Source organism: Nicotiana sylvestris, chromosome 12 (assembly GCF_000393655.2).
Source record: "Nicotiana sylvestris chromosome 12, ASM39365v2, whole genome shotgun sequence".
NCBI lineage: Eukaryota > Viridiplantae > Streptophyta > Magnoliopsida > Solanales > Solanaceae > Nicotiana > Nicotiana sylvestris.
In genome coordinates, this window is record NC_091068.1 from 9,103,537 (window position 1) to 9,175,625 (window position 72,089).

Sequence of the window (72,089 nt, forward strand, 5' to 3'; positions counted from 1 at the left end):
TCCAAATTCCCAACAGAAAAGGGTGAAAAGTGCACGTCAAGTGTGCGTCCGTGCTCAGGCCACGCTCGTCAGGAAGAATCAAAGGGGATATGCGTGGTCTGAGCGCGGTCCAAGCGCGGCCGCGCACGTCCTGTCCGGAAAATGTGTCCTTTTTAGTACAGGAGAAGGTGTAATTGTTTGGGCCCAACCCTACTTGGTATATATACACGGAAAAACGGTATTTTGGAGACCTTTGACATACTTTTGACATAATCTAGACCTAAGGAGGCTAAGGAGACCGGAGATTCGACCTAAGGAGGCAGAGACACAATAGGAGTAAGGCGGGGAATTCTTCAATGAGTTTTTCCTTCATCTTCCTATTTTTTTCATTGTTAGTTATGGCTTTTAGTATTGTAGTTTTACATACTATTATGAATAACTAATTTGTTATCTAGGGTTTTGATGGAACCTTTTGTAGGATAAATTCTTGTTAGGTTTTGATAGAACCTTTTGTAGGATAAATTCTTGTTATGTTTTTATATAATTGAGCCGTTGGATTTCTCTACTTGTTCAACTACGTGTTTATTGTTGTTGATTGAATGGCCATCGATTGACTGTGACTATTTATTATGTGTTGCTTGGGAAAAGATACATATTTAGGTAGTTGTTGAATAACGTCACTCCTAACGTATGTAAGAAATCAATACAGCGGGTTTAAAGGCAGGTTTAAAAATAACAAAGCCTTGACGTAGTCATAATGAGCGGTTAGATCAAGACAACTAGCGTAGTTCGAGAGAATATATCTAGTAAATTGTTGTAGTTGCTCGAGAGAGAATTACGACACTTAAAGTGCTTACGATAAGTAGAGAATACATTGGCAAAATTGTAGGGAACATAGCTAGAAGGATTCCGACAATTGGGGAAATCATAACTCTAGGCCTCCTTAATTTAGTCTCCAACCCTTTGTCTCGTTAGTTGATAATTTTACCGCTTTGTAGTATTTGCTAGTTAATTAGTTAGAAATAAAAATCTCAATCTTTATAATTTAGAAAATTTTTCAAACTTGTTTTCTTAGTGATATTAAACAAATGTAGCTAAGCCTTAGTTCTCTATGGGATTCGACTCCGGACTTTTAGACCGGATTATATATGCAGCGACCGCTTATTCCTTTTAGGACTAGTACTACAATTTATACACATAGCGGCCCTGCCGCCTCACCCCAATGTGTGCGGTTGGAGGTGTATCACAATGCCACAATCTCTACACAAAGCGGCCCTACTGCCTCATCCCAATGTATGCGGGTGGAGGTGAATCCCAATGCCACAATTTGTATTCTCAAAAAGATAATAGTTGTACAAAATATTTCCTTTAAAATAAAACTCTTTGGCACCTTTGTCCTTAAAAAATATATGTCCATAAGATTTCATCATATGAGATATAAGAATTTGACCACAATAATTTCGTACAAAGATTTCTTACCAAAAAGGGTATAACATAATTAAATTGAAATAGAGAATCATTAATACACGAGGTTTTTGACACCTTATGCAACTTGGGAATCAATTAACTAGCTTGAATATCCCATCTCAATGGTGTTTCAAGTTCGAATTACATACAATGGAGTTTTGGAAGAATACGGAAATTCCGATATAAGAAGAAAATTTTAACCTTCATACCTCGAAAAAGCTTTTCGTGGTGTAACAATAATGTCCCGAAACTCCTAACGATGCCAATCTATAGAAGAGGAGAGAATTACAAGCATGATTAGAGGAATTCATATGGCTAGAGATGCTACAATGAGAATCCAACCTTTCTTCAATGAATTCAACAACAAAATCAACCAAGATTGTCTAGCAACTTCCCCACAATCCCTATTAGCTCATGCATGTGGTATGCCTAATCTTATCACTCATAACCAACCCAAAATGCAAAATTGGAGAATTGGGATAAGAAATTATTACCTTTTGAAAACCCTAGCACGCTCCTCTTGATGAAATCCCAAGGCTTGATCCAGGTTGAGTAGTGAAATCCTTGAATCCTTCCCTTTCTCTCTCTAGAGTTGCTCTCTCCTCTCTTTAAAATATAAAATAATCCCTCAAAAATGACCCCTATGGATAGATAAAATAAAATGGGGGCGAGTTATAAAATTAGAAAAATGAAGCCCCGATAAAGATCTACGGTCGCATATGCGACTGCATAACACTTCTACTGTCCGAAAAATTAACCGCATAATGGTCCTCCGGAACTTCTCTGCAGGTATGAAATAGGTCTGCAGTCCACAGATCAATTATATGGTCCCATAATGGACCGCAGAACCTCCTTCAAAAATTTGTCATGCTGGTTCTACGACGGATGTTCGACCCACAAAACGCTTATGCGATTTCATAGCCGTCTACAAAACAACTCCAAAATTGGATCATTTCTCTGCTTCACTCTACGGCGGATCAGCGGTCCGCAGATCAGTTGTGATCGCATAATGAACTGCAGAAACACCCTGTTCTGCCATAATTTTCCTTCAACTCCCCAGTGCATTATTCGACCCAAAAAGTTCCTACCTTCTACTACCCTCAAATACATTAGCCTACCTCAACACCACGAAACCTCGGGTTTTGGGTGGACTTTTACGAGGCCTTACAGTGATATGGATTGGACTGGTGGCACGTGAACACACCGTACAGATTGTGATTATTGGCATGTGAACACATCTTGCGGATTGTGATTATTGGCACGGTGTGGCTGTGATTATTGGCACGTGACTACATCGTGCGAGATGTGATTATTGGCACGTGACTGAGCAGAGTCTATTAATGCATTGTATGCACCAAAGTGGTTTTATCTGTGATTCATGACTTCATCATATTACTATTCTGTACTTGTTAAATTTATAAACTGCACAGGTTATTATCGAGTATCATTTATAATTCTTGCTTCTATTACCTCGTCGAGATTAGTCATGATACTTGATGAGTACATAAGGTTGGTTGTACTCACACTATACTCTGCACTTAATTGTGCACATCCATGTGTTGGACTGAGTTGTGGCTAGCTGTGAGTTGTTGCTTTGATCATTTTTGACAGATGAGGTAGAGTTGCATCTCGACCGCATACTTGGATCTCTTTCCACTTTAGTACTGTTATTTCCATTCAAATAGTATGGTTATTTGTATTTCAGTCTTTTACTTCAGTTAGCGCTCATGTCATTGTATTTACTAGTTCTGGGGGATTATTTTCGATGCAGTTATTTATGATTTTGGCATTAAACTGGTACTATTTTGTTATTTTTGTTATTATGATCCATTATTGTTATGTTCAGCTTGCCTAGCCATTTCGTTAGGAGTCATCACGACCAGTAAGTGGTTTTGGGTCGTGGCATTCATTGACCCATAACATACCGATTCTAAATATATAATTTGTTTCCAAAACCTAGTCGAAATTGATACTCTGATGCCCAAAATACACTTTATTAAAGTATACACAAAATCCCAAATTTCCTTTCAAAATTATAAAGTTTTTAGTGCAAAAATTCATGGATAATCAATATATAATACTAAATCCAAGTGAATATCACTTACCTCCAATATAGTAGCGAAATTGCTCTTTAAAATATCCTCTTCTCGATGTCTAGGGCTCAAAACAATGGATAAAATTCCAAAAATGACAATTTAAATACTTTGCCTAGTAGTAATCATTGCTAGCGCAGTTCACAAATCCATATTGCCCCTGACTCCCTTTTATGTGAATGCTGACCATTCCCCGAGAACGTGAAGGCCAACTGGCCTCCCAACAACACGAACACAAGACACCAGTAGCTAACACGAACCTCTATTGTCTGACCTCCTTCAATACTTTGCGAACATAAAACCAGGTGCACAAATGCAATGAACATCTTCCTCCATACTCCAAGAACGCAAGCTCTATACTGCGATTGCGATGCACAAATCACTAGCGACCAAAAAACCCTATGCGAGCGCGAAGATCCTTTCGCGATCACAAAACTCATCAGATGCACCAGAAAATCAGAAATGCAAACTCAACAAAAATTTGTCCGAAACACCCCCAAATCACACCCGAGCCCCACGGGACCCCATCCAAATCATCCCAAAAAGTCCAAATACATCATCCAAGAGTCAAATATCACAGTCATTATCTTAGTTTTCAAACACTTCAAACTTCGCCGAACACATCCTAATCACACTTACACATTCTATGTCACAACCAAACTTAGCACACAACTTCTAAAGCACTAAATGACCCTATTCCAACTTCAAGAACAATAGTTCGAGTCTGAAACCATAAAATTCAACTCGTGGTCAGACCTATGAACTCTCTAATTTTTCAAATTTCCAACTTCCGACAAATAGAGCCAAAACCTTCTACCGACATCCAAATTTAAAAACGAACATACTCCCAAGTCCAAGATACCATACGAATCTATTCAAACTATAAAATCTCAATTACTAGGTTGTTTACTCAAAAGCCAAACCTTGGTCAACTCTTCCAATCTTAAGCTTCCAAATTGAGAATTACTTTTTCAAATCAATCCCGAGTCTCTAAAAAATAAAAACCCAACCATACCCGCAAGTAATAATGCATAATATGAAGCTACTCAAAGTCTCATATCATCAACCAAAATGCTAAAGCTCAAAATGACTAATCAGCTTGTTAAAAACTCACATGCCAACAACAATATCACATGCACGGACAACTCACGAGTTGCATGGAAAACTTAATTGATAATAATAGTGTCAGTCCCCATGGATAACTCATGTTCCATACTCAATATTAATTTCATACTAATCATGCGACAGAAACCTTGTGCCATATATATTGCAACTGCATGGATATCTCACGTGTCAGGACCTCAGTACATATACAAAAACCATATTTAGGGAAGTATGCATATGGATAAGAGATAAACATATAATATGTGCATGCACAGAGAAATAATCATGCACGGATATATGCATGTGTACAAGAAATAATCTCTAAGTATGATATTCGCTTATCTTTGATGTATGATTGCAGTTACAACATATAATCTATCATCAAAATAACCATCATGTTCAATAAGCATCAAAATTCTAAAAATGGTGTCTAAAACAAATAAGGAACCTCAAGTAGTCATATAACAATTTACGGCATATAACAAAAATAACAAGTATGGATATATGTTCATAATATATATATAACTACGGCCAAATCATGTACATCAACAATCTCAAGAATAGCTCATCATACCTAAAGTAAAGTATTATTAATCTAAACATTATCTCTAATGTGATTTATTGTGCTCACGTAGTCATTCAATCAAGTAAAACCTAGAGTAGGTAGAAAACACAACCAAACAAGGCATAAAGTAACATAGAATCTATCCCGAGCATAGATAACTATGACACATCCATATATGATCATCACCTAGCATATACATCACTCCTGCATATAGCAAAAAACATTATTTATTAGGAAAAATTTCCTCAAAGCAAAGCTAGGCAAGATACTATGACGACCCGGCCAGTCGTCTCATGCGTTACCGCTCTGTTTCTCCTATTTTTGCTTCTTATTTCTTTGTCTATCAGTTCTATATGTGATCAGGTTAGTTGGCTTGGGTTCGGAAAGGATTTGATAAGGTTTGAGACACTTAGTCTATTTTGAGGAAGCTTAAGTTGGAAAAGTCAACCGAATGTTGACTTATATGTTAGAGGGCTTGGATGTAAGTTTTGGTGGTTTAGATAGCTTTGGGAGGAGAATTGGGACTTAGGAGCTTGATCGAAATGTGTTTTGGAGGTCCGGAGTAGATTTAGGCTTGAATTGGCGAAATTGGATTTTTGGCGATTTTCGGATGATAGGTGAGATTTTAATATAGGGGTTGGAATGGAATTCCGAGAGTTGCAGTAGTTCCGTTGTGTCATTTGGGATGTGTGTGCAAAATTTCAGGTCATTTGGACGTGGTTTGGTTGGATTTGTTTTATCAAAAGCGTAATTTAGAAGATTTTGGAATTTTTAGGCTTGAATCCGATGCGAATTTGATGTTTCAATGTTTTTTTGAGCGTTCCAAAGGTTGGAACAAGTTTGAATGAGGTTATGGGATATGTTGGCATGTTTGGTTGAGGTCACAAGGGCCTCGGGTGAGTTTCGGGTGGTCAATCGAACCATTTCATGTTTTGGAAAAGTGCAGAAGTTGCTCAGTGTTGCAGACAAATGACCTTAGCGAGAGGGGAGCTGCGACCGCGAAGGGTTGGTTGAGGAGGCTGAGATTTTAGCCTTCACATTCGTAAGGAAGGCTCCGCGTTCACGAAGGGTTGGATTATTGTGCATTGTGTTCGCGATGGAGGCTCCACGTTTGCGTAGAGGAAATTGGCCAGCTAGGTTTGAGGTCGAGTTGTTCATCGCATTCGCGAGAGAGGGAGTGCATTCGCGAAGATTTGTCTGAGGAACCATCGCGTTCAAGATGGGCAGGTTGCGATCGCGAAGAGGAAATTTCTGGTCAAAGTTGATTTGTGCTTCGCGAACGCGAGGCATTGATCGTGTTCGCGAAGAAGGAAATGGGGCATGGGTAGAATGTTTAAATAGTCGTCTTGTCTGCGATTTTGGGGTTTATTTCCACCATTTTTGAGCGATTTTGGAGCTTTTTGAAGAGGATTGAAGAGGGATTCTAGGAGAAACACTTGGAGGTAAGATTCATGGACTTAAAACTCGATTCTAATGTGAAATCTACCTAATTAATCATGGAATTTAAGCCTAAAATTGAAGAACTAGGGCTTGAAATTGGAGACCTAGAAATTGGGATTTGAGGGGACATTTGTGGTTGGATTTGGATGCTTTTGGTAAAATGAACTCGGGGAGTGATAAGGAATCCATTGATGTGAATTTTATCGGAATCCGAGATGTGGGCCCGGGGGTCAGGTTTTGGTAATTTCGGGATTTATGTTGTAAATTGATTATTTTTGATTGGGCTTCGTTCCCTTAGCATATTTTGACGTCGTGGTTCTGATTTTGGTTAGATCTAGAGCATATGGAGGCCGATTCGATGGGCAAAGGCATCGCGAGCTAGAGATTTGGACCGGGTAGAGGTGAGTAATGATTGTAAATGATGTCCTGAGGGTATGAAACCCCGGATTTGCACATCGTTCTGCTATATTGAGGTGACGCACACGCTTGATGACAAGCGTGGGGTCGTGCACTGTTGGGGATTGTGACTTATTCCGTCCTAAATGACTATTTTCATAACTCAGCCATGTTTGGTCTATTTTAACACTTAAATGATCTTTTAAATGATATTTTAGGCTGAGAATCATGTTTTACTATTGCCCGAGTGGCTTGTGAGGATTTTGACTAAGTAAGGCCAAAGGCCTATGTTGTGAGGAAACACTGATTATGATTATGAGGCCGAGGGCCTGATATGTACACCATGAGGTGGCTTGTTGATATGAGGCCGAGAGCCTAGTGATGATGCCATGAGATGGCTTGATATTGCACTTGGGCCTAAGGGTCCCCTCTAGGAGTCTTCACACTCCCAGTGAGCGCGGGTACCCATTGTGATTTGATATATAGCCCGAGGGGCTGGTATTGTTCTATATGTTGCCAGATGGGCTGATTCTATTGGTTTTGTGGCCGAGGAGCGGTTCTTTATGTATTTATCTTTTATAGTTGCCTGTCATTTACTTGCTTAACTGTTAAAAAGGCATTCTAAAGAATCTTAAACTGAACAAAAGTGACTTTACATATTTTCACTATTTTATTGTTTTTACTGGCTTTTACAATTTCTTTATTGCCTGTTGATGTGCCTTTACGCGATTTCTATTGCTCAGTCTGCATTTATTATTATTACTTACTAAGTTAGAGTACTCACTTTACTCCCTGCACCCCATGTGCAAATTCAGGAGCTTCAGATCCTGCTTGCGAGGGTTGAGAGCTTCCAGCAGACTTCGGAGATTCACTAGGTAGCTGCTCGGTGTTTGCAGCCTAGTGCTTCTCCCTCTATCTTATTTTCTCCTATTTTAGTTATGTAATAGTTGTGTAGACTCTTTCAGACTTGTAGTTTTTATGATAGATGCTCAAGACTGGTGACACCCTGATATCGGGCTATGTCTATTCCGCAAACTATATTATTCACCTTTATTTTTGGGTTATTATTATGTTAAAGACTTAATTTGTATTATCTTAATTGGTTAAAATGAATTGGGAGTGTGTCGGCTGGCTTTGTCTTCACGAGAGGTGCCATCACGACTGGGTCTGGGTTTTATGTCGTGACAAGTTAGTATTAGAGCCTAGGTTACATAGGTTTCCCGAGTCATGAGCAGGTTTAGTAGAGTCTCACGGTTCGGTACAGAGACGTCTGTATTTATCCTCGAGAGGTTGCAGAACCTATAGGAAAAACTTCATATTCTTGAAATTCTTGTCGTGCGAATCTGTTGATCCGAGTACTAAACTTCTGTTATTCTATTCTCTCACAGATGGTGAGGACACACGCTACCGATTAGGATGGACGACCACCAGTACCACCAGTTGTGGCCACTAGAGGTCGAGGACACGGTCGTGATCATAGTAGGGGTAGAGGTGTGGCCACTACAACAGCTAGGGCAGCACCTGTAGATCTACCAGCCGCCCCAGTTCAGGATCAGGTCCCAGTTGTGGACGCTCCAGCAGTACCAACTTAGGCACCAGCTGTGCCCATTATGATTCCAAGTCTTCAGGAGGCCTTGGCTCAGATTCTATAAATATGCACTGGTCTAGCTCAGGCGGTCTCATTTACTACAACCGCAGCTACTTCTCAGGCCGGGAGAAACAATCAGACTCCCCGCCGCTCGTACACATAAGAAGGTCGTGCATGGACTTCGGACACCGGGGGCACATCCAACCCAGCCGGTTGCAGCTGGTTAGGACTATATAGTTCCTGCCATGCCAGAAGATGAGCAGTGTAGGTTGGAGAGGTTTGGTAGACTTCAGCCTCCGACCTTCAGTGGTGCAGAGGGCGAGGATGCCCAGGATTTCTTAGATAAGTTTTAGAGGATGCTTTGTACAATGGGTATTCTGAGACCAGTGGGGCCGCTTTAACTACTTATCAGTTTTCTGGAGCTGCCTTCACTTGGTGGGAGGCTTTTGAGAGGCGTAGGCCTGTTGGTGCAGCACCCCTTACCTGGCAGTAATTCTCTATTCTCTTTCTGGAGAAGTATGTGCCGCAGTCTCGCAGAGAGGAGTTGCGTAGGCAGTTTGAGTGGTTGCATCAGGGGGAGATGACTGTGATGCAGTATGATATGAGGTTCTCCGAGTTAGCTCGTCATCCTATTTGGTTGGTTCCGACTGATAGAGAAAGGATTATGAGGTTTGTTGATGGCCTCACTTATCAGCTTCGTATTCTTATGACCAACGAGAGGGTGACTGGTTCTACTTTCGAGGAGGTTGTAGACATTGCTCGTGAGATTGAGTCAGTTTGTTACCAGGAGAAAGAGGAGATGGAGGCTAAGAGGCCTCTAGAATCTGGTAGTTATAGTGGTGCTCCTTCGAGGGGTCAGTTCCAGCACGACAAAGACTGTCCGTTCAAGAATGCTCAGCCAGCTCACCCAGGTTATTGTGGGGCATCATCGGGTCATGGTTCTCACAATTTACATCAGGGCTAGTCATCACTTAGTGCCCTTCCAGCTCAGAGTTTGTCCCGTGCTCTATCAGTTCAGGGCTCTTCTATGCCAGGTGCATCTGCTAGTCACTCCAGTGCGAGGGGTTCCCTTTAGTGCCCTTCTCCAACACCTAAAGGTTGTTATGAGTGTGGAGAGATGGGTCATATATGGAGGCAGTGTCCTCGTCATCTTGAGGGTTCATCTTAGTAGAGGGGTCAGCCATCGGCTTCAGCACCAGTTACTTCGCCATCACCCGCCCAACAAGCTAGGGGTGGAGGTCAGCCATCTAGGGGCCACCCTAGAGGGGAAGGGTCGATCAGGTGGCGGTCAGGCCTGTTTCTATGCACTTCCAGCTAGACCCGATGCTATTGCTTCCGATGCTATTATCACAGATATTGTTTTAGTCTGCCACATAGATGCCTCTGTATTATTTGATCCCGATTTCACCTTTTCTTATGTGTCATCATACTTTGCTCATTATTTGGGTACGCCCCGTGAGTCTCTTGCTTCACCTGTTCATGTATCTACCCTGCTGGGCGATACTGCTGTTTTAGACCGTGTGTACCAGTCGTGTGTGGTGACTATTGGGGGTCTAGAGACCCGAGTGGATCTTTTATTATTATGTATGATGGATTTCGATGTCATTTTGGACATGGATTGGCTATCTCCATGTCGTGCTATTCTGGACTATCATGCCAAGATAGTCATATTGGTTATACCGGGTGTGCCACAGATTAAGTGGCGAGGTGTGACTGATTATGTTCCCAGTAGAGTGATCTCATTCTTGAAGGCCCAGCGTATGGTTGGGAAGGGTTGTCTTTCATATCTAGCATTTGTGAGGGATGTCGGTGCTGAAACTCCCAGTGTTGATTCTGTTCTAGTTGTGAGGTATTTTCCCGATGTTTTTCTCGCAGACCTCTCAGGTATGCCACCGGATAGGGATATTGATTTTGGTATTGACCTAGTGCTGGTCACTCAACCCATTTCTATTTCGCCGTATCGTATGACACCAGCGGAGCTGCAAGAGTTAAAAGAGCAGCTTCAGGAACTCCTTGATAAGGGGTTCATTCAGCCTAGTGTGTCACCTTAGGGTGCACCAGTTCTATTTGTGAAGAAGAAGGATGGAACTATGAGGATGTGTAGTGATTATAGGCAATTGAACAAAGTAACAATTAAGAACAAGTATCCTTTGCCTCTCATTGATGATTTGTTTGACCAGCTTCAGGGAGCGAGAGTGTTCACCAAGATTGATCTCCATTCAGGTTATCACTAGTTGAAGATCAGGGACTCGGATATTCTTAAGACGGCTTTCAAGACCCAATATGGTCATTATGAGTTCTTGGTGATGTCCTTTGGGCTGACCAATGCCCCAACAACGTTCATGCATTTGATGAACAGTGTGTTCCAGCCTAATCTCGACTCATTTGTCATAGTCTTCATTGATGATATTCTGGTGTATTCGCATAGTCAGGAGGAGCACGCAGAGCATTTGAGAGTTGTGTTATGAGATTGAGGGAGGAGAAACTTTATGCACAATTCTCAAAGTGTGAGTTTTGGCTCAGTTCAATGGCTTTCTTAGGGCATGTGGTGTCCAGTGAAGGAATTTAGGTTGATCCGAAGAAGATAGAGGCGGTTCAGAGTTGGCCCAAACCGTCCTCAGCCATAAAGATTCACAACTTTCTTGGTTTGACAGGCTATTATCACCGGTTTGTTCAGGGATTCTCGTCTATTGCATCACCCTTGACCAAGTTGACTCAGAAGGGTTCTTCATTTGTATGGTCGGATAAGTGTGAGGAGAGCTTTCAGAAGCGCAAAACAGCTTTGACCACAACTCCTGTATTAGTTTTGCCATCAACTTCAGGATCATATACCGTGTATTGTGGTGCTTCGAGAGTTGGTATTGGTTGTGTATTGATGCAGGAGTGTAGAGTTATTGCTTATGCTTCTCGTCAGTTGAAGCCCCGTGAGAAGAACTACCCCGTTCATGAGTTGGAGTTGGCTGCCATAGTTCATGCGTTGCAGATTTGGAGGCATTACTTGTATGGTGTGTCTTGTGAGGTGTTTACTGATCATCATAGTCTCCAGCACTTGTTCAAGCAAAAGGATCTTAATTTGAGGCAGTGAAGATGGTTGGAGTTGCTAAAGGATTATGAATTACTATTCTGTACCATTTGGGGAAGGCCAATGTAGTGGTCAATGCTTTGAGCCAAAAGGCGGTGAGTATGAGGAGTTTGACATATATTCCAGTTGGGGAGAGACCTTTTGTAGTTGATGTTCAGGCCTTGGCCAATTGGTTCGTGAGGTTAGATATTTCGGAGCCCAGTCAGGTATTGGCTTGTGTGGTTTCTCGCTCTACCTTATATGATCGCATCAGAGAGTGCTAGTATGATGATTCACATTTGCTTGTCCTCAAGGACAGAGTTCAGCATGATGATGCCAGAGATGTGACCATTGGTGATGATGGGGTGTTGAGGATGCACGGACGGATATGTGTGCCTAATGTAGATGGGCTTTGGGAGTTAATTTTGGAAGAGGCCCATAGCTCGCGGTATTCCATTCATCCAGGTGCCGCGAAGATGTATCAGGATCTGAGTCAGCATTATTGGTGGAGGAGAATGAAGAAAGACATTTTGGGATTTTTAGCTCGGTGTCTCAATTGCCAGAAGGTGAAATATGAGCATCAAAGACCGGGTGGCTTGCTTCAGCGGATGGATATTCCAGAGTGGAAGTGGGAGAGGATCACCATGGACTTTGTAGTTGGATTTCCATGGACTTTGAAGAAGTTCAATGCTATTTGGGTGATTGTGGATCGGTTGACCAAGTTCGTGCACTTCATTCCTTTGTGTACTATCTATTCTTCAGAGCGGTTGGCAGAGATCTATATCCAGGATATTGTTCATTTGCATGGTGTCCTAGTTTCCATCATTTCAGATAGGGGCACTCAGTTTACTTCGCAGTTTTGGAGGTCTGTGTAGTGAGAGTTGGGTACTCAGGTTGAGTAGAGAACAACTTTTCACCCTCACACGGACAAGCAGTCCAAGCGCACTATTCAGATATTGGAGGACATGTTGCGTGTTTGTGTCATTGATTTCGGAGGGTCATGGGATCAGTTTCTACCGCTCGCAGAGTTTGCTTACAACAACAGCTACCAGTCGAGTATTCAGATGGCTCCATATGAGGCTTTGTATGTGAGGCGGTGTAGATCTCCAGTTGGTTGGTTTGAGCCGGGTGAGGCTAGGATATTGGGGACAAACTTGGTGCAGGATGCTTTGGAAAAGGTAAAGGTGATTCAGGATAGGCTTTGTGCGGCGCAGTTAGACAAAAGAGTTATGCTGACAGGAAGGTTCGAGATGTGTCCTACATGGTCGGTGAGAAGGTTCTTTTGAAGGTTTTACCCATGAAGGGTGTTATGAGATTCAGGAAGAAAGGAAAATTGAGTCCTCGGTTCATTGGGCCTTTTAAGGTGCTTAGGAGGATTGGGGATGTAGCTTATAAGCATGCTTTGCCACCCAGCTTGTCGAGTGTGCATCCAGTATTTTATGTTTCTATTCTCCGGAAGTATATTGGGGATCCATCTCATGTTCTGGATTTCAGCACGGTTCAGTTAGATGATGATTTGACTTATGATGTGGAGCCAACATCTATTTTGGAGCGTCAGGTTCGAAAGTTGAGATCAAAGGATATAGCTTCAGTGAAAGTGCAGTGGAGAGGTCGGCCCGTAGAGGAGGCTACCTGGGAGACTGAGCAGTAGATGCGGAGCAGATATCCTCACCTTTGTGAGGCTTTAAGTATGTTTCTTGACTCGTTCGAGGACGAACGTTTGTTTAAGAGGGAGAGGATGTGATGACCCAGCCAGTCATCTCATGAGTTGCCGCTTTGTTTCCCCTACTTCTTATTACTTTGACTATCATTTTTATATGTGATCGGGTTGGTTGGCTCGGGTTCGGAAAGGATTTGGTAAGGTTTGAGACACACTGTCTCTTTTGAGGAAGCTTAAGTTGGAAAAGACAACCGGATGTTGACTTATGTGTTAGAGGGCTCAGATGTGAGTTCCGGTGGTTCGGATAGCTTCGGGAGGTGAATTGGGACTTAGGAGCGTGATTGGAATGTGTTTTGGAGGTCCGGAGTAGATTTAGGCTTGAATTGGCGAAATTGGTTTTTTAGCGATTTTCGGTTTATAGGTGAGATTTTGATATAGGGGTCGGAATGGAATTCTGAGAGTTGCAGTAGTTCCGTTGTGTCATTTGGGATATGTGTGCAAAATTTCAGGTCATTCGGACGTGGTTTGGTTTGGTTTTTTATCAAAAGCGTAATTTAGAAGATTTTGGAATTTTAGGCTTGAATCCGATTGTCTTTCGATGTTGTTTTGAGCGTTCCGAAGGTTGGAACAAGTTTGAATGAGGTTATAGGATGTGTTGGCATGTTTGGTTAAGGTCCCGAGGGCCTCGGGTGAGTTTCAGGTGGTCAATCGAACCATTTCATATTTTGGAAAAGTACAGAAAAGTGCTGCTTAGTGTTGCAGACAAATGACCTTCGCGCTCACGCGAGGGGAGCCGTGACCGCGAAGGGTTGGTTGAGGAGGCTGATATTTTAGCCTTCGCATTCGCGAGGAAGGATCCACGTTCGTGAAGGGTTGGATTATTGTGCATTGCGTTCGCGAGGGAGGCTCCACGTTCGCGTAGAGAAAATTGGCCAGCTGGGTTTGAGGTCAAGTTGTTCATCACGTTCGCGAGAGAGGGAGTGCATTCGCGAAGAGCTGTCTGAGGAACCATCACGTTCGCGATGGGCAAGTCATGATCGCGAAGAGGAAATTTCTGGTCAAAGTTGATTTGTGCTTCGCGAACGCGAGGCGTTGACCGTGTTCGCGAAGAAGGAAATGAGGCATCGGCAGAATGTTTAAATAGTCGTCTTGTCTACGATTTTGGGGTTTATTTCCACCATTTTTGAGCGATTTTGGAGTTTTTTGAAGACGATTGAAGAAGTATTCAAGGGGAAACACTTGGAGGTAAGATTCATGGACATAAAACTCGATTCTAATGTGAAATCTACCTAATTAATCATGGAATTTAAGCCTAAAATTGAAGAACTAGGGCTTGAAATTGGAGACCTAGAAATTGGATTTGAGGGGACATTTGTGGTTGGATTTCGATGCTTTTGGTATAAATAATCTCGGGGAGTGATAAGGAATCCATTGATGTAAATTTTATCGGAATTCGAGACGTGGGCCCGGGGGTCGGGTTTTGGTAATTTCGGGATTTATGTTGTAAATTGATTATTTTTATTTGGGCTTCATTCCCTTAGCATATTTTGACGTTGTGGTTCTGATTTTGATTAGATCTGGAGCATCCGGAGGCCGATTCGTGGGGCAAAGGCATCGCGAGCTAGAGCTTTGGACCGGGTAGAGGTGAGTAAAGATTGTAAATGATGTCCTGAGGGAATGAAATCCCGGATTTGCACATCGTTGTGCTATATTAAGGTGACACACACGCTTGATGACGAGCGTGGGGTCGTGCACTATTGGGGATTGTGACTTAGTCCGTCCCAAATGACTATTTTATCACGTATTTGACTGAAATCCGTTTGTGAACATCATATTTTGGGCTGAACACCATATTTGGGCCTCGTGCCAACTATTTAAACTCTTAGGAGATTTTTATTGATATTTCCTCGCTGTTTTGACTTTATACTTGAACTCAGTCATGCTATATTCCACTGCTTTCATAACTCAGCCATGTTTGCTCTGTTTTAACACTTAAATGATCTTTTAAATGATATGGACTGAGAATCATGTTTTACTATTGCCCGAGTGACTTGTGAGGATTTTGACTGAGTAAGGCCGAGGGCCTATGTTATGAGGAAACACTGTTTATGATTATGAGGCCGAGAGCCTATTGATGATGCCACGAGATAGCTTGATATTGCGCTTAGGCCGTAAGGGGCCCCTCCAGGAGTCTGCACACCCCTAGTGAGCGCGAGTACCCATTGTGATTTGAGATATAGCACGAGGGGCTGGTATTGTTCCATGTGTTGCCCGAGGGGTTGATTCTGTTGGTATTATACCTGAGGGGCGGTTCTTTATGTATTTATCTTTTCTAGTTGCCTGTCATTTACTTGCTTAACTGTTAAAAAGGCATTCTAAAGAAGCTTAAACTGAACTAAAGTGACTTTACATATTTTCACTATTTCATTGTTTTTACTGGCTTTTACAGCTTCTTTATAGCCTTTTGATGTGCCTTTACGTGATTTCTATTGCTCAGTCTGCATTTGTTATTATTACTCACTGAGTTGGAGTACTCACTTTACTCCCTGCACCCCGTGTGCAGATTCAGGCGCTTCAGGTCCTGCTTGCGAGGGTTGAGAGCTTCCAACAGACTTGTAGTTTTTATGATAGATGCTCATGACTGGTGACACCCCGATATCGGGCTATATCTATTCCACAAACTGTATTATTCACTTTTATTTTGGGGTTATTATTATGTTAAAGACTTAATTTGTATTATCTTAATTGCTTAAAATGAATTGGGAGTGTGTCGGCTGGCCTTGTCTTCACGAGAGGCGCCATCACGGCCGGGCCTGAGTTTTGGGTCGTGATAGATACTTACCTTATCCGTCTAGTTATCAACTCCAAATCGCATCTAAACCTCGGTCATGACTTCCAATCATGTAAATCCAAGCTAGAGATCATCCATGGAAGTCAAACAATACTATAAGAAGTGATTCCAATCAACAAAGCTTCGATCATTGAAGAATTTCCTAAAATTCAGCCCAGGCTTGCATGTCCAAAATCTGAAACCAAATCACGATGATCAATACCCGTCGAGTCCAAATATATGATTAAATTTTAACTCCGAGTTTAAATTAATGTAAAAAATATCAAAATATACTCTCTTAAGTTTTACATAAAACCCCCAAATTTCACATCAAAATTCTATCTTTTAGGTTAAAAAACAATCCATCGGAAATAAAATATATAATCAAATAGAAATTACTCACCTCCAAGATTGTAGTGAAATTTCTCTTTAAATCTTCTTCTCTCGTTCTCCAAAACTAAAAAAATGTGAAAATGGGCAAAATCCCAAAATTTTGGACATAAAATGCCTCTACCAGCACTACTCTTTGCAAATGTGGCCACGATCTCGCGTTCGTGAAGCACAAACTACCACCGCTAGGAATCCCTTCTTCGTGAAAGCGACGGGGACCTTGCGAATGTGTATGCCATATACCCAACCTTATGCACGATTGCAACGCACTTGAACATGAAAGTCATCGACCAACCTCCCTCCGTGAATGCGATCACAACTTTGTGAACACGAAGGCCAACCTCTAGGCCACAATTACTTCTTTACGAATGCTATGCCTGCGGTCGTGATGCACACTAGACACTAGCAAAATTATCAATGTCAAACATGCTCCAGGTGGTCTGAAACTCATCCGAGCCCCTCAAGACCTCATCCGAATATATTAACTAGTCTATATACCTCCCATTAACTTGACCAAATGTCTCAAAACACAAAACAACATCAAAACCTTGAGAAATACGATTTGGCAGAGCATGACTAGAAAAGCAAATTGAATTCAAGTTGATGGACTTGTGAGAAGAGGAAGATTATTGAGGGAATCTTATTTAGTTTGCATTTGCTAGTATCAGTTATAACTTATGGGTCATAATTGTAAACACAAGAAATTAAGATACATGAGATCTTGAGGATGTATCTATATGATTCAAATGATATGGGACATTAAGCATACTTTTTATGATGTACTTGAAGACTTCCCTGGCGATAACGAGAGGTTATTTAATGCCAACATATGTATAGCACGGTAATCTCATAGTATGATGGTCGAGAAGTATTTATCTTCTAGTATGAATAATCCAAGAGAGATAAAAAGGAAGAATATATTTTGTCTTGGCTAGATGATGGAGCTTTATCACTCCTTTATGTATGAGTGAATTGGAAAATGTTGTTGGGTCAGGTCCATTGATAAAGGGTTCTAGATGAGCTATAATCTTACTAATTACTCCTCTTAAACCCTACTTATGATCTATAAAGAGGAAAAAATGGTTACCTAATGTTTCTTATGGGAAACAAGCGATGAGATTAGACTTTCTTTATCCTGAAAAGGAATATTTAGGATGTGGAAGTAAGGAAGTTCATCCGTCATGTGAAAATTTTCAACGACCAGTAATTCGTATCGTAGTTTTTATGGACGATCCGCTTCTGTGATGAGAGACTCGTAAGTCTCCTAAACTAGAATTTAGTTCACAAAAGGGTACAACCCAGGTCTTCAATAGGTCCATTATGCCATTCTACCTCTGGTGAGCAATCTCTTGTAAATAGTCAAATATTAAATGAAGCCCCATCTAGATTAACCATAGTTATTCCAAACTAATCTCTTCCTATCAACTATATGATAGTCGCCTCTAACATTACAGTATAGTTCCATTATGGAGAACCTATCCAACTGTTGCACATCCATTTCATTGTATTCATCTTCGTCAAACATAAATTTAGCCATGAAGATCATTTAATTATCCATGAGGCTTGATTTGGTTGAGTGTCCTACAAACTTTTGCATTTTAAATTTTACGTAATAACTATGTACCCATTGAGCCCACAATTTATCTCTTTTTGTTGTATATATTTCATAATATTTTACAAATGGCACCTTGGTTCAAAACCGCCACATCCATCAAGTTCAATTCTCTAGCAGACATAGGATAACATAGCCTTTCCCATGCTATTAAGGCTTTCATAGACAATTCATCACCAGCTTTCTAGAGGAATCTTCAAATAGAGTTCTTTCCAAAACTAGTAATCATCCTACTAGGTAAAAACCAGACAAACTATTATTAAATAGTGTCCAAAACTCGTTGCATTCTATGTGTTAATATCGTTAATATAATTTTATAAAGAATAGTGCAACATAAGATAGTCTGAACTCTGAGACTTTAGTTGGGTTTTACACCTTTGGAATCAGAGTAATAGTACACTTCATAGGTCAATACATCTCATCTATTGCAAAGAACTCCAATACAACTTGTGTGAATTCTTTCCAATTAGTGTCCAAGCTTTCTTGTAAAAGTAAGCATAATATCCATTACATCCTGGGGCCTTGAGATCATAAATACCATTTAGAGCAGTTCTACTTCCTCCTTTGTTACATGTGCAATCCATTTAGAGCTAGTTCTACTTCCTCCTTCGTTATTGTCTTCGTAGGACCCTATCCTCTTTCATAACATTAAGATTTAATGTTGAAAGCTGAGAAGTAGTAGATCCCAAGAATGTCTTATAAAATCCTATTATTTCTGCCTTAGTTACGTCCTTACTTCATCCTCATTTATATTGATTAGTCTCTTGATCCTATTTTGACTGATCCTGCTTTTCATATTTGCAAAGAAGAAAGCATTTTTAGAATCTCCTAGCTTCAACCATTATATTTTGAACTTCTATCTAAGGATACTCTCTTCAATTTTGTGTCTTTCTTTTAAATTGTTGTTTGATTCCCATATCATTTAAAAATAGTTCATATTGGTGATCATGACTCCTCATTTGGACTTGAATATCTGCGAGCTATTGTCTTGGATTTTTTATTTTTGTTTCAATCCCTCTAAATTATTTCATATTAGCTGCTTGAGATGACCCTTATAATATCTTCAGTTTCTACCAGACTCTTTCCATAAAGTATCCTTTTCATGACCTCAACCAAGTATTATCTACCACTTTCAAGAAATCCCCACAAGTATATTATCACCAAGCCTTATGCATAGATTTGAATGGTCAGAGAAACCTTGATCCAAAATAGATACCTCATGTATTGGGAAAAATCAAGTTAATAATCATGACATGTCAAGACACGTGGATTAATGAAAGAATGACATCTAGAAAAGAGTATTCAAAGAGACATGAGCCTTAATAGGTACGGGCAAAAATTCAAGAAAATAGGAAGGAACGGTTACTCGGATCTCTTGATAATTTGAAGAGACATCGGAGGAAGAAACCTAGATAGCAAAAAGTATAGATACATATTATCCGTAATTAATGAGCATCAACGATGGAAAACGTTAAAGAATCTTCACGAAATGGTTACGATTACCAATTATAATGTACATTAATGCCATTAGATGCTCATTATGGCTCTATTATGAGAGGAAAGAAACGTAGTACTTAGAAATAGCTATAAAAGGAGAGAAATAACATTTGTAAAGGGACACAGATTATTATTAGAATACACTGATTTACTTTGCTTTCTTTTGCTTACTCAGCTATCTTTCAATTTAATCCTTCTTATTTGTTTCATATTTGATTATCAGTAACCCGAGTTCTTCTAAAATTAAGCTTGGACCGAAATCCCTATTTTCTGGTTAAACAAATTGGTTCTGCTGCCGGGATTCTAATAATCTTTTACTTTCCAAACCAACTCTCTTGTCGAAACAATCATGTCGAATGTCAATGACAATAACCAGCAAGATTTACAACACCAAGAAAATCAGCAATGATAGGAGAATCAACAAGGTGAAGGAACTTCAGCTCCATCCCCTCTCCTCAACAATCTCAAGAGGGGACTCCTGACAGATCTGAATCAAATACGAATTATTAGTTCGAAAATAACCAAGCTATTGATGAAGCTTTGAAAAAATTAATCGCCTAACAGGTCAGTAACACTCTTCAGGCTTTTGCTAACAAGCAACCAGGTGTTGCACCACCAACACCAACTCCAAACAACAACACCATGGAAAATCCTCGCTCAAGACTCACTAACTCAGGCAGTGGAGGAACTCCTAGCAAATCTCGTGATAGAGGCTCAGGTAACCCAGTCAATTCTAATTTACATAATTTAGTACTAACTTTACAAAAAAAGCTCAAGGAGCAGAGCAATCGCATAGAGCAGATACCTGGAATGCCACCTATAATCAAGGGAATAGATATGGACAAATACTCTCAACAACCTTGGAAGCCAAGTGCCGCTCCTTTGCCAATTCCAAAGAAATTCAAAATGCCCGATATTCCGAAATATGATGGAAAAACTGACCCTCGGGATCACATAACCGTATTTACAACTAGCGTAAAGGGCAACGATTTGACCAAGCAAGAAATTGAATTAGTACTAGTCAAAAGTTCGGAGAAACGCTCACGAAGGGAGCATTAACATGGTGTTCTCTTTTACCCGAAAATTCTATAGATTCTTTTGCTGAGCTTGCAGATTCATTTATCAAAGCACACTCGAGAGCTCAAAAGGTTTAAAAAGGAATGGAAGAAATTTTCAAAATAAAACAAGGAGATACGGAGTTGCTCAAGGAATTCGTAGACAGGTTCCAGCGTGAGAGGATGATGTTGCCACATGTACCTGATAACTGGGCAGCTATGGCCTTTGCAAGTAATTTAAATGGAAAAAAGCTCAAAACCCACGAGGAGACTCAAGGAAAGTCTACGAGAATTTCTAGCAACTTCTTGGAATGATGTTTATAACAGATACAACACGAAAATGCGGATAGAAGAAGATACTATCATTCACTCTCGAAAAGATGAAAGGGTGAGTTCAAGGCGAGTTGAAACTGAAAAAAGGTCCAGCAAAAATAGGTACGAGCCTTACATGGGACCAGCAGGAAGAGACTCGCATTCAAAACTGAAAAATCCAAGGTACGATCATAGATCAAGAGATAGAGAGTCAGGTTCACCATCAAGGTTCGGAAAAGAACGAAATACACGAGAGATGCGAGATGATGACAGAAACTCGAAGGCAAAGATCGGCGGTTACAGTTTTAATGGTAGCACATCCAAGTTGGTGGTTGTTTTAATAAGCATGGGAGACAAGGTACGGTGGCCAAAGGAAATGAGATAAAACTTAAACAGGCGAAATCCTGATTTTTGGTGTGAGTTTCACAACGATCACGATCACAAAATAGCGGATTGTAGATTACTACAAGGCGAAGTAGAACATTTATTAAAACAAGGGTATTTAATTGAACTGTTTAGTGAAAAAGGAAAGCAGGCATATATGAAGAATAGACAGGAACCGCCAAAACCTTCTTCACCAAAAAGGACGGTCAATTCATAAGTGGAGGGGAAAAAATCAATGGTGTGACATATACGACAGCAAAGAAGGTATCAAAAATTACAGTTACCCATGGGAAACGAGTTCGACAGGTTTTGGAAGAAGATAGTATTATATTTGATGATGCAGATGCAGATGGCGTGCTAACCCCGCATAGTGATGCACTGGTAATATCTTTACTTGTACATGACACTAATGTAAAATGAGTTTTGATTGATCCAGCTAGTTCCGTGAATATCATTCTGTTAAGAGTGGTAAAAGAGATGCAAGCCGATGATAAGTTCATACCCAAGGCACGCACCTTGTCTGGTTTTGACAACTCGAGCGTCGTAACAAAAGGGGAGATAATACTCACCACATTCACAAAAGGAATAGTCAAGGATACAAAATTTTAGGTAGTAGAAATGAATATGGCTTACAATATGATTCTCGGCAGCCCATGGATTCACGAAACGGATGTTGTTCCATCTACCTTACATCAAGTTATCAAGTTTCTATCACCATGGGGAATATGGCAAATTCGTGGTGACCAACAAGCTTCATGAAGCATTAATTCCGTTGCAGATTCAAATGCAAAAAGTGACGAAAAATAGCAATCACAGAATTCAGTTCAGGACGTGACAACATGAACCTCAACTGAAGATAGGCAAACAGATGTAGATTCGAGGCCCGATACTATTTAGGAACCAGACGAAAATGAAAATATTAAAACAACGATCGAGGAATTGGAAGTTGTGGTACTATTTGTACATTGGCCGGACATAAAAGTCTACATCGGAACCAACCTCAGTCCAGAGATGAAACGTAAGTTGATTGAATTTTTTAAGGCTAACACAAATTGTTTTGCTTGGTCCCATTCAGATATGATAGGTATACCACCATAGGTAATGACTCACAAATTAAATAAAGACCCATCATACCCACATGTCAAACAAAAGAAAAGGAAGCAAGGCTCCTTCAAGAATCAGGTGATTCAAGATGAGGTGCAAAAATTTTTAAAAATTTCCATCCGCAAGGTAAATTATCCAGATTGGTTGGATAATATTGTAGTAATACCCAAAAAGAATGATAAGTGGCGAGTTTGTCTAGATTATACTGATCTAAATAAAGCTTGCCCTAAAGATTCTTTTCCATTACCACATATAGATCAACTAATTGATGCTACTGCAGGGCATGAATTATTAAGTTTTTTAGATGCCTATTTAGGATATAATCAGATTAAAATGGATCCTCTAGATGAAGAAAAAACTTCCTTTATCACAGACATGGGGACTTACTGTTACAAAGTTATGCCGTTCGGTTTACGGAATGCTAGGGCCACATACCAAAGGTTAGTGATCAAAATGTTCCAAGAACACCTAGGAAAAACCATGGAAGTATATATAAATGATATGTTGGTCAAATCACAACAAACAGGGTATCATATTCCACACTTGACTGATACATTTCAGATTCTTCGCAAATTTAACATGAAGTTAAATCCCGAGAAATGTGCATTTGGTGTGTCATCAGGTAAGTTCTTGGGATTTCTTGTTTCTAACCGTGGCATTGAAGTAAATCCTACGCAGATTAAAGCTATTGAAGAAATTTCGGATATACTCACGAGCAAAAAAGAAGTTCAAAGGCTGATAGGAAGAATAACAACCTTGGGGAGGTTTATTTCCAAGTCATCAGAAAAGTGCTTCAAATTCTTTTCAGCTTTAAAAAAGAAAAACCAATTTGAATGGTATGAATAATGTCAACAAGTGCTTATAAAAGTAAAGGCATACCTGTCAAATCCACCATTTCTAGCCAAACCAAAAGACGGGGAGAAATTGCTTATCTACCTTGCAGTTTCAGAAGTAGCGGTAAGTGTCGTACTAGTTCGAGAAGACCAAGGTAAACAATCACCGATTTATTATGTTGGCAAATCTTTGCTAGATGCTAAGACTCGATATCCTCATTTAGAGAAACTTGCATTAGCCTTAATTATGGTATCTAGAAAATTGAGACCTTACTTCCAATGTCATTCTATCTCTGTAGTAACCGCCTACCCCTTACGCAATATATTGCATAAACAAGAGTTATCGGGTAGATTAGCCCAGTGGGCTATAGAACTAAGCGAATATGACATTACATATCAACCTAGAACTGCAATAAAGTCACAAGTTTTAGCAGATTTCGTGGCAAATTTTAGCCAGGGGATACAGTTGGAGGCAGAAAAAGAACTACAGGTATTTAACAGATCTAATCCAGGTACCTGGATCTTATTTACTGATGGTTCATCAAATGTAAAGGAGCAGGCCTAGAGATTGTCCTAGTACCCCCTGCGAGTGAAACCGTACGTTAAGCAATAAAATGTCATCCAATCACTAATAATAAGGCAGAATATGAAGCTGTCATTGCAGGTTTAGAATTGACACGAGAGCTCGGAATAAAGCAGGTCATAATCAAAAGTGACTCGCAGCTCGTTGTTAATCAAATGTCGGGGACTTATACGACAAGAGAGACAAAAATGCAATAATACCTGGAAAAGGCACGGGATCTGGTTAGACAATTCTAAACTTGGAAAATCACGTAGATACCAAGGGAAGAAAATGCCAAGGCAGACACTCTAGCTAATCTTGCATCTGCTGTGGAAGTAACAAATGATGAAAATGCTTCCGTGATACATTTATTTCATTCAGTGCTTGATCAAGATAAAACAAGGTAAATTAAAATAATTTAACTTGGGATTGGAGAAACGAGATTGTCAATTTTTTGTAATACAGAATACTACTTGAAGATAAGAAAAAGTCTCAAGCTCTTCGCCAAAAAGCTGCTCGTTACTATTTAAATCAAGGCAATTTATATCGAAAATTTTCGGTAGTCCTCTAGGAAGATGTCTCGGGCCTTCTCAAATGGAATATATGATGAAGGAAATACATGAGGGACACTATGGAAATCATGACAGATGGGAGATCTTTAGTGAAAACTATAATTAGAGCTGGCTATTACTGGCCAAAAATGGAAGAAGAGGCAGAAAGCTTCATGGCTAAATGTGGCAAGTGCCAAAGATATGGCAACAACATGCATCGGCTAGCTGAATTGTTACATCTAGTTATTGCACCATGGCCTTTTATAAAGTGAGGGATGGATATTATAGGTCCACTACCACAAGCCAAAGGTAAGGTAAGATATTTGTTAGTACCCACTAATTATATTACTAAGTGGGTAGAAGCAGGAGCCTTCAAATAGGTGCGACAAAAAGAGGTCAGAGATTTCATCTGGAGAAACAACATATGCCGATTTGGGGGTGCCGAAGGAGATTGTATGTGATAATGGTCCACAATTCATAGGTGCACAAATCACAGAAATCTTCCAAAGCTGGCAAATTAAAAGGATTATCTCAACACCTTACCATCCGGTGGGTAATGGACAAGCTGAATCAATGAATAAAGTCATTATCAATAATTTAAAGAAAATACTGGAGGAATCAAAGGGCAATTGGCCAGAGGTATTACCCGGAGTCTTGTGGGCTTACCGAACAACAACAAAAACAACTACGGGAGAAATACCATTTTCACTTGTATACAGAGCTGAAGCCTTAATTCCAATCGAAATTGGGGAGACAAGTACGAGATATACTCAAGCTACTGAAGAGTCGAACAAAGAAGAGATGCGGGTAAACCTAGATTTACTTGAAGAAAGGAGGGAAACCGCATTAATAAGGATGGCAGCGCAAAAACAAGTTATTGAGCGCTATTACAATCGGAAAGCTCGTCTCAGATACTTCAAGATTAGGGACTACGTACTCAAGAAAGTTTTCCAATCCACGAGGGCAGCCAATGTAGGAAAGTTGAGTCCAAATTGAGAAGGGCCTTACAAGATTCATGATATCGCAGGAAAAAGAGCATACGAACTTGAAACTTTAGATGACAAGATTCTACCTTCAAATTGAAATATTGTTTATTTGAAGGAATACTACTTCTAAGGAAAGGAAATACCAACGGTCAGGTATCCCCCCTCATGATTTTTATTTTTGAATTATTAAAATTTTACTAAAATTTTTAGATAATAGGCAAAAAGCTAGCCCGCACTAAATGATGAATTACGACCTGAAAGACACGTGGAAAGAACATAATTCCCGGTCTAGGGTTACAACTATTCTGATGGAAATTTAAATGGGTTAAGCATTCTTTATCTAAAATCGTACCTCCGAGTCCCGTATGTTTTTCCTTTTCAGGAAAAGGACCGCATGGAAGGAATAATCAAGTGCTCGAGATTTCATAATTCAAAGCTCTAACACTTGGGGGACTATATAATAAACATATGATATATGTATAAGGAAGGCAAAGAAGGCTGAAACAATTAAATTTCAAGTCAAGCCTAAAGTCTACTCAATAAATATCAAGTTCAGAACAAAGTCACGAGCCAAAAATGCAAGCATGATCCAAAAACTTGTGAAGAATACACTTGTGGATACAAATTTCAATGAATGTTTAGGTTAAAGGCAGTATTTAGCCATGAGTCATAAAGTAACCCTTGGATTTTCTTTTTTACAAATCTGTTGTAAAAGAAAACAGTTACAGAAGGGTTATAGAAGATAATTAAATACATGTATGGTATTATTTAAGCTTGACAAGTTCGAATGAAAATTTTTCTCAAAGTTATTTAAAAAAATATGTGTGTTCCTATTTCTCTTTTCGTATGATTACACCATTATGAAGTTGAGACGTCTTCTTCATTAAGTGTCGTATATAAAAGGGTCCTCTTTTATAATTCATGTTGATTCAAAAATCCATGAAATTAATTAAGCATTTCTAAAATTCAAAAAGTCAAAAGGGTAAGACAAAAACCCACGTATTAAAAGCAAGACCTTGGACTTATAAAGAAACAAAGAAAATTATTAAAGGAGTATAGCAAAAACTCAAAAGAATTAAGTTAAAACGAAAATTTTATAATATTAAGTTAAAACTAAGTATGAACTTAGTATTAAATTGATTGTCATTTTAAAGCCCCGAAAAGACCTATGGACATGCTGTTACCAAAAACATAACCCCAAAATGGGATCAGGGGTAATACCACCACACATTCCACCAAAAAGAAAAAAAAAGGGGGAGTCAAACTTCACAAATAAACTTTCACTGTGGAGCAGGTACAGAAGAAGAGTTCAAGACAACATTATCAACAACAGAAGGCTCGATTTGGTCTGAAGGAGCCGGGACATCCACTGCACCAGGATCAACTTCAACATTCTCGGGAGTATCAGCCATGGGAGAAGAGAAACTTTGTCCTTGCTGAGTATTTTCAATGGTCTCTTTAATCTTTGCTAACTCAGTATCCAAGTTAAAACTTTCTTAGCTAACCTCCATAAGGGTATCATTGTATACGGTAAAATCAGAGGGTCCGATTTTCCATCGTTATGACGCCTCGTAGGTACGTCTCGAAGGCTCAAGACCATGGTTGAGTTTCATCCCTCGGGGGCCATCGACGCTCGACCTTGGGGCAGTATGAGACTGACGGTTACAGAAAGAAAATGGGGAGTTCCCAAGTCGTGATGCTAGAGCCGGCAAAGTTTGTCAGGCTAGTCTGAGCCCGTATCATGGTATTAACTAGCTATCCCATCTCCACATCTTTGTAATAAATGCAGTCGTACTATGTTGGGATTCCCCTCTTATATACAGGGGATCCTTGTCATTTTGTAGATATCTGTTGCTCCATACTAAATATACTAGAACATTCTTTCTGCTCTCTAACACATTCTCTTGATCTCATTACTTCATTTATTGCTCATATTTATTGTGTTCTACTTAAAGTTCATCATTTATTGCTTATTATTAGCCATAAAGAGTCATCATTGATTTGTTTATAACTATTAGTCCCCATCGACCACCTTCAATAGCTCCCAGCCGAGCTTCAGACTCGACCCCAAGGCTCTCGAATAGGCAAGCTCGAGGCCCCGATTGATAGCGATTCGGTTTGATTAACATCTCATTTTTAAACTCTTATATCGTTTCTAAGTCTTTCACATAACATCAATTGCCTAACAACTAGCATAAAAATAGATCACTTATTTTTAGAACTACTTAATCAAAATTAATTGTTAGTACCATTTTCACAGTAAACAATCATGGCGCATGTTCAATATGGCCCAACTTACTTCAACAACAGCTTTGTCCTCAAGAGCCTCATAGTCTCTTTCCCAATGATCAATTTCACTCTCGAGTTGCTCCCTCTCAGTCAAAGCAACATCGTAAGAAGATTGTAAAGGGACAAGGGAACTCTCCAAAAACTTGACCTTATCAGAAGACACACGGAGATATTCTTGGGTCTGGGTGAGTGTTTGAACAAGCTCACCTGCATAAACCTCTTTCTCATTCAACAAGGCCTTCAGACCTCTTATCTCTTTGGTGGCTTTGGAGAGTTGTTCAGCAAAAGATAACTCGATGAGGTTTTTATCCTTGTCTGTCTGGTTGGAAGAAGCTTTCTCAACTGCTAACTCTGATGCCGTGACCCTCAGCTGCTGCTCTAAGGTACATTTGTTTTCTTCTAAAACTTCCATCTCAAGCTGGAGACTTTCATACTACTCTTTCCAATTATCTGCCTCAATCTAGTAATCATGCATCAATTGCTATGTATGGGAAACCCTTTTCATCATCTCCATACCGATGAGATTGATCTATATAAAAAAAGAGGGTAAGAATTTCAGCAGAAAGAAAATGGAATAGAACATGAAAAGACATTAATACCTTCAATAATTATTGCACTATATCATTCATCCAAGTCAAAGAACTATGACTTTCTAGCTTGGACTTTTCAACTGGACCAATCAAGAGTTTCAACCATACGTCAGCTTGGCCAGACTTCTTTATAAGATTACCATCGGCAGGAACCTCAATGGTAATTTGCTTCATCACCTTACTTCTACTTGAAGAACCAACTTCAGTTCGATAAACATTAGTAGTGGGGACTGTAGAATAAGTCATAATGTCTTGAGGTGGAGTAGAAATAAAAGTAGTAAAAATATCCAAAGAGCGTTCTATTGGGACAGATACGGGAAAAGAGGCAAGAGGTACTTCATCAGACACCAAATCAAAACCTTCACTATCAAACCCACGTAAAAAAAGTTGTTCATCATAGTCACGAGTTGCCATAGGAGTATCTTCGTCAGAACTCACTAATATGGCTTCAGTAGGTTCGGTCATGGGAACAAAACGGGGAGGAGTAGCTTCGTCATCCGAAATAACGCGTCTTCTAGCCCACGACCTTCTAACCAAAGAACTTCCATCCCATTTCTCTTCCTTCTCAGAATCCTGGGGTTTGTCAGCTTTCCTTTTCGATGAAGAACTCAAGATTATCTCCTGAGCTCTTGCCAAAGAAAGCCTAGAAGCTGCAATCGATTCAGCACTTACATCTCGAATAGGAAACCCCGATAAAAAGAAGGGTTAAAAACATTCTAATGAAAGAATAGATGAAAATAGAAGGAAAAATTCTTACCATGGGTCTTAACCTTCCAACCAAACCTATTTGAGAGGTACTTCCAAGATATAACTTCCATAGGAGCAATGGTCAATAACTTTTCTACCCAACCATGAAAATTGGAAATCTCTTCAACAGTTCCCATTGTTGCTGAAATAAAAAAGCTAAACAGTCACGGGAAGTACAAACTCTTTTTGATAAAAAAAGAGAAAGTTGTAAAGAAAACTTACGTGCAAAATTTTACTTTTCAGGGAATGACATATTTTCTTCACCTACTAGCCCTACCGTGGGAGCAACAACAAATCGGGCGCACCAGCCACGATCTTTATCATCCTCAGGGCTAACTAAAACCCTCTTAATCTTTGCCTCCAAAGTAAAAATTACATGACAGAATAGCTTAGGAGAGTAAAGGTGGATTAGATGAAAAAAAGGTGAAGGGTAGTTGAGCCAAATTAGCCAATTGTCTTAAACATGCAACAACCCTCCCTACAATAGAGCCAATTTTTCCTAAACAAACATTGAAAAAACGACAGAATTCGATAATAACAGGGTCAATGGGCGGTCTAAAATTCAGTGTAAAGGAATACGTATACACGAAAGAAAATCCAGCTTTGAAGGACGTGATCCTTTGATTTGCATTATGAATTATAATTGGGAAGTTAAATTTCCAATGGCAATCTCTACGTACAACAGAGATCAAACCTTCGGTAATCTGAGAAGGGTAAACATCAGCACGATCAAGAGAGGACATAAAAGAAACCTGATTCCTAATTGATTCTCTATCAGTATAAAAAGAAAGTTTAGAGGGGATAATTTCGTCTACTATGGGTTCACGAACTAGTTCATTAGAGTCCCTACTTCTGGCAGAAGATCTATGTGGAAGAGAACCCCTAGTTCTAGAAGAAAAAGGATGAGCAGAACTAAGTAGAGACGAAGAAGCACCTCGAATGGATGTTGATCCTAAACTATGTAACCTACCTCATCTCCTGCTCCTAGTTAGAGCAAGAGGAAGTTCATCAACAATAGGGACTTTTTAGGGATTAGGGTTCGAAGAAGACATAGCTGTACGAGGAAGAAAAGAAGATTGAATATTCAAAGAAGGAAAACTCTTATGAGAAAGAAAAGACGAAGGTTATATTTATACTCAGAAGCAACCGTCAAACAATAGTGTAATGATAGGAACGCCATGATGAAAACTGTCACTTCGTGATTGATGTACTCCGTAAAAAAGCCTTAAAAGGCACTGAAGGGTTGGATAACCAATCAAACATCACCACGTGTCACATGCATTAAATAGAAGTGACATGCGAAGCATCAGTTCTGGAGAAGGTATGATGATATGTAGAATGGTGACAAAAATTTCCGCTTTAATGAGATCAAGTTCCCAAATATTCAATTGATGAATAAATGGCAAGTGGAAGGATTATCTGTATTGGAAAAATAAGTTAACATTTAGAATTAATTATGTGCTAACATGTCAAGACACATGGATAAATGAAAGAATGACAGCTAGCAAAGAGTATTCAAAGAGACACGAGCCTTAATAGGTACATGCAAAGATTCAAGAAAATAGAAAGGAACGGTTACTCGAATCTCTTGTTAATTTGAAGAGACATCGGAGGAATGAACCTAGATAGCAAAAAGTACAGATACGTATTATCCGTAATTAATGAGCATCAATGATGGAAAACATTACAGAATCTTCACGAAACAGTTATGATTACCAATTATAATGTTACAATAATGCCATTAAATGCTCATTATGGCTCTATTATGAGAGGAAAGAAGCGTAGTACTTAGAAATAGCTATAAAAGGAGAGAAATAACATTTGTAAAGGGACACGGATTATTATTGGAATACACTGATTTACTTTGCTTTCTTTTGCTTACTCAGCTATCTTTTAATTTAATTCTTCTTATTTGTTTCATATTTAATTATCAGTAATGCGAGTTCTTCTAAAATTAAGCTTTGACCGAAATTCCTATTTTCTGGTTAAACAATGGGGAAGAATAATCATCCAATATGCATTCACCAAAGCCCAAACTATTTTGCTGAAGACGTGACTATTAGTCCAAGTAAACCACACGCCATACGTCTACATAACAACTATACCAGTATCAAACAGATAGTCAATACAATCTCTTACTTCTACTACGTGTACATGGCTTCCACAATGCCTATCCTGGGCAAAGAGGATAGTGTTATGATCTCCCGTAGTTAACCAAGGTCGCTGTTGAGTGCCTTGAATTGCTCGAAGTTCCTCCCATAACATGTTCCTATCTTCAATGGTATGTAGCCCATAAACAACTACAAAATAGAATTATATGTTCATGTTATTACATATCACCTTGCCATGGATACACTCCTCTAGCGCACTTATCATCGTATAATTAATTACTCTAGGATCTTAGAGAATTCGTACTCTACCTCTATTACTTTGACTATAGTTGTGATACCAGCCCCACCCTTACTATCCTTATCCTTCATTCTAAGTGCATTCTTTTCTTTGATTCTATGCTCAAGGACTACTATTTACGAAATATTTTTATTCCTCAAGCACTCCTTAAACTCTTTTTGCTTGTAGCATTTATTAAACCCTCTAATATTCCAGGTAATAAGATTCATGCTTGGATATGATAAGAAGATGTGCCCCCGAATCTACCTCTCCATTCCTCTGTTCCTTCCTTGATTTAGTCATACATCCTGCCTTTTGTAACTAGGAATTTGTCTTATCCAATGGACAAAAACCATTTTCGACATTCAACTCATGTCGCCCACCGCTTTGCTCTCCCTTAGCAGCTGATTTGCCTCTGACAGTCTGCCACTGTTCATCTTGTATTTGGATAAAATTTACTACCCTCGCTAGGGAAAATTTTATTTTGTATCTCGTACAATTGGCGCTAGTTGTATGAGGCATCTTTTTTTGTCTCACAGTTTTGTGGATCCAGAAGTGTAAGATTGGGGTCCACAAATTTGTAAGACAAAAAGGAGCCTCATACAACTAATGTTAGTTGTGTGAGGCACACCATAAAACTTCTCCCTCCTTCAGGTTTTGCATTACAATAGTCCCATGATCTTTCTGAGCAGCTTGCCTCTCATTTTTGCATCTCTTTGTTTTCTATCACAACGAGTATTCGTACCCGCACGTTGCGCGAAAAATAAAAAAAATAAAATATTTTTTTTACTTGAATAATACGATGGACACAAAGGAGCATGAAAGAAATATGATTTTGTAATTCATTCGTTATATATGTTGGGTTTTGTTGCTCTTCATATATTTACATACATAATCGACACACATTGTGTTTTCAGAAAAGAAAAGAAAAATCCAGATAGATCACATACATAATTTACTTAAAGCTTCTAGCCAATACTGTAAAGTAAATTTTTGGGCTTTATCATTCTTAGATAAACCTTTGCCTATTTGCATGAAGAAACGAAAATGTTAGAAACTAATTACTTATAGAATTGATGTGATCCAAATTTACTTTGACAGCTCTAGTTTCTCGCTCTTGACCATCACGAAATTGATGTCTCATGCTTCTCGAGATGAAGAAATGAAATAGAAGTGTGTTCGACTTATGCCAACTGTAATAGCTTCCACCTGTAACAAATCGAAAAGGGTATCAGAAAAAATTAAAATCAATACAACTTTATTTTAACCGAAAGGAAATCAAAATACATACCAAATATGTTGAACGAATACTGTAATATATGGTAATTTTCGTCTCGTCCAAAAGCTTTTGCATACTTTCTCTAAAATTATAGTTGTATCATATTTTGTGCTGCTACTATATGCTAAAAGCTGTAAGATTTTTCATGATTTTCTTTTAAGGATAAGGACTTGACAGACTTATCAGTTTGGGAATATTAAGCAAGTGTTTGTAATGGATTGTGCAAGCTTGCAAGAGAAAAGTAGTTGTACGAAAATAAATGTGCATTTTCAATCAATATTTTATGGTCCTTAAAAGCACACGGTTCACAAAGAGATACTACATGAGTTGAGTAAATTCCAATTAAATGAGCTTCCTGCTCATTAGTTGCAACTTCAACAATACATAAGTTTATGAACTCATCATGTGTACCTTCAAATTGAGAACAAATACTAACTAAATCATCTTCTTAATGCATAAATCCATAGCACAAAAATTTAAGATATATCAATCAAAAATTATCCCGAGCACTTCTTAGAAATAAAATTACATTAACTTTATTATTTGAACCGGAAAAGAAGGAATACCAAAGAAGATGGATAAATAGTACTAATTATAACAACATTGTTGACTTTAATAAATTTTCCAATCAATCGTCTTCCCTACTAACTTAGAATACATTGATCATTTGTAGGTTTATAAAATCTGAATAACTAGGATATTGTACTAGTACAAAAAATAGTACTAAAAGAAAGGCATGTCAGAGCTCAATTGATTTGTTTTTTCAATTTTAAATTTTCTGAAAAAATCAACTAGCTTGTTCATGTTCAACCACTTCCACCTTACACAACCAAACAAGCTTTGGCAGATAAATGCTATTCTAAAATCTATATTATAAAAAAAGTTTATAAATAAAATTTATTTTGGTTCAACCCCATTTTCACCTTGAATTGGTCAAACCAGCTTTTCTATAAACAACTATAGATCTAGAATATAGGAACAATGAAGTTAAATAACTATAAGAATAATTCCATATAAAAAATATGCTATAAAATTAATAGTTTGTTTAATTTAAAACCATGCCATAGATTCGTCAATTCCAAATTAAAAAAGATACAAAGATGTGAATGATCATCGACAATCAAAGCCATAGACCCAACTAATAAGAAAGTTTTAATCAACTCAACACCTACACAAGATAGAGATAGAAATTTATTGACTCTTTTGGTTGTTATGGTGGCCAGCAATTTTAGTTGCGGATGCTAGCGGATGAGATTTTTGTAGTATAGGGTTTTTCAATTAAGGTAACTCCTGATTTAACTTTTTTTTTATAATCTTTAGTCTAAATTGAGAGGGTATATATTTAGGCGGGAAGCTATTTAGAGGAAAAAATAAAAATTAAAGGCAATACTAAAAGCAAAAACAATAGTTTTACTATCTGTTCTCTTGAATGACAAATAAAGATATACTAATTACTCGTTAATTTATTGGCCGCTAATATTTGTCTTTCATGAATATATTAGCGGCAATTAGTTTATTGTTATAAGCAATTGTCGCTAAATCCCCTTTTTATTGTAGTGCTTGGAAATTCCCCTTTTCTTATTAGGAGTCTTTTATGCATTAAATAATTTTTTTTTCAGTTTCTATTTACTTTCTAAAATTGTTAGAATTGGTAAACTAAAAGAAGATGTCTGAAAATTCAGATGAGTAGTAACAGGTAGTCAAAAATTGAAGTTATAATACTTTAGAGATTTGCGTGTTAGTCCTCTCAATGCGCTGAAGTGTCATGATAAGCCTATTCGTAAAACTGTTAATTTTTAAAATTCTCAAGTCTTTATTTGTTTTAAATCAGACGTTTACATGATTCAACACATGCAAAATGAGAATATGTCATGTTTCTCATTTGTCATTTGCCAATTAGACTGGGAAATTTTTGTTCTGGCATTTCAACAAATAGCACCTTTGTATTGGTCAAAATTTGACCGTCACGACTAAACTAACAAGGTGATTAGGCAGTGAAAGATAGCGTAGTCTACTCTACATCTCTTTTCCGACACCCGCTGAGTCGGAAGAAACAACGCCTAAAGGGACGATCGAGACATATTGGAGGCAAGAGGGCGTCGGCCCAAGTAAAGGACAAGGGTGACTTGACTATATATAGTGGGGGGAAACCTTCGATTAAGAGGGTGACTCCCTTCTTTCTCTCTCTGAAGCTCTCTTCTTGTATTCTTGATAGGAATGAAGTAATCCATAGAAGAACATGTAAAGTTATCCCTTATCGATCGATGGGAGACACAATATTGAATTTCAATAAGATCATTTACATCTCTTTTATCTTGTATGCGATCCATACTACTAATTTTTTGATCTGGAATTAATTATGTCTGACTAAGATTTACCCCTTCATATTCTTTGATTTGTTCAAAAAGGTTTGGATATTTTTGAGTCAAACAACCTTATTTTTTCATTATTTAAGATTTGTTCTTTTCTGTATTTTTTAATGTTCCTTCAATAGAAAATAGGCAGTCTCTTGCGTGGTCTCCTCAAACTCTGTGGTTGTCTTTTGGAATTGATATTTCATCACGTTTTTTCCCTTTTTTTTTTATTATTATTAAATTAGGGGTGTGGTAGGAGCGGAGATGACTTATTAGTTACGCGTTTGAACTTAGTAGTTTTCGTTTAAATTTTATATTTATTTTAAAATATATATTAAATATGTACAAATTATTAATTTAAAATTCAATAATATTAAATTTCAAACCCAAACTTCAAATTGTAACACATCATTTTAACACGTCTCCGAGTAGGGGATAGGAGAAAAAGTTGAAAGAAACTCACCAAGTTATTTTTCTAATTTCCAACTAAAATATTATCCAATGCTAAATAGTGTCTCCTTAAATAGTCAACTTAAGTGGTTCTTCTTCATTTTATAGCTCAATCTTTCTTGTTTGATTCAACCATGGAGAACCAATACTCCTACTCATTCTCTTCCTACTTCTACTTAGCTATAGCACTGTTTCTTCTTCCAACTTTAATCAAATATATTTTCCATCAGAGAAGAAATCTACCTCCAAGTCCATTTTCTTTTCCAATAATTGGTCACCTTTACCTTCTCAAGAAAACTCTCCATCTGACTCTAACATCCTTATCAGCTAAATATGGTCCTGTTTTATACCTCAAGTTGGGCTCTATGCCTGTGATTGTTGTGTCCTCACCATCTGCTGTTGAAGAATGTTTAACCAAGAATGATATCGTATTCGCAAATAGGCCCAAGACCATGGCCGGTGACAAGTTTACCTACAATTATACTGTCTATGTTTGGGCACCCTATGGCCAACTTTGGAGAATTCTTCGCCGATTAACTGTCGTTGAACTCTTCTCTTCACATAGCCTACAGAAATCTTCTATCCTTAGAGATCAAGAAGTTGGAATATTTATCCGTTCGTTATACAAATTCTCAAAGGATAGTAGCAAAAATATCGATTTGACCAACTGGTCTTTTACTTTTGTTTTCAACCTTATGACCAAAATTATTGCTGGCAGACATATTGTGAAGGAGGAAGATGCTGGCAAGGAAAAGGGCATAGAAATTATTGAAAAACTTAGAGGGACTTTCTTAGTAACTATATCGTTCTTGAATATGTGTGATTTCTTGCCAGTATTCAGGTGGATTGGTTACAAAGGGCTGGAGAAGAAGATGGCCTCAATTCACAATAAAAGAAATGAATTCTTGAACAGCTTGCTTGATGAATTTCGACACAAGAAAAGTAGTGTTACACAATCTAATACTACTGTTGGAAACATGGAGAAGAAAACCACGCTGATCGAAAATCTCTTGTCTCTTCAAGAATCAGAGCCTGAATTCTACACAGATGATATCATCAAAAGTATTATGCTGGTTGGTATCCTGTTATTTTGGCCTTCTTCTTTTAGAAAATAAAAGAAAAATAAAAAAATTAAACTTTCATCTAAGTTTGATGTGACTGCTTACATTTAGAGTAGATATATACTCTTATCATGCGGACTTCTTTTCTTTGTTGTCACTTTCAAAAACGTGAATTCCATGTGCATCTCATCTAGGATTGATTAGTCAATACTTGTCTCTTAAAGTAGATATATTCAAAATTAGTGCTCTCATTTCATTCTTTTTAATTGGTCTTTTCCCTCTGTTTAGATTATTATTATATAGTCCTCATTTTGATTGATGCATGATTGCATTTGCTTGGCAATAAGCAGCCTAATCTCGACTTGTTAGAGCTAATTTTAATAGGTGTGACAAATGGGTTGTTTTGACTGTTTTTGGGTTGGTCTAGATGGAACGACTCATTAAATAAGTCCAACCCTTTCCAAAGTTTACATGGGTCAAGATGGGCTATACAATGGATTGTAACCCAACCTATCTAAATTGACCCAAATCTTTGTAATATTCCCAATTTTTAAACAAGCATGTAAAAGTTGTTTTGTGTTTTGAAGTAAATGTCAGTTTATGCATAATGATTTCTTTCCTCAGTTTAAATTTAGAACTTTATTTGATAGTTCTTTATCTTATAATACTAACAAAGATCTGAATAATAAAAAAAAATAGTAAAATTAGAACTTTCTACCCAACCCAACCCACCTCCCACCACCCCAATTCCCACCCTACACCTGTACCTCCCTATCCCTATTCACTTTTTATTTTTTATGTTGTAGATAGAGTATATTTTTTTATTTAAACAAAATGAATATTTTTTACGATTTAGAAAAAAAAATTCTTTCGTTTCAACAAAGCAAGTATTTTCTTTTCGTGATATAGAAAAAGTATTTTCTTTTTCATAAAATGAGTACTTTTTTCATGTTGTAGAAACAGTATTTTCTTTTATTTTAATAAAAAAAATACTTTTTTCATGATGTAGAAAAAATATTTTCTTTTTCACAAAATGAGTATTTTCTTTTCCTGTTGTAGAAAAGTATTTTCTTTTATTACAACAAAAAAAATACTTTCGTTTCATGCTGTAGAAAAGTATTTTCTTTCATTTCGATAAATGAGTACTTTCTTTTCATATTATAGAAAGAATACTTTTGTTTTGTTTCGACAAGAAAAAGAATATTTTCTTTTCAGCTATAAAGCTCAAATCTCAATGTTGTTCTTATGAGAAAAAGTAAAGCATCACTTAGTTTCTTTGGATTTGTGTGGATTTTTTAAAAAACTAATTGAATTCTTGAAGAATATAGAATGTTGAAAACGTTGGGTATTTGGGAGGAAGAAGGGGGGGGGTCAAAGGAAACATGGGGATTTGGGTGGAGTGAGTTGAGAAAAGTAGCATAAAAAATTATTTTCTTTTGAAAATATTTTCGATTCTTTAACCAAACACTAGAAAATATTTTTCGGAAAAAAATTTCCACTCACCAATCAAACATGAGAAAATAAGTGATAAAATCACTTCATATCAAAACACATCCTTAGAAGCTGTAAAAGACAATTGTTGTTCGTGGGCAAGTTTGGGCTTAAATCATGGGCTGATTTGGGCTACTGAAAACAAATGAGTTTAGTTGGGTCGTGCCAAAACTTATCCCATCATTAAAGTAGCTCATGTCCAACCCATTAAAACCTGGATGGGTCAAATGGGTTTGTGCCACTTTTGCCACCCATAATTTTAATTCTACTTGTTTTTGTAAAATGGTAAACTTCGTTTGTATTTCCGAGATTTTAAATGAGCACATGAACATGAAGTCCGACAAATATATTATTCAAATATAAATTGTATATGTATGTTAACATAAAAATAGATCCTTTAAATTTTTATGATGGCCACATTTATTTTGTTGCAGGTAGTTTTTATTGCAGGAACAGAGACCTCATCAACAACCATCCAATGGGTAATAAGGCTTCTTGTAGCTCACCCTGACACATTATATAAGCTACGAGCTGACATTGACAACAAAGTTGGGAACAAACGCTTGCTGAACGAATCTGACCTCAACAAGCTTCCGTATTTGTATTGCGTTGTTAATGAGACAATGAGATTATATCCTCCGGTACCACTTCTATTGCCTCATTTTTCAACTGAAGATTGTATTGTTGGAGGATATGATGTACCAAAAAATACATTGCTATTTGTTAACGCTTGGGCCATTCACAGGGATCCCAAGGTATGGGAGGAGCCTGACAAGTTTAAGCCAGAAAGATTTGAGGCAACGGAAGGAGAAACAGAAAGGTTCAATTATAAGTTTGTACCATTTGGAATGGGAAGAAGAGCGTGCCCTGGAGCTGATATGGGATTGCGAGCAGTTTCTTTAGCATTAGGTGCACTTATTCAATGCTTTGACTGGCAAATTGGGGAAACAGAAAGCTTGGAGGAAAGCTATAATTCTAGAATGACTATGCAAAACAAGCCTTTAAAGGCTGTCTGCACTCCGCGCGAAGATCTTGTCCAGCATCTATCCAACCTCTGAGGCAATTTGTCTATGCCAAATGTAAACTTCTATACCCACTATGCTACACACGTATGATTTGATGCTCTTTATAAGGTATTTGTCACTATTCTGTTCTGCTATTTTTGTGAAAAGTTAATCAACAATGGATGATAAATAAGAAATAATTCAAAGGTTATGTTAATAAAGAGTAAATGCCGGAGAGAAAAAATCGATTACAAGATGTTTTACTTTCTCTTAGTAGTATTTCGTATCTTGAATAAAAATGATGAATGTTTGATCTGACCTTGTAAATCTAGTATTCTCTAGCTTTTGTTGGCTGAGCATGATCGAGTATGAATGTGTTTCGATGATTGAAAAACTAGGATAAATCATATTAAAAGAATCAAATTTCGTGGATAGGATACCGTGCTACTAAACTAATGAACTAATATGATACGCAGATGACAAGAGAACCATGTTTGTAGCTTGATAACATAGAATGCCAATTAGAAACGCGAAGATTGAACACGTGCGCAAGTTGAATTACGAAAAGAAGTCAGTTCGTGCATAACAATTAAAGATATTAGGTAGAGGAATCCATGTGCTAAGAGGATTTCAGTAGATAAGGAATTACTTACCTGGAAGGAAAAGGTTGAGGATGTGGAAACAACTAGGAAACCAAATCAAATTAGAAGAGGATTTTTCTTAAATGAAATATTCTACGTTTGGAGTATTAATTAAAGAAAGAATTCAGCCACCCTCATACCTGTATAAGGAGACATATTGCTGCCGCTTTTAACTAATGTTATTCTTACAAATCAAGAACTTTATTCTTGGCAATAGTCATACACCCTTATAACCTATTTGCTTTTGAGAAGCATAATCATAGTTTAGCACAAATATAGTGATATTTTTGTTTTATTTTTTAAAGTAGAGTTATTTGGAAAGCGATCACTATAATTGGGTCGATTGTAGAGGTAGGGTACTAGAGTTAGTCTCACTGGTTATGAGCTATAACCTAAAACCGCTCTTTGAAATTAGTGAAGTTTGAAGGCAAATCATACGAGGGTAGGTCCTGATATTTACTCCCATGAGCAAGGAGATTTTCACGTTAAAATTATTTTATTCTTTATATTCCGTACTTTACTAGCTATTTGTGTCTGCTTTGGGTATATCAAAGAACTAAGTTTTGTGATTTGCCAAAACTAGTAAGAAATAATTCATCCATCCCTCTTGTGCCACGATACAAATCTAAAATAATAATTGGTATCAGAGAAGGTTCTTTTATCTGAGTCTAACACCTTGAAAGAATCCAAGTTAGCTACACCACCAGACGCTCAAGAAGGACAATAGTAACGATCCGACTGATCATTTTGTATATTTGAGCCCTGTTACATCTTTGATGCTTCAAATATGTGTATCTGTGATATTATGACTTGCGAGGTTGGTTAGTTTTGTTCCAGGGAGGTTTGGGGTTGATTTGGACCCTTGAGTTCTTGGCTTAGAAGCCTAAGTTGGAAATATTGACCGAAGTTTGACTTTTATTAAAATGATATCGGAACGGTATTTTGATTGCTTCAATAAGTTCATATCATGAGCTGGACTTGGGCGTAATCCCCGAATCGAAATCGGAGGTCCATAGGTTGATTTGTATTATTTTGTCAAAAGTTGGCAATTTGAGGTTTAGAGGTTTCTCTAAGTTTGACCATAGGTTCACATATTAGATATCGGGTACGTAATTTGATTTGTGATTTGAAATAGGTCATTTTTGCTATTTATAACTTGTCTGTAAAAAATTTTGTCATTTGGAGTTGGTTTGATATGATTCAGATACTTGATTGCAAATTTAGAGGTTTTTGAGTTTTCATTTGGAATTCATGCGTTTTGATGTCCGATTTATAGTTATAGATGTTATTTTGTGTTTTGATCGTGCGATCGAGTTCGTATGATATTTTTAGACTTGTGTGGATGTTTGGTTTGGAGCCCCGAGGGATCAGGTGAGCTTCAGACGTATTTTGAAAAGGTTTTGACTCAAATATAGGTTTCTGGTGTGCTGGTGCAGTAGTTGTTACAATTGCGAGCACCAACATTGCAATTACGAAAATGACAGGTGGGACTATAGACGGTTCGCATTTCCGAAGGTTAGGCCTAAGTTTGGTAGGTCGCAATTGCGACCATATCGGCGCATTTTCGAGGAGGGTAAACTTCGCATTTGCGAGGTCTACATCGCAATTCCAATTTCTCCTTGACTTGACAGTTGCTGCATTTGCGAGTGTCACGAACCAAACCTAGGGAGGCATGGCCGGAACCCATTGCCATATTCAGCCCAAGTGTACCACTCTATAACTGTAAACTCTAGAGGGGTAGACCTCAACTTAGGCCTACCTGCAAGCTGAAAATACCAATCAAGTCTGATGGGGCCCTATTTTGATTCATCTAAAAGCAAAGTTTCTCTCATCTGAGGGGTAAAAGTACCCAAAAGCTCATGTATATAACTGCGTAGGCGGATGTAACGACCCAACCGGTCATTTTGAGCTTTTGCACTTTGCTCGCCAGTTCTTGGGCATGACTAGCCCCGAGTGATGTATTATAACTTATGTAAATCGTTGGTTTTGGTTTTCAGGATAATCGGAATAGATTTGGAAGAACAATTCTCAGTTTGAAGCTTTAAGTTTGAAAGGTTTGACCAAGTTTTGACTTCTTAGTATTAGATTTCGGATTTGGAATTTTATGATTTGGTTAGCTCCGTTAGGTGATTTGGGACTTAGGAGCATGATCAAAATGTATTTTGGAGGTCCGTGGAAGATTTAGGCTTGAATTGGCGAAATTGGAAATTTGGCATTTTCCGGTTGGCATGAGAAATTTTAATATCGGGGCCAGAATGGAGTTCCAGAAATTGGAGTAGGTCCATTGTGTCATTTATGACGTGTGTGCAAAATTTCAGGTCATTCGAACGAGATTTGATAGACTTTTTGATCGAATTCGGAATTCGGAGGTTTTGAAATCCTTTAGGCTTGAATCCGAGGGTGATTTGATGTTGTTTTGAGCGTTTCGAAGGTTGGAATAAGTTTGAATGATGTTATGGGATGTGTTGACATGTTTGGTTGAGGTCCCGAGAGCCTCGAGTGAGTTTCGGGTGGTTAACAAACCAATTCTTCGTTTTGAGTGTTAGCAGATTTTGCTGGTTTTCTGTTGAAGAAGGTTTGTTCATCGCGTTTGCGGAAGGGCTTCGCGTTCGCGAAGAGTGTTTTCTGAGATGATAAATTTTATTCTTCGCGTTCGTGAAGGTTTGGACTCGAACGTGAAGGTTGATCTGAGTATTCATCGCGTTCAAGAGAAGGCTGTCGCGTTCGTGATGACTATGCTAGTAAAGGTTCGCGTTCGCGAGTGAGTCATTGAGATCGCGTAGAAGGATTTCCGGGTTAGAGGCAATTGTGCTTCGCGAATGTGAGGGAGCTACCGTGTTCGCGAAGGGTTAAATCTGGGCAGCAATGTTAAATATTAAAATCGAGGGTTTGAACCCATTTATCATATTTTGGGCTACATACCACGAAATTGGGCGATTATTTAAGGGAATTTCAGAGAAGTGGTTGAGGTAAGTGATCTTCACTTGTTTTTGGTTAAATTCCATGATTGTGTCTTGATTTTCATCATCTAAATTGGAAATTGGGGTGTAAAATTGGGGGAAAATGGAAGTGAATTGGAGAGTTTGATTTGAAGATTTGAGGGACCATTTGATGTCGGATTTTGATGAATTTAGTATGTATAGACTCGTGAGCAAATGAATTTTCTAGTTTTATAATTTTGTCGGATTTTGAGACGTGGGCCCGGGGGGTCGGGTTTGGCCAATTTTTGGATTTTGAGTTTAATTTGATAATTTTCGTGTGGGCTTTGTCCCTTTGGCTTGTATTGATGCTATAATATTGATTTTGGATAGATTCAGGGCAATTTGTGGCTGGGCCGAGCGGCAAGGGAATTGCGGAGTTGATTTTCGTTTGGTTCGAGGTAAGTAATGATTGTAAATGTTGACCTGGGGGTATGAAACCCCGAATTTCACATCGTTGTACTACTTTTAGGTGACACACACGCTAGATGACGAGCATGGGGGCGTGCACCATTGGAAATTGTGACTTGGTCCGTCCCGTATGGCTATTGTCACACCTCCTTTTTGCGCGCCCGCCCCGAAGGGTTAGATGCGCGAGGGAGTTTTTCTAATTTAAGTGACAATATTCGAAATGGGATTATTTATTTAATTCAGAGTCGCCACTTGGGAAAGGTTTGGTTTTTGGTGTCCCAAGTCACCGGTTTATCTTGAATCCCAAATCGAGGAGATTTTCGACTTTTCCAAATGAAGTCTGCGAACCAGAAATTCTAAGTAAGGAATTCTGTTGACCCGAGGGAAGGTGTTAGGCACCCTCGAATCCCGTGGTTCTAGCACGGTCGCTTAAATTGTTATAATGACTAAATATCTGATTTAAATACATGTTGTGACTTATGTGCTTTTATTAAGTTTAAACCGCTTTCATTATTACCATTTTTTATAGAACTGCAATGTCGTGAAAATGCATCTTGAACCACGTCGCAATCAATGCACCCGTAGTTGTTAACACATCTTGACTCCGTTGAGATTTGGATTTGGGTCACATCAATGTGCACCCGAATTTAAGAATGTAATTTAATTAAGTCGCGCCTAAAGAGCCTAACGCGTTATTATCTTTGGGGAAGGAGTGAACTTTTCTAGACAGTCCATCCCAAAACCTATGTGTTTATTATGATCGATTATTGAGGGCCCCGCAATGTGTATCTTTATTTGACGAGGCTCGTCTCATTACTTTTTTAAAAAAAAAAGATGTCCTAAGGTGACTACATTTCTATTACGTTTGTCTCTAAAAAATAAAAGAAAGAAGATACCAAATTTACTTGTTTAAGCAACTACATGCTAAATCTTTACTATGTTTGCCGAATCCGAATTTTGTTTGATTACCTGATTGGTTGTTTACGAGGTGAGAGTTACCTCATGCCTTGTCTTCAACGAGTGAATACGCTTGTTAATTTGCTAAGGGAGATTGCAAGCAAACTAATAACATATACTAACTTACATTAAATGACCTTCAAATTTGAATTTTACAACTAGCTTATTTGGGCTTGATTAATGAAATCGACTGTTTATTAGGAAAACTACTACTAATTGAACTCAAAAATGCCTATTAGTTTTCCTCAAAAGTCATCGCATTATTTCGAAATAGTGAATCTATATCGAAGCCCATATCGAACCTATATTGGAACAAGTAGTCTAACAAGAGAGTTGGCGTACATGGCCAAACTGTTAACGTAACCACATGAGAATTTGTTTGGGATACATTTATCCTGAAGTCAAATGGAACCAAATACAACAGATTGGACAGTTCAGAGGTCTAGACAAAATACATACAGATGCTTGCCATGATTCTATGTTATAATGTCATAACTAAATCAAGACCCAATGGTTATATGCATTAAAATACGTCTGAGCTAACAAACAATGCTATCTAATAGTTCATCTCAATCAGAATGTATGTTAATTCATACAGAGCAATTGTAGTTTGAAGTTAAACAAATGCAGGCCAAATTATCATTCAAACTATGGCTATATTTTGAACATAAGCATTGTGAAGTAAACAACATTCATTTCTTTATTTCTGCTTCAAAACTTCAAGCTTTCAACAACACATGGTTTCAGAAGTGTGTACCTGGAAGTGTTTACAGTTGAAGAAGAAGAGAAGTCAGCAGAGTAACAATGGCAACAAATGCAGCAGCAGTAACAGCAGATAACAACAGGACAAATCCCAGAGCAAGGTGCAACTATAGCCGATAGAACAAGTAGTAACAAAACAACAGCAGCACACAGTGCAGTAGAAACAATGCTCCAAGACAAGACCAAGTCCAGGAGAACAAACAATGCAAACCAAACAATAGACTTTAGTCGAGATTTGGAAGAAATCAGGATTGATTGAACATGTTGAACAAATGAAACCCAAACAACAGTAGGAAGAAACAATTTCTGATTTTTTGTATGTTTTTCTCTATTGTGTATGTGTCTGTATATGCCTATTCTGTGATATCTCTCTGTATCTATGCCTTCTAAAAATCAATCTCCTGGCACAGCCTAAATTTTTCAGTCTAAAATCTGTCTGTGTTTTTCTTTTTCCAAAATTCAGTCCCCCTCATGGAAGTTCTGCCTGTTTTTTTATATCCTAACATCAGCTTTCACAGCCTGTTTAAACAACTCAGAACCTATTCCTTTTCAGCTGTTTTTCCCACTCAAACATTTAAAATTAGGAACCCCCCATCATATTCCCTGACAGTCCCCCTTATCCTCTTATTAAACTAAAAGTAGACATGGGCAGCAAGAATATAACCTGACAGCATATGCTGTCAAACTATTTTAAACTTTAAAAAGGACTTAATGCATATGTTGTGCACAAATGCACATGCCCCCATTTCAGACTGCAACTAAACAAAACAAATCCTCAAATTTCTGATTCAAATACATCAATTATAAGTAGCTAAACTCAATTCCCAATTGATTCAGACAATGCTTAACAGAAACAGATCAAATTGTTATTATTCAAACAGCTGAAGCTATTTGACGATACGTATCGAATCGACTATACTAATTATAACATGTACAATCGAAAACCATGATCAGACATCTAACAGTATCAAACACATGATTCCAATTGTACTGACTAATCCAAAATTGTACTGGGGAATCAATTAATCAGTCAAATTGAAAGTTCAATTGATTGCACAGCTCATATACATATACACATTATCAGTGAATAGAAGAAAAACTCGATCAAACACAGAGGTTCATGCAAGGCGGACAGGACACAGTCGACAAACAATTCAAAAATAAAATCAACTAAACATTTTGGGGCAATAAACAAACGTTTAACTACAGCAAAACTCATGAACTGATAAAAAGGAAAACACAAATACCTGAAATCTTGAAAAATCAGCAAACCCTAGTTCGGATTTGAATCGATCTTTCTTGGGGCTGAATAGACTTTAATCGAAGTGTTCTCTACTGAGAACACTTCGATTAAGGTCCATTAGACCCTAATCATTTAGTTCAAACGGCCACAGACCAGGCATCAAGACTTCTAGGGTTCCTAAGGGTAGATTTGGGATCTAAGTTTCCCTGGTTAGATTCGGACCAAACCAAGCATGGTTTGGTCACGAGGGAGGTCCGGGGACTGTCTGGTGTGAAACTGGGGTAGATCGGGGTAAGTCGAGGTCTGACTCGAACCTTCAAATGAAGATTCGAGAAGGTGGGAGGGGATTCGAGACCAAAGGACAACAGATCTATGATCGGGGTGGTGAGGCGGTCCTAGGGTGTTAAGGTGGGGGTCTCCGGCGTCCATGCCACCGGGATTAATGGTGAGGGGAAAGGGGGCGGCTAGGGTTCTAAAGGGTCTGTGGTGAGGACGATGAAAGGTAGGGGGTGTTTGGATGGGGCGTGGGGTATGGTTATAGGCTTATATAGTTAGTGGGTGAATAGATCCTGGCCGTCGGATGAGGCGAGATGAAGGGCCAGGATCTTTCAGCTAGTGGGAAACGGTGTCGTTTCAAGTGCAAGGGGTTGGGTTGGTCCGGGGTTGAACGGGTCGGGTTTGTTCGTGGGTATGGGGAGTGTGATCTTGGTTGTTGATCATTCTGAGATCAACGGCCCAGATCAGACCAGATCAAAACTACGTCGTTTGGACGCTCCTGAGGTCAGCTGGTCTGGACCGGGGCAAGCACACGTTTTGGGCTCGATTTGGGCCTCAGATTTTAAATGGGAACAGGCCCAAACTTGATTTCAGGCCAATTTTGCACTCTTTTTCTTTTATTTTTTTATTTTAAAACAAAACCTAATTAAACAAAATTAAACTCCATTAATTAAACACTTAATACAATTATTTACACACACATCAAAAAATATTAAAAATAGGTAAAATCACCAAGGTGACAAATAGGACAAAACATGCATATTTCGTGATTTTCCTTTTGATAACCGGACTATGGTTCAACTACACATGACATACACATTTTTTTTGTATTTTGTTTGATAAAAATAAAAATGAACAGAATCGCAAATAACTAACGAAATGCCACGTAAAAATCCAAAAATTGTACAGCAAGACCAATTGCTATTATTTTTGTTTCTTTTGGAGTGATTGTCGCATAAAACAAAAATCATGTGCTCACAGCTGCCCCTCTTTGTTCGGAAACACGAAGGGTTTTCGTGCAAAGATAAAGTGAGCAGATATGAGCGATTTTTGCCTATCGGAAGACTCCGTGTGAAGCACTTTTTTTTTTTGAAAGATTTGACCGAATCTTCGCTTCAAAGATTTCCTACATATCCTGGGCTAAACAGGAATCAGGTCAATGTAGTTCGGGAAACTTTGGGTAGCTGGGACTACCATGGGACTGCAATGCTTGCCGTTACCGCTGTTGTTGCTGCTGTTGTTGCATACTGACTCCCTTATTACAAACAAAGGAAATTGAAACTGAACCTACTACGTGTGCATGTCAATCGCTAGTTACAAGATTCCTATCTATGATTCTTTTGCGAGTTGATCCTGGGTCTTAGCTGATTCTGCTTGTAGACTCCGATCTGAATCTTGATGCTTTCAAGTTGTAGGTGCCTGTTTATTTCCGGCACTGGGTAAGACGGGGTTGGTAGAATTCGGGACCTTGATCAAACCTTTAAACGATCTGCCTCTCGCCTTTCGAATGTCTCGGCACATCTTCTTTTGTCTTTTTCTTCTTTTATTCTGAGTTGAGACTTATCTCGTGGGTCGTTTCGATCCGTGTGTCTCGAGGTCAGACCTACGGGAAAAAAAAACAAACGAACAAAATTTTCTGCTCCAGTTTCACTAGGAAAATTTCGTGAGTTATTTGCCAGGAAGTTCATAGAATTGATGAAGAAATTGGAAAATTTCAGTTTCCGAAATGCCAACTCCGGGATTGGATCAACGATGTTGCCATAAGGTAAGAATACTCAGTTTAGGGTTGGAGCCCTAAGGCTGGCGGAATGGGAATAGTTCAGTTCAGGGTTGGAACCCTAATGTTGACTAGCTGGGGAGAAACTCTAATGCTGACCAACTTGGGAAAAGTTCAGTTTAGGGTTGGGGCCCTAATGCTGACTGAATGGAAAAGTTCAGTTTAGGGTTTAAAACCCTAATGCTGACTAATGGAAAAGTTCAGTTTAGGGTTTAAAACCCCAATGTTGACTGAATGGAAAAGTTCAGTTTAGGGTTTAAAACCCTAATGCTGACTAAAGGAAAAGTTCAGTTTAGGGTTTTAAAACCCTAATGCTGACTAAAGGAAAGAGTTCAGTTTAGGGTTTAAAACCCTAATGCTGACTGAATGGAAAAGTTCAGTTTAAGGTTTAAAACCCCAATGCTGACTGAATGGAAAAGTTCAGTTTAGGATTTAAAACCCTAATGCTGACTAAAGGAAAAATGTTCAGTTTAGGGTTTAAAACCCTAATGCTGACTGAATGGAAAAGTTCAGTTTAGGGTTTTAAAACCCTAATGCTGACTAAAGGAAAAGTGTTCAGTTTAGGGTTTAAAACCCTAATGTTGACTAAAGGAAAGAGTTCAGTTTAGGGTTTAAAACCCTAATGCTGACTGAATGGAAAAGTTCAGTTTAGGGTTTAAAACCCTAATGCTGACTAAAGAAAAAGTTCAGTTTAGGGTTTAAAACCCTAATGCTGACTGAATGGAAAAGTTCAGTTTAGGGTTTTAAAACCCTAATGCTGACTAAAGGAAAAGTGTTCAGTTTAGAGTTTAAAACCCTAATGCTGACTGAAGGAAAGAGTTCAGTTTAGGGTTTAAAACCCTAATGCTGACTAAAGGAAAAGAGTTCAGTTTAAGGTTTAAAACCCTAATGCTGACTAAAGGAAAAGAGTTCAGTTTAGGGTTTAAAACCCTAATGCTGACTGAATGGAAAAGTTCAGTTTAGGGTTTTAAAACCCTAATGCTGACTAAAGGAAAAGTGTTCAGTTTAGGGTTTAAAACCCTAATGCTGACTGAAGGAAATAGTTCAGTTTAGGGTTTAAAACCCTAATGCTGACTAAAGGAAAAGAGTTCAGTTTAGGGTTTAAAACCCTAATGTTGACTGAATATGAAAGTTCAGTTTAGGGTTTAAAACCCTAATGCTGACTAAAGGGAAAAGTTCAGTTTAGGGTTTAAAACCCTAATGCTGACTAGAGGGAAAAGTTCAGTTTAGGGTTTAAAACCCTAATGCTGATTAAAGGAAAAGTTCAGTTTAGGGTTTAAAACCTTAATGGTGACTAGAGGGAAAAGTTCAGTTTAGGGTTTAAAACCCTAATGCTGACTGAAGGGAAAAAGTTCAGTTTAGGGTTTAAAACCCTAATGCTGACTAGAGGGAAAAGTTCAGTTTAGGGTTTAAAACCCTAATGCTGACTAAAGGAAAAGTTCAGTTTAGGGTTTAAACCCTAATGCTGACTGAAGGGAAAAATTCGAGGATACTAACTGGCCGGTTTTTTTTTGAATTTTCTTATTCTAGTAAGCGATAAAAGAGAATTTCGTGGAAACTTAACTTTCGAGTGGATTCCTTATTACCGAACTGTTTCTTGTACTCATGTACCTTCTTCATTAGGTGACACCTGCTTCTTGCACGGTCGTCTTGGATTATACCTGTTTCAACTTCTCAAACAAAAAACACAATTGTTAGTTCGGAAATGGCGGTTGGTTCGGTGACCTTGATTGTTCCAGTTGCTTTGTTGCGTCCTTATTTCTGTTGAGAAGTCCTGCCATTGATTGGATTCAAATGGCGAAACCCTTTTGGACTACTCAGGCTTGTATTTTCCCAAATTTTGTGATGATTTGCCTTGTAAGCCTCCCTTTTTTGTGTCCTATTTTGCTTGGGGATTCTCAACTGGGATTTTAATTAGGAGACTCTGTGGGGATTTGTACAAGGCGGTCTTGCCGGGGAGTTGTTGCAAAGCGGACTTGCCGGGATTTGTTGGGAAAGCTCGCTGGGGAATTTTACAAAGGGATGGCGCTGTGGGGGATTTGTACAAGGGAAGTTCTGTGGGGATTTGTACAAGGCGGACTTGCTGGGGAAATTTCTCTCCCACCTTTTTTTTTACTTTAAATGTAGTCGAACATCATGATTCACCGGGTTTGGCCAAACGTGCCAACGAAACGAGGTATTTTCCTTCAAAATGGAATTCCGTGAAACCAAACCTGCCACCTGTCCTTTCCGGTATATCTGGAACTTAGGGTTAAAAACGAAAGGGACTCGAAGAAAAACAAAGAAAGGAGAAAGCAAACTTCAGAAAAGAAGTGTCCCTTTCGAGACGAAAAAGACTTATCTGAGGAAAACAATGCTGACTTTAAATGGACATGACATGCTCTTTGGACTGGACGCCTGACCTTCAATGAAATTGCATTTCCTCCCGAACCAAAATGGGTTTGTGTTTCAAACCGGTGGAACTTTGCCGAGACTTTCTGGGGTGGAGTCATCTTTTCGGCCAACAGCGCCCTTTGTGGGATTTCGCTAGTTGACCTCTCTCGTTTCCCTCCTTGCTGTCGCTTGATAGCACTCTTTACGAGTTTTTACTACACAAGCTCTCTCTTTTTGATTTCTCTACTCCCGTCGCCTCGCGGTGCCCAAAGATTTTCACCGACGAGACTCTCTCATTTTATTTCTCTCAATTTACAGTGTACCGGTCTCCATTCGTGACGCTTTTTGGCTTCCCGTTACCTTTGGTAATTGATCTGAAAGGCTTGTGCTTGGCAAAGAAAAGTAGATGATACTAACTTCTAAACCGCTTGACGTGCCCCGGTTTCAATTTCAGGGTAAATGGGATTTTATTGTTGGTGTGACTGAACCTCAGGGAGAGGCTGCCTACGTATCCTTTCGGAATCAAGTCAAACGTAGTTCAGGATTCGATCAATGTTTTGTTTTGTTTGTTTTTTTTTCTCTTTTTTTTCCTTTTTTTTGTAACCGGCTCAAAGGTTTGTAGAGAGGGTTGATAGTGGGAATCAAACCTTCCGCATTTCAAATGTGTCAGGACCGCTGGGGCGTCACTCAGACATAGTATCTTTTGACTGCGTTCACATTCACTGCTGTTTCGGGATCCTTTCCTTCAATGTCACCTAGGTACAATGCTCCTCTCGACAATGTCTTCCTGATGATGTATGGGCCTTTCCAGTTTGGGGCAAATTTCCCTTTTGCTTCTTAGTGATGTGGCAGAATGCGCCTCAGTACCAGTTGACCTACTTCGAAATTCCTGGGTCGGACTTTCTTGTTGTAAGAACGGGCCATTCTTCGTTGGTACAACTGTCTGTGACAAACCGCGGCCATTCGTTTCTCATCAATCAAAGTCAACTGCTCCAATCGAGTCTTAACCCATTCGCTGTCCTCGATTTCTGCTTCAACAATGGTTCGAAGCGAAGGGATTTCTACTTCCGCTGGTATCACAGCCTCGGTCCCATAAACCAAAAGATAAGGAGTTGCTCCTACTGACGTGCGTACCGTAGTGCGATACCCCAACAATGCAAATGGTAACTGCTCATGCCACTGTCGGGAACTCTGGATCGTTTTCCTCAAAATCTTCTTGATGTTTTTGTTTGCCGCTTCTACAGCGCCATTGGCCTTGGGCCGATAAGGAGTAGAATTCCTATGCGTTATTTTGAACTGCTCGCACACATCTCCCATCAAGTGACTATTCAGGTTCGCTGTATTATCTGTGATGATAGTTGCAGGGATACCGAAGCGACAGATAAGATTCGAATGTACAAAATCCACTACAGCTTTTTTGGTGACCGACTTGAGAGTGACAGCTTCTACCCATTTTGTGAAGTAGTCAATGGCAACCAGTATAAATCTATGTCCATTTGAAGCCTTCGGCTCGATCGGACCAATGACGTCCATGCCCCAAGCAACAAACGGCCAAGGTGCAGACATGGGATGCAACTCCGTGGGAGGTGCATGAATCAAATCACCGTGCACCTAACACTGATGACACTTCCGAACGAAGCTAAAGCAATCCTTTTCCATGGTTATCCAGTAATAACCTGCTCGAAGGATTTTCTTTGCCAAGACATACCCGTTCATGTGAGGTCCGCACACACCTGCGTGTACTTCGTGCATGATCTTTCTTGCCTCCTCGGCGTCGACACATCTTAGTAGATTGAGGTCCGGGGTCCTCTTGTACAATAATTTACCACTCAGAAAGAAACCACTTGCATGCCGCCTAATGGTTCTCTTTTGATCTCCAGTAGCATGCTCGGGGTATTCTTGCGTCTTCAGGAACCTCTTGATATCATGGTACCATGGCTGTATGCACGATCCTATCTCGATTACGTTACAATAACCGTGTCTCTCTCTGATTTGGATTTCCAAAGGATCGACATGGGCGTTGCCTGGGTAGGGTAGCATCGAAGCTAAAGTAGCAAGTGCATCTGCTAGTTCATTGTGACATCGTGGGATATACCTGAACTCTATTGATTTAAAATGCTTGCCGAGATCCTCCACGTGCTGTCGGTAAGAGATAAGCTTGACATCCCGAGTTTCCCATTCACCTTGGGCTTGCCGGATGATCAAGTCAGAATCTCCCATGATCAGTAAGTCTTCGACATCCTGATCGATCGCTATATGCATGCCTATGATGCAGGCTTCATACTCAGCTGTATTGTTTGTGCAAAAGAAACGCAGCCTAACTGTGGCTGGATAATGCTAACTGGAAGGAGAAATCAGAATTGCCCCGATCCCTACACCTTTGGCATTCACGGCTCCATCAAAGAACATCTTCCAAACATGAGCGTCCTCCGAGACCACTTCTATGGTGTTTATTTCTTCATCTGGAAAATAGGTATTCAATGGCTGGTATTCCTCATCGACTGGATTTTCAGCCAAATGATCTGCTAGCGCCTGGGCTTTCATTGCCGTGCGAGTGACATAGACTATGTCGAATTCAGTAAGCAAGATTTGCCACTAGGCCAGTCTTCCAGTAGGCATTGGTTTCTGAAATATATACTTCAAAGGATCCAACCTGCTTATGAGGAAAGTAGTGTGAGCTTGGAGATAATGTCTCAGTTTCTGAGCCACCCACGTTAAAGCGCAACACGTTCTTTCCAACAGAGTATACTTGGCCTCGTAGCTAGTGAACTTCTTGCTCAGGTAGTAGATCGCTTGCTCCTTCTTTTCGGTTATGTCATGTTGCCCGAGGACGCAACCGAAAGAGTTTTCCAAGACTGTCAGATACAAGAACAGTGGTCTCCCTGGCTCTGGCGGGACCAAAACTGGGGGGTTTGAAAGGTATTCTTTGACTTTGTCAAAAGCTTCCTGACATTCAGCCGTCCATTTGATCGCCGCATCTTTCCTCAACAGCTTAAATATGGGCTCACACGTGCTTGTCAGCTGGGCAATAAATCGACTGATATAGTTTAATCTGCCCAACAAACTCATCACGTCTTTCTTCGTTCTTGGGGGAGGTATATCCCTGATAGATTTTATCTTTGTTGGATCTAATTCGATACCTCTCCTGCTCACTATGAAGCCCAAAAGCTTGCCCGATGGAACTCCGAAAGCACATTTGGCTGGGTTCAGCTTCAAGTCATACTTCCTTAGTCTCTCAAAGAACTTTCTCAAGTCTTGGATGTGATTATCCTGCGTCTTGGACTTGACTATTACGTCGTCCACGTACACCTCTATTTCCTGATGCATCATGTCATGAAAAATGGCAGTCATGGCCCTCATGTAAGTAGCCCCAGCATTCTTCAGACCAAATGGCAATGACCCGATAACAGTAGGTGCCCCAAGGCATGGTGAAGGCAGTTTTCTCAGCGTCTTCTTCATCCATCAATACCTGATGATATCCAGCGTAACAATCTACGAAAGACTGTATCTCGTGCTTGGCGCAATTATCAACAAGGATATGGATGTTGGGCAATGGGAAATTATCCTTGGGACTCGCTCTATTCAGGTCTCGATAGTCCACACATACCCGAGTCTTCCCATCTTTTTTCGGTACTAGAACCACATTTGCCAACCATGTTGTATACTAGACTACCCGAATCACTCCCGTTTTCAGTTATTTGGTGATCTTCTCTTTAATCTTGTCACTGACCTCAGTTTTGAACTTTTGCTGCTTTTGTTGAACTGGAGGAAAATCAGGGTGAATTGGCAATTTATGAACCACTAGATCAACACCTAATCCCGGCATGTCATCGTATGACCAAGCAAACACATCTTTAAATTCAAAAAGAAGTTGAATTATCGCGTCTCGTGTTTTCTTGTCCATGTGAATGCTTATTTTGGTCTCCCGGATTTCTTCAGGAGTTCCTAAATTAACCGGTTCGGTGTCATTCAGATTTGGCTTAGGTTTATTCTCAAAATGTTCCAACTCTCGGTTTATTTCCCTAAAAGCCTCTTCTTCATCATATTCTGGTTCTGGGTTCATTATTTCACAATTAAATAGCTCACTGTGATCTGGGCGTGAAGTCCGCGAGCATGTCATATTTAAAGCCGCATTATTATAACTGAAAGAAAAGATAAAGGAAAAATAACAAAATCAGAACAAAGGAAAAATGGGAAAACAACGATGAATTTTTTTTATTTTTCTTCTTGAAATTTGGAAGACAACAATGTTTACAAACTCAGGAATTCAAAACAACAATTAAAAGAAGAAAACATCCAAGTTATATCCTGGAGATAACTTGTGATGCAGGAAAGGTGGCAGGACAGGTCTACCCGGACTTCCGTCTAGTCGGGAATGGCGTGGCCTCCCAGTTTCGGAGTTTGGTGTTTTGCCCCATATATAGTATTTTGGCGGTGCTGGTGCCTTCTCCTGGTTGAACCATGTGAGCCTCGTAGAGCATTTCTCTTATTGCCCCACATATCTCCACGATTTCTTCAGCCGTGAAAACCTCGTCGTCTTCTTCTTCAGTGAATCTTGGTCCGACGAAAATTTCATATAAAGCCGGTAGTGGCCGAGGCAATTTCCACCCCTTATTCTTCCTTTTCTTTGCCCATTCTTCATCTTCTAGGGTTGGTTGAAAACCTATCCCAAAAAGTTTTTTGGCGGAAGGCAGGGTGATGGGTTCTGTTATTCCCTGCAATGTTCGTCCGAGCCCTTTTCCTGGCCTGAATCCGTGCCGGATCATCGCTTTAGCCACCATAACCGAGGCATTAGACAAGAAAGGTTGGGGGCAAGGTTTTCCCTCTTCATGCTGCTCTGCTAACACAATCTCGAAAGCTTGATAGACCGTGTGTTCGCTCCCTTCTCTTGGTTCAAGATATGGGATGGATGGGTCCCGATAAATAGCATGCTCGTCTTCTCCATGGACCACGATCTCTCGGTCTTCGTACTCAAACTTCACCATCTGGTGAAGAGTGGAAGGCACAGCTCCTGCCGCATGAATCCAAGGTTTGCCAAGGAGGAAATTGTAGGACGTATCCATGTCAAGTACTTGGAAAGTTACCTCAAACTCTACTGGCCCTATGGTCAAAATCAAATCTATTTCCCCAAGGGTGTTTCTCTTGATGCCGTCAAAAGCCCTCACACAGACATTATTGGGGCGGATTCTTCCGGTCCCAATTTCCATTCTCTGTAGTGTGGAGAGGGGACAAATGTCGACACCTGAACCCCCATCCAACATTACCCGCTTGACGTAGTAGCCTTCGCATTTAACTGTTAGATGCAGGGCTTTGTTGTGTGCCGCTCCCTCTGGGGGTAGATCGTTCTTGCTGAAAGAGACTTGGTTGATGGCAAAGAACCTCTCCGTCATCCGTTCCAATTGTTCAACTGAGGTTTCTACTGGTACGTATGCTTCATTCAGGGTCTTGAGTAAGATCTTTTGATGCTCGGTTGACCTCATTAGCAGAGATAACATGGACACTTGCTCAGGGCATTTGCGCAGTTGATCTACTACTTCGTAGTCTGGCATTTTCATTTGTTGGAAGAAAAATTCCTCTTCTTCAATGCTTACGGGCTTCTTTGGCGGGAAGCGTCTCCGTGTGGCGTTGTTCAGCTCTTGGGTGTTTGAATACCTTCCAATGAAAGTACTTTCCGGAAGTTCCCCTATGACTTCTTCACCTTTGTACGTTACCAACGTTCTTTGATAATTCCACGACACTGTGGACGGGTTGGTCATCGGCTTTTGTGGCACGCGTCCGATAACCACTGGCTCACTCAGCCGAGGTGGTTGAATCGTTCCCCGGACCATATAGGCCCCTTTCAGTATGTACATAGGTTTTGCCCTTTTGACCTCGAAGCTCTGAGGCTTCTCTGCTTGACCTCGTGGGATGTAAAGAACTCCATTCTTCACAGGCACCGCCTTCTTCTCCACCTTCATTTCGGGCTCGCACTTTACAGTATTGGCTTTTTCCCCCTTTTCTGGTTTCTGGGCTGTTTCAGGCTTTTTCCCTGCGTCGACAATGGCGATTATAGCTTTTAAAGCAGGGTCAAATTCTTTGTCTTCGCAAATCATTCCGATCAGCGGCCCATTATTGTGAGCAGGTCGTGGATTGTTAGTCACATTCGGGACCTCCTCGTCCCCTAGCACTATTTTCCCTTGCTCTATTAAATTCTCGACCACTCTTCTCAATGACCAGCAGTTATTTGTATCGTGCCCCTCGGCCCCTGAATGATAGGCGAATCTGACACCGGCTTTGTAAGAAGGCGACGTTGGGTTGTGCCTTGTCTGAGGGACTGGCTGCAGGAAACCCAACTGGACTAGCTTCGGGAACAAAGTAGAGTATGGTTCACCGATGGGCGTGAAAGTCCGCCTTCTAGGTGGTTCCTGAGGGCGGAAATTATTTTGAGGAGGCTGTGGGTTGTAGTGGTTGCGGTATGGAGGCTGATTTCTGGGAGGTGGAGCTTGGCCTCGGTTGGCTTGTTGTGGCGGATGGACATAAGGCTGGGTGTTCATAACCATGTATGGTTGAGGAGCATATGCCATGTTTTGGTGGGGGTAGTAGTGTTGTGGAGTCCTTTCTGGAAAACGAGGCCTGGGATTACGACATTCCCTTGTTTCTGATGCCGCCATAGCTGTTTCCTCCTTTTTCTTCCCTCTTGCCATTACTCCAGACCCACTTTGGACGGCTTGGGAGGTTGCCCTTATGGCTGCTTGACTCAAAATCCTACCCGTTTTTAGCTTATTCTCCACCATCTCTCCAATCTTAATCGCTTCTGCGAACGACTTTCCAATGGCTGATATCATGTTTTGGAAATAGTCAGACTCTTGATCTTGGAGAAAAGTAGTGACCATTTCCACCTCATCCATGGGAGGCTTCACCCTCGACGCCTGCTCGCGCCACTTAATAGCATACTCTCTGAAGCTTTCTGAAGGTTTCTTCTTCAAGTTCGATAGAGAATTTCGGTCTGGTGCGATGTCGATGTTATACTGGAATTGTCTCACAAAATCTCTAGCGAGATCATCCCAGACATGCCATCGGGACATGTCCTGGTCCATGTACCATTCCGAGGCTATTCCTACCAGACTTTCCCCGAAATATGCCATTAGCAATTCCTCTTTTCCGCCGGCTCCCCTTAATTGGTTGCAATATTTCTTTAGGTGAGCAATGGGGTCACCTTGCCCGTCGTACTTCTCAAACTTTGGGGTCTTGAAACCCACTAGTAGGTGCACGTGAGGGAACATGCATAGGTCGGCGTAAGAGACGCTTTTCTGTCCGCTCAAACCTTGCATGTTCTTCAAACTTTGTTCAAGGCTTCTCATTCTTTTGGCCATCTCATTTTGTTCAGCAATTCTGGGGTTCTGATCCTGCCCAGGTGCAAGCTCGCACTGAGGCTGTGGAGGATTAGTGCTGGTGGCGAATCTAGTTGGTTCCATTGAGAAAGATGGGGCTTGGAATGTAAACGAGGACGAGTCAAAAGTCGGCTTGTATGCAGCAGGTTGTTCCGTGATCGGGCAAGGTGGTGCAGTAAAGATATTTGTGTTTACATCCGTCGTTGACACTCGAGGATGAGACTCAGAGGGCGATCCAGCAGAGAAGGCTGAAATGGCTGGGTATCTGAATGGGGTAGCAGGATAGCTTATGGGGACATTAGAAATCCCGCTTGTCCTGGAGAATAACTCTAGGAATCCAGGGACGATGCTTGGTGGCTCTTTTCCATTATTCCAATCATCAAGCATTTCCAGCATGCGAAGCCGCAAGATTCTATTTTCCTCCGCAGTTGCGGATTCGGGTGTGAGGACGGCCGAGATAGAACTTTCCTCGGAAACAGGGATTGTTGGCAACGGAATCTCTGAAGACATTTCTACACTTCCTTTTGACCTAGTGAAGTAAGTGTGAGCACTGCCTCCTGTCTTAACAATAGGTAATTGAACACTCCTTTTCGATCTCGTGAAATACGGGTGCGAGGCCAGACTTTCACCAAACCAACCACCTTTTCCAAAAACCTGGAAGGAACTCAACGACAAACGAACGGTTAATTCGAATCAAATAACAGATAGGCAATCTCACGTTGGGAATGATGCACCTATACAGTTAAATGGATTCCTACATGTTTGCGACGAAAGCATGTGTCATTCCGGCATTCTTTTAGGCTTTCCTTTTATTATTTCCCCTTTTTTTTCAATTTTTCTCTTTGGTTAAACCGCGACCGGATCCGATGAGGATTGCCTACGTATCACGATGCCACGTGAATCATATCATTACGTAGTTCAAAACACAAATGAGCGTAAAAGAAGCACACCTTTTATTGTTGAAACGGTCTATATTACAAACTACATTTTGCAAAAGAAAGAGCAAACTTTGAAAATAAACCTAGACTCAAATAGACTAAAACAAACTGATGGGAAAAACAGGCAGAAGATGCTACGATAAAGACTCGACTTATGAGTACATTATGGTTTTGAAAATTGGTGCCCGCGGGGCATCATTTGGCCTCGCCGCGGTCCTAGGTGCGAGATCCCTCTCAAGCTGCTCCAGCTCATGCATGGTCTGCTTGACATAACCTATCACTGCCGAGAGGACGGTAACGCTGGTCATGTTCTCACATCGTAGACATCGTCTGGTGATGGCATGGGCAATGGCCTTGATCCTATCTCTGGTTTGCTTCTTCTCTATGAGTAGGCGTTTTATCTGATCGCTACACATCTTGAATACCTGAGAATCCTGTATATGCTGATTCTTCAGTTGCCGTACTTCTAACTTCATCTGGGCTAACAAGTCGTACCAGTATCTGCTCTCAATTTGGAAATCCTTGGCCTGATTAACTGCTTTGATCTCAAGTATAGCCATCTCTCTCTTCATTTTGGCAACAGTTTTCTCGTGGTCGCGTTTCAATTGGTTCAAGTATCGGCGATGCTTCTCTACTCTTGTTCCCCACTGTGACTTGAGCTTTGCCATGACCTTTTCAGATTCTTCTAAACCATCTTGCCATCCCGTGACTTCTCTTTTTAAACCCTTAATCAACTGCTGGTCTGATCGACTTCTGGGTTGTTCATCAAGAGACAATCTCAATTTTTGGATTTGGGCCTTAAGTTCTTCATTCTCTTGGATCAATTTATTCTTTTCGCTTCGATCCGCCGCGATTTGTATGCTGTTATTGAATTTCAGACTGTCAATTTGTAGCTTCAAATCACCGATCTCTGCCCGATACCCCTTTTCTTTTGCTAACCAGTTCCATTGCCCTTGGGACGATTCTACAAAATCTTTGAGATGCGGTCTCTTAGCTGGTCTTTCGCAAGACAGGTCGCCTCTGAACCAAGCGTGATACCCTGGGGCAACTTCCCCTTTTGCTATATCCATCACACAAGTGCTTGCTGTCAGATGTTGGCACTCACTCCAGATTTGGCGAACTTCTTCTTCGGGGAAACGACCGTCTGGACTTGATTTCAATCACTTGGGTACTCAGATCTTCATCTTTCGGCACCACTTGATATCTCCCAAGTTGCCTCAAAACCCGATATGGTGCATAGGGTTGGATGCTTTTAAGTCCCATCAACAGAAAGTGGGGCCTGGTTGCCGGCATGTATATGATTTCCTCAATAGGCGACCATCCGAGCGTCCACTGGATTTGGCTAGCAGTGAGAGTTCGGAGAAGTGAGGTCCATGATGTGACTCCCTCAGGTAAATTGAACCCTTTGATTCTTGTGTAGAATTCTCCAATACAAGTTTTTTCGGGCGAACCGTAGCCCAAGAGCGGGGAGCGGTGGCATAAATGATCGGTCATCCATATTTGCAACAGTAGGTTACATCCTTCGAAAAAGTCGCCCCTGGCTCGACAAGCAGTGAGAGCCCGGAAAATGTCAGCCATAATCATAGGCGCCAGAGTACTTTTATCTTGGGTAAGCAAAGTACTGACGACCCCAGTTATTTTTAGATCGATGTTTCCGTCCTTCCTCGAAAACACTATAAGACCCAAGAAGGCTGTCATAAAAGCTAATAGTCTGTGTTCGTCCCACTTTTGTCGGTTGCCTTTGCTACACAGTTTGAAATCCGGCTTATTGAACCCGCCCTCGTGACCGTATCTAGCATACATGAGGTGGAGACTGCAGAAACCTTTGGCAAGATCTGGATGGTGAAATGTTCGGGGTATTTTCAGAAAATCCAGAAACCGGTGTACCGTGACGGCCCTAGGTGCAATCAAGTATTTGAACCTTAACGGAGCTTCATCACCCCCAATGTATCCCGCTATTTCTTCCAAAGTCGGGGTGAGCTCGAAGTCTGAGAAATGAAATACATTGTGCGCCGAATCCCAGTAAGTGACCAATGATCTGATAATATCGCCCCGAGGCTGAATGTCTAGTAAATCCGGGAGATTTTTCAGATATTTCCTTACTTTACCTTGCCCCTCCTTGCCTAAGTCGTTCCACCATAATCGCAACTCAAAAGGGATCTTGGTCATTATTGAAAAAGGTTCGTTTTGTATCGTGCTCATCCTGCACATTTATTTAGGGTGATTAAAAAAAACCTTTTTTAGACTCAAAAATTAAAATTATCTAGATCTTTTTTTTTTAAAAAGTTTTTTTTTTGCAAAATGGGAGGTTGGACCCGATGAGAGTTGCCTACGTATCTCACACCGTGTGAGAATCAAACCGGCGTAGTTCGGTCGGATCAAAATAGGGGAAACAAAAATAAAATCCTTTAAAGAAAAGAAGAATAACTATTTTTTCTGGAATTTTGTTTATATGTTTTATTTTATTTTATTTTATTATTTATTTTTTAAAAAGAAACCAAGGAAATACTTATACATTTTAAACTTCCTTTTTTTCATTTTTTTTTGAAATTTCGAAAATCTTTTAAAGAGTACTACAAATGAACAATAATTTTTTTTTGATTTTTATTTATATATTTATATATATTTTGGATTTTGAAAGTGATTAAAAGGAATAGTCAAACTAAAAGACAAGCTTTATTTTTTTCATTTTTTTTATATATATATTTTTTAAAGAAAATTCCGGTGAGGTTTTGACATTACTTGGACATTGGTTTCCAAAAGAATAAGTAATTATCTCCCTACCCTGCTATTCTTTTTTTGAAAATTTTTCGGAAACCGGTCAACATGCAGATCTGAAGCAAATAGATGCGCAAAACAAACGGGATGCAGCAGGATGGTCTTTTCATTCCAGGTTGCCTGTCCTAGATGGACCCAACCCCTGTGTTGAGTCCCCTATGTCAAATGCAACATGATGCAGATAGGCGTTCCTACTAGGGATCCGGCATGAGGTTTCGTTATACTAGGTTTATAACCTGGGTAGATGTTCTAGACTGTGTACCCGAGCGGACAACTCGAGTCGAGGAGGGGCAACTTACCGGGAACCAAAAGGCCGTCCGGCTTCGTAACTTATCCGTCCTCTTTCTTATTTCAGGTATTGACACTAACAGAATAGGGAGCCTCGACCAGCGAGCTTCTCCCCGGAGGTGAAGAGAGAAGGGTTTCGGCACAGTTTATATACAGTTCAGATAATATCAAAGCGGTAAAAGACAACATTCAGCACGTTATATCAAAACATGTAATAAATATCAGATAATAAAGCCAAATATAACAATTATTCTAAGCTCGAATTCTTGAACCCTGAACCAGAGATTCTGGGTTCGTTCCCCAGCAGAGTCGCCAGAGCTGTCACACCTCCTTTTTGCGCGCCCGCCCCGAAGGGATAGATGCACGAGGGAGTTTTTCTAATTTAAGTGACAATATTCGAAATGGGGTTATTTATTTAATTCAGAGTCGCCACTTGGGAAAGGTTTGGTTTTTGGTGTCCCAAGTCACCGGTTTATCTTGAATCCCAAATCGAGGAGATTTTCGACTTTTCCAAATGAAGTCTGCGAACCAGAAATTCTAAGTAAGGAATTCTGTTGACCCGAGGGAAGGTGTTAGGCACCCTCGAATCCCGTGGTTCTAGCACGGTCGCTTAAATTGTTATAATGGCTAAATATCTGATTTAAATACATGTTGTGACTTATGTGCTTTTATTAAGTTTAAACCGCTTTCATTATTACCATTTTTTATAGAATTGCAATGTCGTGAAAATGCATCTTGAACCACGTCGCAATCAATGCACCCGTAGTTGTTAACACATCTTGACTCCGTTGAGATTTGGATTTGGGTCACATCAATGTGCACCCGAATTTAAGAATGTAATTTAATTAAGTCGCGCCTAAAGAGCCTAACGCGTTATTATCTTTGGGGAAGGAGTGAACTTTTCTAGACAGTCCATCCCAAAACCTATGTGTTTATTATGATCGATTATTGAGGGCCCCGCAATGTGTATCTTTATTTGACGAGGCTCGTCTCATTACTTTTTTAAAAAAAAAAGATGTCCTAAGGTGACTACATTTCTATTACGTTTGTCTCTAAAAAATAAAAGAAAGAAGATACCAAATTTACTTGTTTAAGCAACTACATGCTAAATCTTTACTATGTTTGCCGAATCCGAATTTTGTTTGATTACCTGATTGGTTGTTTACGAGGTGAGAGTTACCTCATGCCTTGTCTTCAACGAGTGAATACGCTTGTTAATTTGCTAAGGGAGATTGCAAGCAAACTAATAACATATACTAACTTACATTAAACGACCTTCAAATTTGAATTTTACAACTAGCTTATTTGGGCTTGATTAATGAAATCGGCTATTTATTAGGAAAACTACTACTAATTGAACTCAAAAATGCCTATTAGTTTTCCTAAAAGTCATCGCATTATTTCGAAACAGTGAATCTATATCGAAGCCCATATCGAACCTATATCGGAACAAGTAGTCTAACAAGAGAGTTGGCGTACATAGCTAAACTGTTAACGTAACCACATGAGAATTTGTTTGGGATACGTTTATCCTGAAGTCAAATGGAACCAAATACAACAGATTTGACAGTTCAGAGGTCTAGACAAAATACATACAGATGCTTGCCATGATTCTATGTTATAATGTCATAACTAAATCAAGACCCAATGGTTATATGCATTAAAATACGTCCGAGCTAACAAACAATGTTATCTAATAGTTCATCTCAATCAGAATGTATGTTAATTCATACAGAGCAATTGCAGTTTGAAGTTAAACAAATGCAGGCCAAATTATCATTCAAACTATGGCTATATTTTGAACATAAGCATTGTGAAGTAAACAACATTCATTTCTTTATTTCTGCTTCAAAACTTCAAGCTTTCAACAACACATGGTTTCAGAAGTGTGTACCTGGAAGTGTTTACAGTTGAAGAAGAAGAGAAGTCAGCAGAGTAACAATGGCAACAAATGCAGCAGCAGTAACAGCAGATAACAACAGGACAAATCCCAGAGCAAGGTGCAACTATAGCCGATAGAACAAGTAGTAACAAAACAACAGCAGCACACAATGCAGTAGAAATAATGCTCCAAGACAAGACCAAGTCCCGGAGAACAAACAATGCAAACCAAACAATAGACTTTAGTTGAGACTTGGAAGAAATCAGGATTGATTGAACAGGTTGAACAAATGAAACCCAAACAACAGTAGGAAGAAACAGTTTCTGATTTTTTGTATGTTTTTCTCTATTGTGTATGTGTTTGTATATGCCTATTCTGTGATATCTCTCTGTATCTATGCCTTCTAAAAATCAATCTCCTGGCACAGCCTAAATTTTTCAGTCTAAAATCTGTCTGTGTTTTTCTTTTTCCAAAATTCAGTCCCCATCATGGAAGTTCTGCCTGTTTTTTTTATATCCTAACATCAGCTTTCACAGCCTGTTTAAACAACTCAGAACATATTCCTTTTCAGCTGTTTTTCCCACTCAAACATTTAAAATTAGGAACCCCCCATCATATTCCCTGACAGTCACCCTTATCCTCTTATTAAACTAAAAGTAGACATGGGCAGCAGGAATATAACCTGACAGCATATGCTGTCAAACTATTTTAAACTTTAAAAAGGCCTTAATGCACATATTGTGCACAAATGCACATGCCCCCATTTCAGACTGCAACTAAACAAAACAAATCCTCAAATTTCTGATTCAAATACATCAATTATAAGTAGCTAAACTCAATTCCTAATTGATTCAGACAATGCTTAACAGAAACAGATCAAATTGTTATTATTCAAACAGCTGAAGCTATTTGACGATACGTATCGAATCGACTATACTAATTATAACATGTACAATCGAAAACCATGATCAGACATCTAACAGTATCAAACACATGATTCGAATTGTACTAACTAAGCCAAAATTGTACTGGGGAATCAATTAATCAGTCAAATTTAAAGTTCAATTGATTGCACAGCTCATACACATATACACATTATCAGTGAATAGAAGAAAAACTCGATCAAACATAGAGGTTCAGGCAAGGCGGACAGGACACAGTCGACAAACAATTCAAAAATAAAATCAACTAAACATTTTGGGGCAATAAACAAACATTTAACTACAGCAAAACTCATGAACTGATAAAAAGGAAAACACAAATACCTGAAATCTTGAAAAATCAGCAAACCCTAGTTCGGATTTGAATCGATCTTTCTTGGGGCTGAATGGACTTTAATCGAAGTGTTCTCTACTGAGAACACTTCGATTAAGGTCCATTAGACCCTAATCATTTAGTTCAAACGGCCACAGACCAGGCATCAGGACTTCTAGGGTTCCTAAGGGTAGATTTGGGATCTAAGTTTCCCTGGTTAGATTCGGACCAAACCAAGCATGGTTTGGTCACGAGGAGGTCCGGGGACTGTCTGGTGTGAAACAGGGGTAGATCGGGGTAAGTCGAGGTCCGACTCGAACCTTTAAATGAAGATTTGAGAAGGTGGGAGGGGATTCGAGACCAAAGGACAACAGATCTATGTTCGGGGTGGTGAGGCGGTCCTAGGGTGTTAAGGTGGGGGTCACCGGCGTCCATGCCGCCGGGATTAATGGTGAGGGGAAAGGGGGAGGCTAGGGTTCTAAAGGGTCTGTGGTGAGGACGATGAAAGGTAGGGGGGTGTTTGGATGGGGCGTGGGGTATGGTTATAGGCTTATATAGTTAGTGGGTGAATAGATCCTGGCCGTCGGATGAGGCGAGATGAAGGGCCAGGATCTTTCAGCTAGTGGGAAACGGTGTCATTTCAAGTGCAAGGGGTTGGGTTGGTCCGGGGTTGAACGGGTCGGGTTTGTTCGTGGGTATGTGGAGTGTGATCTTGGCCGTTGATCATTCTGAGATCAACGACCCAGATCAGACCAGATCAAAACTACATCGTTTGGACGCTCCTGAGGTCAGCTGGTCTGGACCGGGGCAAGCACACGTTTTGGGCTGGATTTGGGCCTCAGATTTTAAATGGGAACAGGCCCAAACTTGATTTCAGACCAATTTTGCACTCTTTTTCTTTTATTTTTTTTATTTTAAAACAAAACCTAATTAAACAAAATTAAACTCCATTAATTAAACACTTAATACAATTAGTTACACACACATCAAAAAATATTAAAAATAGGTAAAATCACCAAGGCGACAAATAGGACAAAACATGCATATTTCGTGATTTTCCTTTTGATAACCGGACTATGGTTCAACTACACATGACACACACATTTTTTTTGTATTTTGTTTGATAAAAATAAAAATGAACAGAATCGCAAATAACTAACGAAATGCCACGTAAAAATCCAAAAATTGTACAGCAAGACCAATTGCTATTATTTTTGTTTCTTTTGGAGTGATTGTCGCGTAAAACAAAAATCACGTGCTCACAGCTATTAAGTCGTGTATTTGATTGAAAACTATTTGATACTATTGTGTTTTGGAAAGTATTGTTATGTTTTGCGATGAATGCTATATTTGGGCCTCGTGCCCACTGTGTGGACCCTTAGGGGCCTTTTACTACTATTCCTCACTGTTTTGACTTAATATTTATACTCATTCATACTGTATTTTACTTCTTTCAGAACTCATCCTTATTTACCTAGTTGAATGCTATAAATGATATTTTTGGGCCGAATGCCCTGTTTTACTGATAGCCCGAGTGGCTTGTGAGGTTGATGACTGTGAGAGGCCGAGGGACTGATTGTGAGGTTAATGACTGAGAGAGAGGCCGAGGGTCTGGTCGTGAGGTTGATGACTGAGAGAGAGACCGAGGGCCTGGTTGTGAGGACTATATATTTATGGATCGGGCTGCACACCGCAGCAATATATATATATATATATATATATATATATGGATCGAGCTGCATGCCGCAACGATATGTTGGATCGGGCTGCACGCCGCATCGATATGGCGCTTGGGCTGTAGGAGCCCCTCTGAAGTCTGTACACCCACAATGAGCATTGTCGACTATATATATGGATCGGGCTGCATGCCGCAACGATATATGGATCGGGTTGCACGCCGTATCAGTTATTATAAGATAACTATTGAGCGTGAGTGCTGATTGATGGGAGTTGAGTCATGAGTGACTGAGAGGCTTGCCCGATGGGCTATATATACACATATACAAGTGATGCTTGGCCTGAGGGGCTTGTTTATGTAATTACTATTTTCACCTCTACTTTAAGTGAGTCTCTATTCAATATGTTGATCAAATTACTGATTTAACTCATCTTTATACTGAGCCTCTATTGAAAATGTTAAACAAATATTTTAAACAACTTTCATTGAAATTGGAGTATTTACGAAATGTTCAGAATCTAATCACTGATTTGGCTTTGTTACTTCCACTGAGTTTTTTAAGTTACGAGATGTTTATGAATTCCTGTTTGCCCGAGGAACTGTATACGAACTATGTTCTGCCCGAGGGGCCTTTTCATCACTTTCCCTATAAATTACATTGAACCTCTACTGGAACTGTTAGAAAGACATTTTTCAAAGGATTTTACTGAAATTGGAGCTTAACAAGATGATTTGATTTGTATCCTATTTTAGAAACATATTGTACCCGTTGTGGTGCTATGACGTGAATTACCTGATTTCTTATTGCTCAGTCTTTAGTTACTTTTATTACTTAATGAGTTGGCGTACTCACATTACTTCCTGAACCTTGTGTGCAGATTTAGGTATTTCTCAGCTCGGTGGTAGGTTCATCGGAGTTAACAAGGTAGCTGCCTGGCGATCGCAGCCCTGCTCTTCTCCCTCCTTATTCCCCCTTAGTGTATTCTTGTGAATTTTTCCGGCCATATTGGTCTTGATGTTGTCAGATAGTTGTAATAGACGCTCTTGACTAGTGACACCCCGATGTCGGGCTTTCTTTCCGCACTATTGTTTGTTTTTAAACACTATATAAAGGTTTATTGTTAAATAGATTCGATTTTATCCTAAAAATGGAAAATATTGATTAGTTTTGGGTTTGTGTAGGCTGGCCTATTTCCATGATAGGTGCCATCACGACCAGGTTGGTTTTGGGGTCGTGATAGCAGACGAGACCGCCATGAAAATCTACCAATATAGAAAATATACAGAACTTGTTTACAATCCTCTAGAGATACCTGAACTGTATCATGGTCGGGACATGGCCCCGACCTACCCATCAAACCTGTATATATAAATTGGACTCCAAGGTCTAGATCTGGTAACTCCAGGGAAGTAGAGCTTACCAATCAAGCTTATGTTTGGCTCTGTCTACTTGGAAGGTCTATCCAGCTATCTATCAGGACCTGCAGGCATGGAACGCATTCCTCCAGGCAATAGGGGCATTAGTACGAATAATGTACCGAGTATGTAAGGTATGAAAAGTAGTATATAAAAGAAACAAAATAAACATAGAGTACAGAACTCAACCTGTAAGTCTGAATAGCTTAGTGAATTATGGAACATTTATAATGTCATGTATATGCGTATAAATGTCATATCATGCATAGGGATATGTGTATATAACATCATCAAGCATCTGAAGGAATCCCATCATATCATCTCGTCCTCAAAAGGCAAAATCATTAATGTACGCCAGCTGATCAAGTAGTGGTGCGTATATAACGTCGTAATTGTTACACCCTATATTTGCGTATGTAAGAGTACATCTTAAGTCAATTGATGTAAGTTCAGAAATGATATCATCTTCGAAAGTACATAAACTAAGTTAATCATGTTACCATGGAGGTTACAAATATTTATAATCATGAATACCAAGTACCAAGAGGGTTGGAAGGCTTAGAAGCTAAACGAATTGAAGAAAATAAGTTTCATCGAAAGTCGACAAGTTGGGAATGTTATAACATGTAATTTTGGGGTGCGAATAGGATTCTTAATATTATAAGGAGATTATGTTATGAGTTATTTTATTTGTATGATAGACGTGTGTTATGTTTTGAAGTCAAGCGAGTTGTGGAACAAAAATTGGAAAAGGTGATCACAAGTTACATTCATAAATGTGTTGAAACTTAGGTCAAATGTAGTTGAGCTTTTTCACCAATATACTTGGAATTAGGGGATTATCTACCTGCCAAATTGAAGATCAACGAGTCTAATTTCTAATGCATTAAACCGTTTATCGATATGACATAGGAGCAAAGAGATATTTGGAGTTTTGCTAGACTGCGCAGATTGCATAGGGTGACAAGTAGGTGTATCACTAAAGCTTTTTGAGCAATAAATTTCGTGTGTTATATGAGGTCTTTTGGGGAAATGTTATATGACAATTTTATGGTCTTGAAATTTAGTTTCTAACACGCTTAACCGTTCGTTCATACGACATCCGAATAAAACGATATAAGCATCGGAAGGAGAGCCAATGCTAGGGTGCCAAGCTAGCACCTCTTTGATATATATAGGGTTTTAAATCGTCTATCTCTTCATTTTTCATAGAACAATACCAGAGAACTCCCAAAAACTTACCCTTAATCTCTCTACAAGGGTTCCAAAGAAGATTAACATCCCGGGTACGAAATCAAGAAGCGATAACATTAGAACGATCCCTACAACGTAAGTATCACTATATTTGCCTCTCTTTTTCTTTGTAGTTTGAGTTTTGGAAGGTACTTCATAGTTAATGAATTTCCTACTTTCAGTATTTAAGCTTTTAAAATGTCAAGGAAGGTTGATAAATTCATTTCCTAATAGTTAGAACTCACGGGACGATGATCGAAAGACGTGAGATCGATTTGTTTCACTTTTAGTGGACTGTTTTGTAGTCCACTAGCCTCTTGTGCTGATTTTGATGGAGTTTTGGGAGGATAAAAGGTGAGGACAAACACCACATAATGATAGAATGGTGGTCTGGTCATTCGTCATTACATTTTTTAGGTTGTTTGGCACAACTCTGGTTGTCATTTTATGTATGAAGTGATTAAGGTGTGTAGGTTGTTTTGTGGTATATTGTGATGGATATAAGGTTGTAAGATGATGCATATGTATTATTATTGTCATGTTCTTGTTTTTGTTGGTATATGGTATTGGACGAGGGCCTTGTTATTGGGGAGATGCTGCCCAAATTTATGTAAACGAGCTACTAGTTTAAGTTGCGGACTTAGCCTTTACTCAGCACTAATATTAAATCTCCTTATGTTGTTGTAGATAAAGTTGAGTTCTTTGAAGAATTGCTTGGAAGGTATTAAGGACTCAACGAAGTTAAGCTATGTTAAGGCTAAACCTTTCCTTCATTTTGGCATGATCCATTAACTACATGTGTTTGATAACGAGACATAAAGAGAAGTTCTTATTCCTGAATTTATGTACATTATCCTAATATCATAAGCTATAGCTCCCTTACCAGGACTTTATATTCAAATAAGTATTTTCTTCTTTCAGTCAAGAGAGTAAAGAGTTCTGTATACGGTACCCTCCAATTTTCCATCATTATAACATCTTGAAGGCTCAAAATCCCGGTCAAGTCTCACCCCTCGAGAGCTGTCAACGCTCGACCTCGGGGCAGTATGGGATCGACGTTTACCAGAACAAAATGGGGAGATCCCAAGGTGTGAAGCTAGAGCCGACAAAATCTGTCAGGCTAGTATGAGCCCATATCGTGGCATTAGTTAAATGTCTCATCTTCATATCTTTGTAATAAATGCACTTGTACTATGTTAGGATTCCCTCTCTTATATAAAGGGGATCCTTGTCATTTTGTAAACATCTGTTGCTCCATGCTAAATATACAAGAACATTCTCTCTTCTCTCTAACACATTCTATTGGTCTCGTTATCTCATTTATTGCCCATATTTATTGTGTTCTATTTATTGTTCATCATTTATTGCTTATTATTGGCCATAAAGAGCCGCCCTTGATCTATTTATAACTGTTATTCGCCATTGACCGGCTTCGATAGCTCCCTGCCGAGCTTTAGACTCGACCCCGAGGCCCCGATTGACAACAATTCGGTTTGATTAACACCTCACTCTTAAGCTCTTATCTCGTTTCTTAGTCTTTCACATAGCATCTACTGCTTAACAACTAGCATAAAAATAGATCACATATTTATAGAATCACTAAATCAAATTTAATTGTTATTACCATTTTCACGGTAAACAGTTTGGCACCCATCGTGGGGCTAAAAATAATAATGATTATTTTCTTGCTGGTTTACATAATGCAAGTTATCTCTCATACTTTTTCTTGTCCAAGATCTTCAATTTTAGGTCAAAATGTCCGACTCAGTAAACAACAATCTCGAGAACCACGGAAAAAATGGCGTAGATGTGCTAGGTGCTGGCGTACCACCATGAAACCCTAAGAACGTGTCAGATACCGGAGAGGTCAAACGACAACGGGTCAGTAGCCGACCCCGCCATCGTAAAAATGCTCGAGGACCTCATAAAGAGGATCAAATCGGGCGAAAAGAAGATAAAGCCAACAACAAAAAGGCCGAGACCTGCAACTCCAAGGTCGACCAAATTCCAGGCACACCCCCGATCCTGAAGGGTGTGGATTTGAAGAAGTTTATACAAAGGCCATTCCCAGAGGTAGCGGCTCCAAAACCTATTCCAAAGAAGTTGAGAATGCCAGACCTTCCAAAATACAATGGGACCTCAGACCCCAATGAGCACGTTACTGCTTACACTTGCGCAGTGAAGGGCAACGACATAAAGGATGACGAGATTGAGTCCATCTTACTAAAGAATTTCAGGGAAACACTCTCGAAGGGGGCCATAATGTGGTATCACAACCTAGATCCTAACTTCATAGACTCATTTGCCATGCTGGAAGATTCCTTCATAAAGACACATGCCGGTGCCATCAAAGTAGCAACAAGGAAATCTAACGTCTTCAAGATTAAGCAGAGGGAGAACGAAATGCTACGAGAGTTAGTATCTCACTTTCAAATGGAACGGATGGAACTACTGCCAGTCTCCGATGACTGGGCACTACATGCCTTCACTCAAGGTCAGAATGACCGAAGCTCGGTGGCTTCGAAGCAACTAAAATAGAACCTAGTCGAATATCCCGCCTTGACCAGGTCGGACATTTACACTCGATACCAATCAAAAATTAGGGCCCAGGACGACCAACTGAGAGCCCCCTCGGGCTCGGTATACCCGAGCGGGCTTTTGGCGAAGAAGCCAAAGCTAAACAAAGAAAAGGTACCAGCCATACATTGACTA

General features: G+C 39.5%; 1 protein-coding gene across 1 annotated transcript; it reads left to right on the top strand.

The window, feature by feature from the left end:
* The first annotated feature begins 35,542 nt into the window (after nt 1-35,542).
* LOC104233321 (cytochrome P450 81C13-like) lies at nt 35,543-39,264 on the top strand. The gene is made up of 2 exons (XM_009786710.2): nt 35,543-36,639; nt 38,553-39,264. Exons 1-2 carry the CDS (start codon nt 35,701-35,703, stop codon nt 39,174-39,176), a joined length of 1,563 nt encoding a protein of 520 aa, XP_009785012.1. The 5' UTR covers nt 35,543-35,700; the 3' UTR covers nt 39,177-39,264.
* The last annotated feature ends 32,825 nt before the right edge of the window (nt 39,265-72,089 follow it).

Bases quoted from the DNA above. Each gene is read 5' to 3' on its own strand.
- LOC104233321 (XM_009786710.2), top strand. From the start codon at position 35,701: ATGGAGAACCAATACTCCTACTCATTCTCTTCCTACTTCTACTTAGCT. The intron at 36,640-38,552 runs GTTGGTATCCTG...ATTTTGTTGCAG, and splicing joins TCATCAAAAGTATTATGCTG to GTAGTTTTTATTGCAGGAAC.